The following is a 70,742-nucleotide window of genomic DNA, read 5'->3' as shown; positions in this document are numbered from 1 at the left end:
TTACAGTAACTTATCAAAAGGCTGGTTTACACAAAGGGGTTACATCCAATTATATTCTAAATATATATAAATAACATTTATTATTTTTCAACCTAAATTCTAGTCTTACGCTGCTTGGTTTGTAGGATTTTCCAATGTGTTGCCCAGTTTCAAACATTTGTGGAGGACATGTAAATTACATTTAAAAAATAACCATCCCAAACTGTATGCACCACATTATAGAATATAAAATGCTCCATTAATTTTCTGATGCAACATCATTTTCTGTAACACAATCACAGCCTTTTTTAGAGAAGTGTATATACTAAAGAACCTCAAACAAATACATACAGTTGACTGACTCAAAGTTCACCATCTATTAAGTTTTCCTAACTATAACAATGTGTTGCCTCATAATAAGTGGTAAGATAGATAATGTTAATTAAGCTTATATACACAAGGCAAAATCTCACAATCACACCAAGTGATGTTGACAAGGAGTAATAAGGAAACAAAGACTGAAGTTAGCAGGTGTAGAAGTTTTACATTTCAAGAGAAATTGGCTTATTAAAAAAGGGAAAGCAGAGCAGCGCTACCAAATAAATTGCAGCATTCACAAATAGGAAACAGGAATTGAGGAAACACTTTAACTGTACCATTTAATGTGTCATTGACTCCTGTTCAGCTCCTCAACCTATACTGCAGGAGTGCCCTCTTGTGGAGAAAAATAATGCAGTATATTTGCTTTTCCTCAGGAAATAAATACATATAAACTGTTCTTTTGTAATCAACCGGTATCTTTAATTAAGAGACCATTTCACATTGTATCAAACAAAAGAAAAATCATGGAAAACTTTATAGACAAAATTCAGTCTTGTGTTCATAACACTTTTTTTTTTTTTAAATAAATGCCATAGTTTTGTATCTTTAATGTGTGGGTGTGTTTTTTAACAAACAACCAACCATTGACAGATGGAAACCTTCAGTGTGAAGAAAGAAAAGTAGCACGTTGAAAAATAGGCTGGTTACAGACAATCAAAAGCAGAAATAGTCACACTCCTTACTTCAAAAAAAAAAATAGCTGAAAAAGAGGAACTACTTACTATGTCAAACTACACAGTACATTCATTGACAAAAACTGGTGAGCTGGAATGCTGGGTGCCACCACTTTTTCAGTACTGACAGCGTGGACTACACACCCACTCAATGCATGTGAAAAAGTACAATAACAGGTAAAGGGGAGGGACACTAAAATGCTTGATTGTTTTAAAAACTAATCAACAAAAAACAAAAAAAGGCCACGCGGCCTTGTCGAACTCCATCATTTTGAAACGACCAACCGTTTCTCTTCAGCTCCCTTTGAACCTGACAGACGTTCCTCTACTTTCTGTCGTTAGATCTGGAGCGGCTGCAGGGAAGGAAAAATAACATTAAAGTAAGCAAGAATCAAGCTGACATTAGCTTTAAGCAGTACCGCAATCAAATAACAAAAAATATGACGGGTCATTTGGAAAGGCAAGGCATATTATAAGGTTTCACATTAAGCCGTCAAACATCTGTTAAACGAACTACATTTTTAGACATTGTCGAAATAAAGCAGTACCTTCTTGAGCGTGAGAAAGACCTTGAAGGTTTGTGGTTCCTTTCCCGGGAGAGGGACTTCTCCCTCTTCCTGTCTCTGGAGAAAGACCTGCAAGAAACATAACCATCCAGGTAAGTTACACATTTTCATGTTTTATATACACACTGTCTAATGATGGGGGCATGAGAAGAAAGTCAATTAATTAGACGCTACCACTTGAGACTGCACAGTTCTGAATCCTCAGACAACACACAATTACAGATGTAAAACAAATAAATATATATCTATACCTAATTTGCACTATCTAAAATAATTACAAAATATTTAATGTAGAATAAAACATTTGTACCTGCTTCGACTGCGGCTGAAGCTCCTCCTGCGTGGGGATCTGCACAAGGAAAATACTAAAATGTTAAAAACTAACAGATGAGCTAACCGGAGAGCTCCACACTATTCCAATCCTTTCTCTACATGGGCCTCCTTCAACACAGCCCATGGTCTATCTCAGTCATTCAAAAATAGAAATAAATCACTGGGGTGTTTTTCCAGGAACACAAATATCTCAATCATAAAATATAACACTGACAATGGACCTAGTGCATAAAGATGGCAGGTGCTTTTTAATAATCGTTCACTTATTCCACAGCGCATCCTCAAGTAAATGTTGTGAGAATAAAATACATTTTAAATTTTAGGTGGTAGAGTAGGATGTGTTGTACAGTTTATATATAAAATGTCTCATGTTGTCTGAGACTTAAAATCATAGCAAAATGGAAGTAAGCCAACTAGCAACACGCTGCACTGTGGATTGGGGATACTAAGAACCACACAGAGGCCACCATCTGTATGAAACTGGTCCACTGCATCTACAAAGGAGAGCGTTAGGTATTGGAAGCTGGTAACAAAAATAATATACTGGTCAATGGAAGTAAGTCTTGAGAAACAACCAGGCTAAGATCTGCTAAAACCAACCATACAGCACAAAACACAGTTTTAAACACTCATTGGGGGGGTTGAGGAGAGTTTTTGTGTGCCTTCCTAATTCTGCTCAGAGCCCCAGACATACCACATTTTTTTCTATAATCTAAATCTCTGGAAATGTGAAATTCCAGACTTATGTTTGAAATAATTAAAAAAAGAACAACCTTTCGACACCAGCTCTTCACTTTCAAAACTGTAATCAGCAGTGTACTGAATGAAGCAGGAAAACTTACTAGTATTTTTGGTTTTCAACAAGCTAGATATGACGAAAGGGAGGCAGACTGCCGGCCGGGTAGGTAGGTATGTAGAATAGGCTGAATAGGGCTGGCCAGATGCTGCAAGGTGATTAGGTGGCAGGCAGATGGGGGCTGGCTCTGGCTTTTTTCCTGCTTTAATTGGTTAGCCGTAGGCTGCTGTTGGTTGTAGACTTTTGGGTACGTAATATGCTGATTGGTCGGGAATGTGAGGTGGGCCGCTGGCGTTTGGATTAAGGTTGAAGGAGGAGGAGGAGGTTGAGAACGGCATGCTGAGGAACCAATGGGTTGGTGCAACTTGACGACTGGCCATGCCTGGGTCATGTGACAGCACCAGCCAAGCTGATTGGTGCACGATGGTCAGCAGTCACATGATGCTGAAAGAGGACTAGTTGATTGAGGATGGTGAGAGGAGGCATGGTGACGGCTCTGTAACGGGTTTCATTCTTATTAATATGGATGAAAAATAAAAAGCATCCTCAAACAAAAAGGTAAAGAATGCATCACATTTGGCACTTTACCCCCCCATATTTAAAACAGACTATATTTTTCTGACATAGGAGTTGCTTAATTTAATTTCAGACCGATTCTGCCATTTTTAAGCAGTTAAAATGCACTTACATTTTGAGAGTGCACAACATATTATAAAAAGAAGCATAGAGTAGAAGTAGAAGTTTTGCAAGACAGATTTTAAGACGCTTTTAACAAATAAAGAGACTTCCCTGAATAACCCTAGTATACAGTCCTATTCCCATGCCATTCTTCATTATTTGGTTATGAATGTCTATCTGCTTGGCTCCCTACATAACATGACCAATAATATAAATGAAACTACCACAAATGTATAAATCAGCAGAAAAGATTACAAACTCTAGAAATGCCCAGACTGGAAAACACAAGCAACTACCAGGAAATATACTGTGGGTAAGAGTGTACGTCACAGAAATCTGGGCATTGTAAAATAACAACATTGGTCACCTTCTTTTGGCTGGTGGGCTACGACGCCTGTTATCGTCTCGGTCTCGAGGACGCCTGCTCCATGGTGGGGGAGCGCCCCGGGTGCGACTGCGCTTCTCACCATTGGACAACTCCACTCGCACCCGGCAACCACACAACGTCCTGTATATATATATATATATAAAAAAAAAAAACAGCAATCAGTCATGATTGCAGCTGCATCAAGATGGACTTGTACCTCCAGTGTTGGCCACTTCCTCTGTAAAATGAGTTAAGATCGCTGCCTACCTTCCATCAAGCTCACGCACTGCATCAGTTGCATCTCTGGGATCTTCAAATTCTACAAATGCAAAGCCTGGAGGGTTCCTGGCAACCCAAACACTGCGGAGAGGACCATAGTAGCCAAATGACCTCTCTAACTCTGTCTTGTTTCCATTGTTGCCCAAATTTCCAACATAGATTTTGCAGTCGAGAGGACAGTCACGATGCATGACTGGATCTGAAAAAAGATGAGAATATTAATAATGCAACAGTTTAGACTTTAGTGAATGGTTTCTTGACAACAGAACCATGAAAAATGTATTGTCTCTCTACATGATTATATAACAATAGTTCGGAACCTGGACAGAAAAAGACGTCTATCACCCTGCATCACAACAGGACCCATAAAGGGCCCAGGGTGCAGCAGATACACTAACGTTTTCTGTTATCTTATGGTTTAAGCTTAAACAAGCAGTCTAAACTAACCTAGCGTGTTATGGGAAAATAAATGATAATGTTAATGATGATTTCAGATTAGCGTAACTGTTTCACTGTAACACAAAACGTGCTGAATGTTTACAATATGTTCTACATGCTTAAGTACTTGGAAACGGAAATAAGCTTGGCCTAGAATCTGACAGTATGCTAACTTTAGCTTCACTACAAATAGTATTCATGGCAGTTTAACTCCCTCCTACTGATCCCTAAATAGGGCGAAGAAGCCTTTGTTCAGTTGAACGGCTTAACGTTATACTGTTAGCTATGTTCCGCTTTTAGAATGCGTTTAACATGAGGTTTCCAATATGTGAAGCTAATGCTAGCTGGTGGCTAGTTAGCCATAGCTAAAATGGCTGTCATATTTCTGAGGCCTAATGCTAATGCTAGCAGCACAGGATTCGAACAAAAGCTCAGGATTTAAACAGAATGAAGCAGTGGGATAATGCAACGCAAGTAGGTCAAGTTTTAACACCACACAAAATTAAAAGTGTTGTAAAAATGTTACCTGTTTTATTCTTACCTGCAATTAACCGGCACCGATTATCCGCTTCTCCGGTTGGTTGGTTTATTCGGTGGTCGGTGGAAAATGGCGTGACGGAAAATACGTTTGTAAATCCGGGGGGACCGGGAGGCGGGGTCAATTCATACTGATTGTATTATCACCTTCTCTCTATCCGTATTGAAATTAACAACATCGAAAAGCATACATACTAAACCACATAACAAGTGATCAATTGAAAGTATCTTTTGAATAATTAGGCATGATAGTTTCAAGTTGGGATACCACCTTTGGCCACAGTGTGGAAGACCATTTAGTTGTGGTGGCGCTGTTCCAACATTCTGGCTAGGTTTATTTTTTGAATGCCCAGAAACAAAATTGCAACCAGTCTATTGTTGCACCCAGCTCAATCTCATTATAGACAATTATATATACCCAAAAAAACAACCTCAATCAACTCAAGGTTTATAGGAAATGTACTTTAAACTCAAGTGTCTGGTATTTGTTGACCAATCAAAGCAGTCAGTTCTGCATGGTGGGTTCCTATGCAGTCAATTTGCACAAAAGAAGAAATAAAAGCTACATTGGTTTACATTATTATCATTATCAAATAATGTGCTTGAATAAAATGTTGCAGTAAACGTTATTGTGCTGATTATTATATATCACATTTGTATGAGTGTTCTTTGCTCTTTCTGTTGGCCCATCCGTAACATTTGAATAAAGTTATAACATCTAAATCCAGGCTCTGTATGCACCTATATTTGCTCATCGTGTGAAATGCAAGAGCCCCTGCCCTGAGTGACACCAAAACAATGTTTGCTCATGCAAATGTACCTCTATTATCATCTGCATGAAAGGTCAAGTTGTGCAGGGTTGAATGTAACCGAGAGTTGAGTTGTTGCCATCCCAGACTATAGTTAATATAGGATATTTGTTGGGCTTCTCCTTAACATCCTATCATAGCCAAATAAAGATAAACTAAGGTTTAGAAAGGCTTTTGAGGCTCAATGGGGATACATTTAACACTATTGTCCCACCTTACGAAAACCATGTGTAAATCTAACTAAAACAAGGGTATTCGTTAATTTACGCAGTATCAAGTGTAATAATCGAGTAGCTGGTTTGCAGCCTATAGTGAGAACTAGCCGTGTCAGATGGGTCTCGGACATTATTATAACCAAGGTGCAAATGCTAAATAAAACGTATCTACTTTCAAAGCCACAACGTGTCGTGACTTGAAGAGGGATAGTAATTTATATGTTGCAACCTGAAGCCAGTAAAAGCCAAGATCGCATGAGTAGTGAATGAGGATTCCGATGAGCTTAATGTTGCATTGAAAACAACTGGGAATGTAGTGCTCCAACTGAACCTGTTTCCTAGTCCAACACACACTATAAAAATGCAATTTCAATAAACTCATAGTGGAGTGTACTAACGGTGGGCCTGCTGTACTTCAGTAGTTTTGAGGTACCTAACTTTATGCCACTTTATGCTTCTTCCAAACGACAATTCAGAGGGAAATAATGTAGTTATTTGTATACTATATTTATCCAACAGCTTCAGTTAATCTTAACAAATGAAGAAAACATGTGTAGAGAATGGACTGTAAGAGCAACACTTTGATAGTGTGTTTGAAGGGACTGTTTACACTTGCATTAGTTGCAGTCAAACTTCATTCAAAATAGAAACAAAATAGCTTAGATTATAGTTTCCTGATTATTCTTACACAATTGTACTTGCGCATACTGTTTAACGCGTCACCTTCACTTTTAAAACAGTATTTATTACAAGTGATTTGACTTCCTCCACCGTTCTTTTTGTTGTCCGACTGCCCCTGAACGCAGCTGTATAAATCCTACCCCGGTTACCGCCCACAAAGTAACTCAGCAGCCAGGTGACAGCGGAGACAGCAGCGACTCTACGCAGCCCAACACGCAAGACATTTGTCAGCGCCTAATTAAAGTGGAGTACTCACATATGTGTCCTCTAATATTGCTTTAACTTTTTAGTTTTACATTTACGTGATTTAAAAAGCATCTCCTCCGCTCGCTGTTGCAGAGTAGTTAGCTAGCAGATTGACGTTAGCTCCTCTGACAGAGACCCCAACGGTGGTTGTATCTCTGACCGACCGACAGCGTCAACATGTCGGACCCGGCCGTGGAGGTGAAGCTGGAGGTGAAACAGGCCAGCAAAGAGGTGAAAGAGAGCGAAAATGTAGCTGAAAAATATTCAGCTATGACCGTAAGCAAGAACAGCGAAATGAACATGGGAGACCTGTCGTCCGCCTTCAGCGCGGTGCCCACTCACAAACCTGTCAAAAAGGTAAGACAGTCTGAAAAATGTAGAGCTGCTTTTAGCTCTGTCAAAAATAATGTGTTCACGTTGTCTGTGCTGATTATGTTATTGCATGGAGTCAGTTGTACCCCAATACATTGGCAATACAATATGTACTATTACCTGCCCCCAGGTTACTCCGTTATATCTTCTATTCTTTGATAGATTAAGATACAAGTCTATACCTTACTGGCAAGGTTAATACAGATAACATCATTGTTTTAAGCAATGTTACATCAAAGGAAACATATACACTTATAAAGATTCTCACATTGATTGTATTACGATTATTACAATAACAATGTATTGCATAACAACGTGGTGATACTGCAGTAACAGGACTATTAATATTGCATGTGGATTATGCATTTGTGCATATGCGTCAAGCATTATTATAAACATGTTAACGTTCCTTTTATAAAACATATTTATTTAGTACAGGCAGGAGACACATAAGGACACAACAACAACAACAACAACAACAGGTAGGGGAGATGCCATTCCCATCTCTCAAAATAATATAAATACAATAAAAAGAATACAGGAAAATCTTTTTTTATTCATACCAGACAGTGGTAAGAGAGGACACACTTGGCAGATTACATGTTCTTACAATTACTACAAAGTAATACATATACTATTCATCTATAATGCTCACTAAAAGAAAAGCCATTTCTCTTTTTGGTCTCACATGAATTGCTTCATTTTCTTGCCACATCCAACTCCAGGAAACAACTCAATGATTTGCTCCATGTAACACTCACAAAAGAAGGATGTTAGCTGACGCTCTGTAGGAACAAGGAAGAGTTGCACTGTGAATTTATCGTGCTTTACATTTGAAAATATTTGCACACCTTATTTAGGTTGGAGTTGACAAATGTGCACACTATTGTCTTTTAACATTGTGCAAGCACTGTGACCAGGAATCTGTCAGATGGGAGATTGATTAGTCATCCTGGCAGCTTTACAATGGACTTTCACATCCTCATTCTCTCTGGGAGGAACTTAATATTACAGCAAACTATAGGCAAATATTACTGCTACACCTATTTATACGTTTTATGTAAATCTGGATAGTCATTTGTTTCTAGCTGTCATCTGTAATGTAAGGTCAAAGGGAGAGAGAGGAGGACTGTTTGCTTTGTCCATGTTGTGTATGCCCTCAAAAAGCCCAGTGGAAGCCATTTATATTCACAGAGCATGTGTTAAAGCGGTATGTTACAGGTGATTAGTTTCCTGTTTATGTTCTCTCGTTAATATTTAGCTATTGATGGTTGCAAGTTCAGTTGCAAGCTTAATGGAAGTGACTTTGGGAATTAGTTGACTCCAACTTTCTCTTTCAGCCGGGTAAAACAGAAGCACATGCAGCTTCAACATTATTGACTTAAAAATAAGGGGCATTTGATAATGTAAGAGACCATGAAGAAAAACGAAAAAAACATAAAATATCTGGTACAAATCTGTAAACCAAATCCTTGAGCCTGCATAACGATACAATGAAGCGGCACCATTACATACCTTCACTTCATCAACCCAACTCATCATCGGCACCATCACTTGGAATAAGGCTCGGAGTGTATAGGAAGCACTATGTTATGCAGGTGAAACATCACATCTGTGGCTTTTTTAATAATCAGATAGCAGGAAACCAATATTAGTCTTTCAGTGGCTGTAACCGACTCTGTCATGTCCGGGGGTAACTATGTGTGGTCTCGTCACCCCAATCTCAGGAAAACAGCTTCCCATTGTTCTCTGTTGCCATGTCTGTGGTATGTGGAGGCTTTTCAGTAGCAGGCCTAACCTAGAAACTAGACACTGACCTTATCAGGATGAAGAACCTGACTCTCCTTCAATGAGGTGGACAATGAGGCCGGCACACACAAATGAGTATGTAGGCTCATTTATTAACGTGCTCTGATTCTTTATCTGTCCAAGGCTTTTTTAGGTGTTATTACTGAGACCAAAATGAGTTAACAAGTTATTTCAGAGCTTGCTGAGGTGTGTGCCTGTCCATTCTCTACACCGAGACTCAGGATAACGTTACAGCACCTGGAGATTTCTCACTGTATCATGTTGCTTCAGTGCCTGCAGAATCCCTGTCAACAACAAAAATCTGGTTACTGCTGTGAAAAAAGTTAGCTGACTAGGCATAAAGCTATGCACACAAAACAAAAACCAGTTCTTTCTTTTTAAAAATGCAAACACTAACTTGCTTTTCATGAGCCTTAATTAGCTGCTTTTTATACAAATAAGCGACAAGCTGATATCTAGTTAGGCCAGTCACATAATTGTGGAAATAAATTAACTATTACAATTCACATGCAACATTATAATTTGTATTTTATTTATATATTACATATAATTCTATTTTTGGCAATAGAGCAAAATAAGCTTACACTTTTCAGTAGGAAGAAACTCAACTCAAGCAAGGCGGAAAAAAAGAAAAAAAAGAAAAACTTTTTTTGACTTAAATGGTTGTGCTGTGTTTTGAACTATACTCCAAGTCCACAGCTGAACCAAAGTATAACCCTCTTTGGACACAATACCTTCAAATGTAACAGGAGAATGATGTTGCTAATAAAAACTAGCATTCATTGCATTGTTTTAGTTGTGTTGCCCCTGAGCCCTGTGTTCTTTGTGTCTGTGGTTGTGTTTGAATGTGTTGTCATCCATTGTGATGCACTGTTAGTACTGAGTAAATGAAACACACTTGATGCTCATCCTGACCGGGCCTCTGGCAGTAGAGATATTGAATCTCAAGGGGACCTTTTTATGGGTAATTTAAAAACAATTACAATCTTTCATATTGCTTTTGTGTGTCATGCCTATATTTATAATAGATTCAGTTATGCATTTACAGCTAGTCACATTACATTTTCTTTTTTTATACCAGCAAATCCAGTTTGTGGAGGACAAGCAGGAGTTCAGCAGGTTCCCTACAAAGGCAGGCCGTCGCTCACTGTCCCGCTCCATCTCTCAGTCGTCCACAGACAGCTATGGCTCCGGTAAGAGAGAGAAAACCAAAAAACAATCTGTGTTATTTCAAAATGTTAACCTAACTCCGTAGTGGTAACCGAAAAGGAGATGATGCTGTATATGGAGCTCTCCATTTCTTCAAACCATCTTTTCCTTTGTTGGTTTTATTGTGTTTAGTTGTTTAAAAACCTCTTTTTGTTCCAGCTGCTTCCTATACGGATAGCTCTGACGATGAGACTTCACCACGGGACAAAACTCAGGTCAACTCCAAGGGCAGCAGCGACTTCTGTGTGAAGAACATCAAACAGGCTGAGTTTGGCAGACGTGAGATTGAGATCGCAGAACAAGGTAAAACACAGCAAGTCAAAATTCAGTTTTTTTTGTTATTATTGAATGTTACGTTAATTATTCTAATCCTGTCATTTTATATTTTAACTAACTGATCCAAGTGTTTTCATTTAATCTAATTACAGAAATAAAACCTAACGATTTTACCTCATCACCACACTTATAGAAAATGTAATAATATAATAAGAAAAAGTGGTCTTTTATCTAGCTATATTTTCTTAAACTCAGGGTACAGAGTTTGAGCATTGTCTGCTGTGTATCCCACTCATCACTTTTTTTTTTTTTAATGTTGGCTCGTTTTCAGATATGACGGCGCTGATCTCTCTCAGGAAGAGAGCACAGAGTGAGAAACCGTTGGCTGGTGCCAAAATCGTGGGCTGCACTCACATCACCGCCCAGACTGCAGTAAGACTCTCTCTGACTTTGAGCTTCAAAGCCGAAGCAAAGGCTGCCGTGTGAAAGTGCCTCTTAATCAGGAGAGCGTTTTAGATCCATTCTATTCACATTTTCTGAGTGCTGTGGAATGTGTTTCCATAAAATACACTATCTGGCTGTGTTTCATAAAGAACATCATCAGCCACCGACAACCAGTTGATCCAAATAAATCATAATCCAGGCCTGGTTCATCGTAACCTTCAGTGTTATTGAATAATACACATATACATATTGATTTGCAGTCTGTTTGTGATCAGGGACCAGCTCTTATTTGACCGTTTGCTTATACTGTGTTTCAGGTGCTGATCGAGACACTGGTGGCTCTCGGGGCTCAGTGCCGCTGGACTGCCTGTAACATTTACTCCACACAAAATGAAGTGGCTGCTGCTCTGTCAGAGACCGGTAAGCAGGAGAGAGGCCGGCGAACAACGTTTAGTTTTGGAGCTCAAACACCAGGGAGTGAGGAGGATTGTGATTTTGAATCTCACCAGAAAAAAAGGACATCCAAAAGTGCTTGAATCTGTTGTCCTTTTGATATTTGTTTACTTAAGGCTAGAAAATAAGGCTGTGTCCTGTAGGCCACATGCCTTGTGAAAGTGAAAGATTAAATAACTTTCCGTGTCTCAAACTATGACTGTTGGCTCCTTGTAATTCATAATCAAAAGTCCTTTTTAAAAGTCCTTGAATTAGATTTTTTTATTAAGAACAATAACATGTTTTTACCAGAACCTCTGATCAGCATAAGGTGAACCAAGGATACTGAAATGTTTAATAAGCTATTTAGTGAAAGAACAGCACTACTTCAACCTTTTATCTGTGGTTGCTATGTGATAGTTTAAGCATGTACTACATTTCCAAACTGAAGCTTTCATGATCAGACGAGCTGAATGGGAGACAAAAGACTGCTCAGTGAAGATCATGCTGTTTCTGGGGGAGTTGTTCCTACTGTAATTGCTTTGCACAAGTCGGCTCTGACACTTGATGACACTTAATGATGAAAACAATTTTCAGACCTGCACTGAATTACATCACATTGTTCAAAGAATTATGTGTCATTTGAAGTGCTTAGAATTTCGAACCAGATTGATCTGTTTCTTCTAAACAATTCAATGTCACAGTCAGTGGCGAACCGTGTCTATCACAACTGGACCTTCTGTAGACACACACACACACACCCTCCGCCGCCCCCCCGCCACTATAATGTCTGTCTTTTCACTGAATTGTCGTCTTGAAAATGGTACTCGCAACTATTCCGCAACAACTTCATCTTCACCTGTTGCACTTGTCATTTCAACGTTAAAAACAATAAAACGGCATGAATTGCTTCGTCGCATTCATCTAGAGATCCTCTGTCTCGAGCCAGTTAACTAGCGGGCCTTCTAGAATACCCTGGAACCGAGGGAAACTGAAAGAATACGCCCATTGGCTACAAATCAATATATGATTGGTTGATGAAACTGTCAGTCCAAACGTACGCTCTCATTCAGTGCAACGGCCAGGGCATTCTATCAAGGATGTAGAATACCTTGGTTGAAGGATATTCTACCCAGAGACCCAGAACAAGATCTGATTGGTTGCTTTCTTTTCTAACACAAAACCACTGAAATGCGTAGTGCATGGTCCGAGAAGGACAAACAAATCAACGTAACACTGTAATATTACAGATCAACAACACGGATACCATTCTCATTTATTCATTTTATATACATTTTTATTTATATAATTAAATCGAGTTTTTGTTTGTTTTATCTGAGAGTTCCAGGGTATTCTCTGAATACCTTGAAGGCCCTGACGGTTCGCCACTGGTCACAGTGCTTATAACATTGCCCTGATTCACTAGCATACGTCCAGATTTAGGAACTGTTTCTGTGATTGCCGCTTGTTGACAAATAAGGTTTGTTTATGTAAATTGTGTTTCAGGTGTGGCTGTGTTTGCCTGGAAAGGGGAGTCAGAGGATGATTTCTGGTGGTGCATTGACCGCTGTGTCAACAATGAGGGTTGGCAGCCTAACATGGTACGTGGAAACATTTGTTTTTCTACCTTTTAATGAGGAGACAACAACACACTGTGAATGCTTTAGACAAACAAATGCCTCACATAGACATACAATAATTACAGAGAACCAGCCATTCTTTTTGAGTTATTTCAATAAGTAGCTCTTTCTTTTTATGTAAATATTTGTCTCATAATAATGTACTGTGTCATAACTCTTAGATCCTTGATGATGGAGGAGACCTGACACACTGGATGTACAAGAAGTACCCCAACGTATTCAAGAAGATCAGGGGCATTGTAGAGGAGAGTGTCACTGGGGTTCACAGGTGATTTACTGCTTAATAGGCTTCCTATAAAATATGAAGTGCAACACAGCGACATGCACCAACATGATGTGAAAGCTCTCTGCCTTCCTCTGCCTCTCTCCAGGTTGTATCAGCTGTCTAAAGCTGGAAAGCTGTGTGTCCCCGCTATGAATGTGAACGACTCTGTGACCAAGCAGAAGTTCGACAACCTGTACTGCTGCAGAGAGTCAATCCTGGACGGGTGAGGGAACTATAATGCATTTGTGAAATAGGCTCAGTAAAATGTGTTTATAAGTAGAAATGAACAAGTATGGTTTGAAATTAAAATATCTAACGTATACCCTTCCAAAACGTATGAGATAATGGTTTACAATAGACAATGGAAAACATTGGTTCAGCAAAATGGCTGCCATCAGACAGCCGGTTCATAACGGTCAATGTCACATCTCTGTAGCTTTTTAAAAACCGGTTGCCCTTGTTAAGCTCTTTCGCTGCCAAAACCTAAGAAGAAAACCTCTGGGAAGACAACTATTGCGCTGATACCCGCCTGTGAATGATTTCCATGGCAGAATATAAATTGTCTACTAATCTTTAACAACGTCTGCTCATCTCCGTATCGGGTCAGTGCTTCCTACACTTACCGCTCATCATTTATTGCTGTTCCTTCTGATGAATAATCTGCCAGGTACGAGGTAAAGGTTAATATCTTGTAACAGGTGTTCCAATATGAGTTATGATACGAAATGTCAGCATCATCAGACCTTCAGATGTATCGCACCGGGATATTTTAGGAATATAGTTACGACTTGTTTGGTAAAGGGCTTGTTATCACGCAGACATGTTATTTAAAACTGTAGAAAGTTATAATGATGCAGAACGTTTATTGTATATCCGTAGATAGATTACAGATTTTTGAGTCATACAGATTGGTAGTTTCTCACTTCCACAGGAGAATGCTAATGTTATGTTTCAAATGTCTCTAGCCTGAAGAGAACCACAGATGTCATGTTCGGAGGCAAACAGGTGGTCATATGTGGGTACGGTGAGGTGAGATACTTATATCAACGTTAACATGCCACAATGATCTTAATGATGTAGCTGTGAACACATTCATCATGATCGCACAAACACATGCTGTACTCATAACACACACAGCTGTCACCACAATTCATCGGATAGCTTTCACAGTATGATTTACTCTAGATGACGTTAAAGGTCTAAAATGCAACATTTCTGCATTCAAATTCTAATAACGACTAGGTCTAGCCCATTCAATGTAAGGTCGCCTGAAATGGCGTTGAATCTTTCGAACATTTTTCAGTGTCTGCCAGAAGCTGTCATAATCCACTAAAGCCACATTTTATCGGTACATTTTTAGCATCTCAGTTATCTTTACCTATACATTTTAACCGAAGGGAGGATTTTAGTCATCCAACATTTGGATTTTAAGTTTCAGGGCTTGTGTTTAAATACTGAAAGGTTCAATTACTTTATAAAGGTCAGGGTAATTACTGGCATATGTATCTCTGCTGGTGATACAGTAATTCAATGTTATGTTTGCAGGTTGGAAAAGGTTGCTGTGCCGCCCTGAAAGCTCTGGGATCCGTCGTCAGCATCACGGAGATCGATCCCATCTGTGCCCTGCAGGCCTGGTGAGGAAAACAACAAGTGGAATGATGATCCAAGATGTGTGGAATGTCAAAGATATGTAAAAAGGACAGACAGCAGTATGGGTGAACAAGCACAGCCAGCTAACTGTGTTCTGTTAATTATATAACAGGCATGTTGTGAAATAATTCATTTGAAACTAAAACATACTACATTGACCCAACATGGACTCCCGCTCTTCAGATGAAATATGATGTTGTCAATAAATAATGGAGAGTTTTCTCCCTGAGGCTGAATGCTGAACCTCTTCTTCCTTTGACAGCATGGACGGATTCAGGGTGGTGAAGCTGAATGAGGTCATTCGTCAGGTTGATGTCATCATCACTTGCACTGGTAACTCCAATTTAAACAATGCAGATTTACTCATTGGGATGCACGGATGTGGGATTACATTTTCTTTTAGCTTTTTAATCTATAAATGCCTTTTTGTTGATTGTTCTTTGCACTGTAACTTAAGCTGCTTTCTCCCTGCCGCATGCTAATGTGTCACGTCGGTTTTGTATGTTCAGCTTTTATTGGAAATGCTCTTACAGTTAGTCTGTGTCGGGACAGAAACCAGATTAAGATCTCTGTGTGTCAGACGATGTAAATTGATTAAAGGTTCATGATTGTGTCTTTCTTTAGGGAACAAGAATGTGGTGACCAGAGACCAGCTGGACCGAATGAAAAACGGCTCTATTGTCTGCAACATGGGCCACTCCAACACTGAGATTGATGTGGTAAACTAGCTTCTAAAAATAGAAGAATTCAAAGTTCAAATGTATCCTCCACAATGGGTTAATACATAATGAAACAGTGTGGATCCACCCGCAGTGTCTTTAGATGTCAGGGCTGATCTCCTCTCCTCTTGCAGGCGAGTCTCCGGACCCCCGAGCTGACCTGGGAGAGGGTGCGCTCTCAGGTGGATCATGTCATCTGGCCTGATGGCAAGAGGGTCATCCTTCTGGCTGAGGTAACTGGTTTGCCTGGCAACCAAATGTTATGCTTGATTACAGATTTTGAACATGTGATGATTTGTCATTTCTGTTTCTTGTTCACATACTTAACTGTTTAAAAACACATTATTTTTCACTTTCTATCCATCTTGTTCCGATTAAAGGCCTGTGTCTTTAAGCCTCCTTTCTGAATAGCTTGGTCTGCTCTGATTGGTCAGTGTTTCTGGGTCTTCCACATTTGCGTGCAGCGTTGAAGACTATAACGAGAGTGTAGCTGCACTTTCTACCTATATACAGCTCCGGAAAAAATGAAGAGACCACTGCAGCATTATCAGTTTCTCTGGTTTTCCTAGTAAAATGAACTTTTTATTTTATTTTATTCTATAAACTAATGACAACATTTTGCTGTGTTGGAATTCAACAAACACTGGAACGAAATGGCTGCCAAATGTTTAGAGATAGAGATTTAAGAAAAATAAAACTCTTAACTTTCTTTTTTTATCTTTGTTAGCTTCATTTAGTAGCTGAAACACAATATGGTGTACACAGATTCACTATTTATTAAACATAATTGTAATCAGTTTAATGGTACTGAGAAAAAACATTATTATGTTGGAACAGCGATATTAATGCATGACTGCTTTTTAAAGCGTGTGTTGTTTCTCCATCAGGGACGTCTCCTTAATCTGAGCTGCTCCACTGTCCCCACCTTTGTGTTGTCCATCACAGCCACCACTCAGGTAACATGTTGATACTACCAGACCAATAAGCTATACAGCTGATAAAGACACAGTGGTTATTGCTTCCATTCTCTCACAGGATCATAGATACATTTATTGATCTTCAATCAATTTACTGTGCATCCATTTTCAAAAGTATTACTCATCCATGTTTGTGTTCAGGCCCTGGCCCTTATAGAGTTGTACAACGCTCCTGAGGGACGATACAAGCAGGACGTTTACTTGCTCCCCAAGAAGATGGGTAAGTATAACTTAATACTTAACCTTGACGTGCAGTTTTTAAAGTATTCACAGTTTACACTCAACATTAATCATGGCTGGGCTGTAGCACTGGACTTATTTATTTGTAATCATGTGATCGTGTTTGTATCCCTCTTTCTTACTAAACCGTGTCTGTATGTTTCAGATGAGTACGTGGCCAGTCTGCATCTGACCACTTTTGATGCTCACCTGACGGAGCTTTCTGATGATCAGGCAAAATACCTGGGCCTGAACAAGAACGGCCCTTTCAAACCCAACTACTACAGGTACAGTTCTACAAAATGATGCAACTATGTAAAACATTATGGTAACATTTTGACAAAAAAGTAATTTTTAAATAAACTTGTTCTTTGTGTTCACAGGTATTAGTCTGCAGGGAGCCATACTTCAGCTCGCTCAAATGTAAACGCTACAATCACCTTTCCATAAGACAAGAACAAGATTTATGTATATTGTATTTTATACTCTTCACAGTACTCTTCATACTCTAGAATAGGTTATATTAAGTTCTATTTTACTGACCACAGCAAGTTTTGGCACTTATATCTGCTGTATAGTGGGATTTTTATTTTCAGGTGCATCTGTTCACAAACCTGCTGACTCCTGGCTACTATAGAGTTCTGTCTTGGATATTAAATGTATCAATATAGTGTGCCAAAAGACTGTGACGGGGAAGGGTTGTAGTTGTTGTGAAATGTTAATGGTTAGTTGTGGAATCATTTAAACCTGTATTACGCGATACTTTTAAAATGTAAGCTCCTCAAGTGTTTAGATGCTTTTAATTCCATGGTTTGGCTCTCTCAACAACGTCTTGTTTGAAACTGGTGGCAGTCATTTCCAGAAAATAAATCGTAGACAAGCCTTGCTTTCCATAAAACACCAGAGAGGCATTTTAAACTCCTGGCTGGGAAAGAAAGTAATGCTCCAACTGTTTCTCTCAGGAGAAGGGGAAATAAAACACCTTATATTATATTGTACTAGGAGTTGCTGTTAGTCTGCTAGGTGTTCAAGTAAGCAGTTACTTGCTGACAAATGAGCCATAACAACTAGATAACCTGATTTGTAAAACAGTCTTTGAGTTTGTTTCTGCCCCCCCAGTGGTCAGATATCGCTTACTGCAGCTTTAACGATTTCTCTCTGCTGCGATGTGGCAGCGCTTGCTCACTTCACACATTCCATCCACAAATACTGAAGAAATATCCTTTTCTCTCTCTGTATTATCGTCCACATTAATCCTAACCATCAGCACATCCGGACAAAAAAGTCACTTCAAAACTCTTATTGTTATTGCAAACAAAACAAAGCTAAGTAGGTTTTTGTGTCTGGTAAGAATAATATCTGTACCTCAGGGCATTCAAATATTGTTGTATTTACAGAATAACTAGAACAGGTTTAGATATTTTTGTACTCTATGTCACCTGTCCAGAGTTCAATGACTATTGCAGAATTGTATATTCTGTGTGAAGCGAACACAACAGAGAGTGATGTTGAACAGTGTTACATACCGTATGTTTATTCTACATGTGCAACAACTCTCTCTGAAGGGCAACATTGAGTTTATTGTTAATTTGTCACAGGAGTCTGCTCCTGACAGAGGATATCTGTTGAATCCACTAATGCTCAGACATGGATAAGCTTTGTTGTCAGCACATTTACCTAGACACAAGTTAGCTTTACCTTCTCTGTTATCTTGCGATATTGCACCATTATTAGAGCTATTGTTAAAACACAATATGATGTTTTTTTCGAGTGCTTTTTGTCGTTCATAAAGCTTAGGCACAGTTGTGTGAGGCTTGTTAAATGCACACACTTATTACCCCACCTTCTTGATATTCACTTGAACTATTTTGAATAATGGACCACTTAGTTGAGTGGCTCTTTTTTAATTCAAACTATATACTGTGCAGTTAGTAGTTGAGTCTCTTCAACACATTTTAACATGCTGTATATGATGCTGGTAGTCTGTGGGCCTGCCGAGGGTTCGGCACCTTGTTACCTTGTTACCTTGTTATAGTGTTCACATGTATTTACTCAGTTTCCTGTTTTATCCCCTTTTTTTAAAACTTCAGGCTCCAGCCAAAGTGACAGGTTATTTCTTCTTTGAATTTGATTTTTGTATGAGTTTATTGTTGTCACTTACTCCTGCTTTAAAGGAAAACTCCATCCACAAAAGTACTATTTGTAAATCAATTACTCAGCCTGGTACCTCAAATTCTAGAGTTGTTCTTGCATGTATTCACTGTAACCTATATCAAAAGACAGAACAAAGCTCTTGTTAAATAGATGTGAATGCTTAACAACACCAAAAGTATTGTTTTGCATTAATTTTTACTAGAAGCTTACTTTTAAACATGTAATGCAATGGGAAAAAATAATTTTAATAGGCTGAGTCATTGAAATACAAAGGGTTTTCCTCTAATGCTTTAGTATCTCAAAGGATGCTAATATGAAGTGCTTTTAATCTTTGCACTAGCAGCTTTAAAGCATCGGAGCCGAGGACACTCAGTGAGGACATTAGAGGTTTCTCAATACTCTAATTTCCCCTCCTCGATTCCTATCCTCGAGACTTAGTCCCGCCCACAGGAGATGCGAGCGGAGGACTGAGGAGGGGAACCGAGGAGTCGAGGAGGGGAAATTAGAGTATTGAGAAACCTCTATTGTCAGCTAGATGAGCGCTGCCTGTAACCATGGTTTCTGGTCATTTGACAGTGCCTTGTGACTCACTTAGTAATTTATATTCAGACATGTACGTGTTTTTCTCAGTATAGTAATGTGCCCAACATTTGTTTTTCAGAATTATACAGTGATAGCTAGCTATGCATCAAAACATACTCAGTTTTATTCTGTCAAAGGTATTTTACTCAAATATTATGCATTACTCAAGACGACAACTCATTTTAGACATTAGTGGGCAACATTTTATACTCTGTTGTATTTTGATGTATGTTTCATATCTTTTAACAATCAGGCAAAAACACATTTAGTGGTCTTTTCATAATAGCACTTAAAAATGACTATTAATGTATTCCTTTTGTTTAGCTAATAACAATCATTTTAACATAGTTGTATCTCTGTTATAGAGACAAATGAATGTGTTATTACTATAGCAAAAGCTTGACTCAAAGTCAAAATAAAAAGAAAGTGTACAACTGTGATTTGACAGTTGTACATTGTAGCCGGTTTGACGTTTTTAATGTGGAGAGGAAGCGCTGTAAATGATTAGCTTTGAAGTTGGCCTATGTTCTCATCACTATCTGTTGCTCAGTTTAAAGAACCTCATTCCGGCAGAAGGCAACATATTACATTTCTGTGCACAGTTCCCTTTAATAAACTGCTGTTAAATTTGAAAATGTCTCTGATGCATCATTTCACAGACAGTCAGGTCAAATGCATTGCCTTTAAACGACATGTCACACTTATAAGTAACTAAGTATTACATACAGTTATCGCTCGATAACAGTCTTTGACACCCAAGTCCCCAAAGATGCACTCTTTGTATAAAAGAAACTTCACTTTCAATTTATTTTTGTCTTAATTGTAGGCTACTATTGCCTATTTACCTCGTTAACGTAAATAATACTCATTACATTGATACATGCCTTATTTGTGATTAAAATAATGGTTGTTGGTAATGTACTAGCGACCATGGATGTATAATAAGAACTGGATACAGCGTGGGAGGCGGGGCCTCATTAATTCCTATGAGAGTTGCTCATTAGCGCATGATGATAAAATGGCCCAACTTTTGAGAGAGTGAAACGTCACAGATTACCCGGCATGCCTAAGAAGTACCCGTATGTGCGCTCATAGCGCATGCGCAACTTTAACCAAAATGCTCGTTCACATCAAGCACGTCAATTTGCGTACACGTAACAGCACCGCACGTTCATGACAGCATGGTAATGGGTTGTTATTATGATGGATTTGATATTAACGAGGCGGCAGTTAGTAGCTAGCGGCGAGATAGTAATTATGCTAATGTACACATCAATCGTTATGTACTTATATTACGCTGTAACAGGATCTAGTGATATCCAACAGAGCTTCATTTAGCATGAAATAATTATTGCACTGTATATATATATATATATATATATACAGTGCAATAAGCTTCTTAGTGCAATAATAAGCTACAGGGACGTTAATCTAACGTCGGTAATATTAACTTTATTTAATACAACATTTACGGTACAAGATTTATTCATACAGCCCATGTAGTATAATATTTTACAAATGATGAATTACAGCAAACATGTGCAATATATCCATTATTACAGCTCCGTGGGCTGGCAGTAAGGCGATGTGGGTCCGTTCTTATTGTGCATCCATGGGTAAAGGTACAACTCATGTAGTGCTGAACACGTAACATGAACGTGCCGGGCGGCGCGGTCGCGTGGGTTAGATGCGCGTTCATAATGCAGAGGGAAATAACTCTCAGAATAACGTTATTAGCACATGTTTACAACTTGAGGAACGAATGTTTTTAATAAGTGCTATACAAGTGTTCATACTGGGTTGTTTATTTAGTTTAAAAAAAATTATCCAACGATTTACAGACCACTCTTTCCCAATGTAAATCAATGGGAAAAAGTGTATCCGGGCCTGGCAACCAAACGGAAGTGTAGTACCGCCGTTTGGCCACCACGAATATTTTCCGTCCGGCGCACTTCCTGGGGGCTTGCTAGCGACCCCCACAGATGTATCATTTCACTGCGTCCGTGGGAGCTCAGACCCTCCTTATGGGAGCTCAGCTCCCATTGGCTCCCACATAACTCGAACCCTGGCACAGTACACGCACATACATGGATATAGCAGCTAAAACAACAACACATATGTGTACGTTTATAAATCTATGTAAACAGATGTATGTATGTATTGTATAAATAATACAACAACACAAACAGTAAGACATTAGTGCAACGGGGCACTAGAGTGCAAATGTTGGATTAAATATGGATTGATTGAATGCAACAGGTTGGAGAACCTAAAGGACATCACTAAATGCAAGAAAATATAATCACAATTATTAAATCACACATAGAGCAAAGGGCAGATCATATCCCCCTCCCTTTTTAAGTGGCAGTTACGTAAAAGAGTGTACAGGTTACATAAAGGTTGAATTAAATATGACAACAGAATGTAAATTTCAACTCTCGTAGATCGTCTCGCGAGAAGACACTGCGCCCCAAATATAATGGACGTCGGTGGGAACAGTAGTGGGCTTCCTGTAAACAATAAACAGAGAGCTATGTTACCTAACAAAAGCAGGGGCGAGTTCACCCGAAACCCAAGAAAAGATTCAGAGGTACGTAAAAATAAGTGTTTTTTTTAATTTACAGCAAACTAATCATTTAGAGACGAGGCTGCTGCTGCTGCTTCTGTACCACATAACGTTAGCTTAGTTAGCTCTGTCAGGCTAGCTTTACTGTTTGTTCTGACACGGAGACACACACTAACAGCAGCAACTGAGGCTCTTAACATCTTTGAAATAATATGCCTATGTTTGTGCAATATTCCCTTTGTAGCTTAATTTATGCAATGTTGAATAGTAGTGTAGCTTAGCAGGGGCTAGCTAGCTGATGTTAGCTAGTACCAGGCCAGACTGAGCTGTCTGTCAGCGGCGACCTGTTGAGGCTTATTTTGTCTGCGGCCTGTTGTGTTCATATGATTTAAAACCATGGAGCCCTCCTTTAAGCTTATACCTATAAAGAAAACGAAGTTAGTCAGTGCTCCCTTGCCTCATAGTGGATACATTGCTGCATTTAACTGCGAGAAAACCACTTCTAGACTTCTTGTTTTCATGCGTTGACATCTTGTAATCTTTTGAATATTCAGAAAATAAATAAAATGTTAGCATTACAGATTAAACCATTGTAAATATGATTGAGAGGAGTTTCTCTTTGTGACATCTAATTGATACATGATCAACAGCTCCTGTGAAATACATACTTTCTAACAGGGTTGAAAAAAAATTGTTCTTTTTGTAAAAATGCTTCAATGTAAAATACCGATTACAAATAAACGGTTTGGATTTATAATGTTGGTGAAAATATACATTCGTTTGTATCAGTGAACTAGAATGAATGAAGTAATCAAAAGGCCCCTTTTTATTGTTTTGCATATAATAGTTTTGGACTATTCTTTGTAATACCTAAAGTTTTTAATGGTTAACCCTTCTTTCTGTTGGATTGTGTAACCTATAATTTGACTTTATATTGTAGACACACTATTTATTGTAGTACAATAAACATGTATTGAGTTCTATGGTCAGAGCTAGTTGAAGTGGCTCATAGTTGTTCTTAACTAAACAGCCAAAGAATAACGTTTATGTATTTAGTGATTAATAAAAAATGAATATTTACTTGCCATTCTGCCAGTTAACAAACATATATACCGTGTTTGGTGCATAGGGGCTGTCGGAGTCTCCAGACCTGGAGTTTGAATATGCCGATACAGACAAGTGGGCTGCTGAGCTGTCAGGTGTGTAGCCATTACGGACAATGAGATTACCTGACTTTGTTTATTTGCTCTTCACTCTTGCAACATATTTTGTCTTATTTACATATTCTTTGTGAATGTTTCAGAGCTGTACAGTTACACCGAAGGACCGGAGTTTTCTCTCAATAGGCAGTGCTTTGAGGTCGAATTCAGAACACATGGTATGGAGTTCAACTTACAACACATCTTAATGACATTACAGCAAATCATCTATTACGTACAATGAAGAAGGCATATGTGTGAAGTTAATTATCTCCACCTCTTTTGTTTCTTAGTTTCTGATAAGAGGTGGACGGAGCTGGATGAATCTCAGCAGAGAGCTCACGCCATGCGCCTGCTGGACGGGCTGGAGATGATCGCTCGAGAGAAGAGGCTGAAGGTCGCCAGAGCCATTCTTTACATGGCTCAGGGTCAGTCCACACATCCCTTAACACCTTCTTAGTATTAATTAATATTGATTTAATTCAAATTCAAATTGATCAGAACATTTAGTTTTTCTCAAAATACAAGTGTTTCACCTTTGCATTTTATTCTCTCTAGGAACCTTTGCAGAGTGCAGCTCTGAGGCTGAGGTGCAGCACTGGATGAGATACAACATCTTTCTGCTGCTGGATATGGGGACCTTCTCTGCTCTGGTGGAGCTGCTCAACATGGAGATTGAGTACGTTATCAATCATGCAGAGGCTATCCTAATTTAGTTTTGCCTTTTTTATCTACAAGGAATCATCTCCTTTTATAAAAAGTGATAACTCCTTGTAGGTTAGAACAATCAGCTTTAGTGTCGCCAGTGAGCAACACTAAAGCACACTGTGTTGGCTTTGCAAGGCTAGAAGTGACTAGATCTTCTGTTGTAAAATGATCTATCTGGAGAAGAGTTGAAAACACTTATATTCTCCCTTTCAGTAACAGCGCTGCCTGTAGTAATGCTGTGAGGAAACCAGCCATCTCCCTGGCTGACAGCACAGATCTCAGAGTGCTGCTCAACATAATGTACCTGATGGTGGAAACCATACAACAGGATGATCCTGCCGACAAGCCTGAGTGGAAAGTCATCCGGGAAACCTTCAGAGCAGAACTAGGTGAGTTTTATCGACGTAAAAACCTGCAGTCATGTCACAGATTTGAAACAAAACATGCAAGGTGAACTATTTTAACTCCACTCCTCTAATCCAGGAGCTCCTCTGTACAACAACGAGCCGATTTCCGTCATGCTCTTCGGTATGGTTACCAAGTTCTGCAGCGGTCATGCCCCTCACTTCCCAATGAAGAAGGTGTTGTTGCTGTTGTGGAAGAGCATCCTGGTGAGACACGGTTTTGCTCCCACTTGACCTCACAACAAAAACATATTACCTCTAATCAGGAAACATGTTAAATGATTGTCCCCTGTTTCAGTTCACACTCGGAGGGTTTGAGCAGCTCCAAAGCATAAAGGTTCAAAAGCGTGAGGAGCTGGGTCTCCCCCCTCTCCCGGAGAACAGCATCCGAGTGATCCGCAGCATGAGGGCCGCTTCTCCTCCTGCGTCTGCGTCCGACCTCATCGAGCAGCAGCAGAAACGGGCTCGCCGCGAACACAAGGTAGACTTTACTGCTGCTCCCGGCTCTCAAAACAAACATAGTGTGGGTTAAAAGAAGGTACATGTGAAATGTGTCGTTGCCTTGATTATATAGATCAGGGGTTTTGGAAAATCTTTCACCAAAGTAAAAGTATATATTGGGCAAAGTTATTTACAAAATCTGTAAATAATCTTGTGCAATAAATACTTTCAATTTCACTACTGTTATCTGGCTTAGGGCTGCTCAAGTAATCGTATTTTAATCGCGATTACGATTATGGCTTGCAATGATTACGAAAACAATCGAAATAAAACGATTCTTTTTTTATTATTATGACTTTCTTTTTTTTCTCTTTTTTTTTTAATACATTTTTTTTCTGGGTTTTTCAGTTGAATTATACTTAAGGTTCAGGGTAATCAACTGTTAAAAACATACTGTTCACATTTTTTTTTCTCCAATAAATGGATGTTTTCAAAGTCAATGAATAATCGCAATTACAATTATTGACCCAAATAATCGAGATTATGATTTTTGCCATAATCGAGCAGCCCTAATCTGGCTGCTATCACACTGCTTTGTACATCCTACAAACATTTTATTTTTAAATACTGCTACTTATTGCTATCCACCTGGATGTGTACTTGTATTTTGTGTATTTCTATCTTTAATATTTTGTGCCTGTGTCTTATTTAAAATGTTCCTATTTCTGCCTCTATAATTGAGCTGTAACAACGCACATTTCCCCCCGGTTGGACTAATAAAGATATTCTAATTTGTACACAGTCGTTGATCAAACAAGACAACCTTGACGCATTCAACGAAAAGGATCCTTACAAGGCAGACGACTCACGTGAGGATGAGGACGACAACGATGACAATGATAACTCTATAGAGCCGGAGACTTTCCCTCTGGAGAGGGACGAGGTGATGCCTCCGCCTATTCCTCAACCTCCATCAGAGAGGGTGTCTTTCCCCAAAGGACTGCCGTGGGCTCCTAAAGTCAGGTACCGGTGGATCCGTTTCTCTTGTCCACAAATCTAGAAAGAAGATTATAAAGATTGAGGTTCTGTTATGATGTTGGTGTATTTCTCTCCCACAGGGAAAAGGACATTGAGAATTTCCTGGAATCAAGTAGAAGTAAATTCATAGGTTACACACTTGGGAAGTACGTTTTCGAAAGCAACTTAAGTCTAATATTTCACACTTTGACTGTATGGTGTGTGCTGATGTTTTTTTTGTGCATGTCTCACAGTGATACAGATACAGTCGTTGGTTTACCCCGGCCAATCCATGAGAGCATAAGGACGTTAAAGCAGGTATTGAATTAGCCATTTCACAACATCTTTTTACTTCTAGAGGGTATACCCTTAAAGTCAATAGTGCTGCTAGATTCTCACGTCTATTCCTCATCTTTTTTCAGCACAAGTACATCTCCATTGCTGAGATACAGATTGCAAAGGAGGAGGAGTTTCAGAAAACCCCTCTGTCTGGGGTAAGTAGACACAGGGGCGTTAATAGTTAAGGAATTACGTTTGACTTTAAGAAATGGGTACTGACAGTTTTCAATATTTTTCATATTTAACTGACTAATCGATATATCTAAAATATAATTGACAGATTAATCAACAATGAAATGTTTGTCAAATGCTTACCTTATCTGAAAAATAAGGTAAGGTAAAAATTGTGAGCTGTTTCTGTCGGTAATTAATAATTGACGATGGCAGAGGTTTTAGGGTCTTGTGTCTGCAAAACAATCTTTCTCGAGGTGTCATGGTGATGTACATTTTGTTTGTTTTGTTTCTATTCTTATCAGGGTGAAGAAGACGTGGAGATGTCCTCCATTGAGCTGCTCTATCAAGGAATTTTGCCCAGTTTACCTCAATACATGGTTAGTGGGCTCCGGTATACACTGTGGTAATTCTCCTGTGAAGAAAAGGTTATAGAATATTTCAGTGGCTTTCAGTTCCGTGCAAATAACAGTAAATAATGTTAGCCTTAAGACCCTTTTGTGTAAATAATGTTGTAACCTTTATTTAGTTGAGTCTAATATAATGTTTTGCATGTAAGGCCCTTCAGACACTGTGAAGTTGACATAAATGCAAAATGTTGTAGTTCTAAGAGCATTAGATACATTATATCATTACTCTTTTTATGGTATAAATCAACCATCACTTCCTGTTCTGTCTCTCTGAATGTCAGATCGCTCTGCTGAAGATCCTCCTCGCTGCAGCTCCGACCTCCAAAGCCAAGACGGACTCCATCAACATCCTGGCAGACGTGCTGCCGGAGGAGATGCCGTAAGTGACGCAGGGCCTCTTCAAAACTTTAAACAGCAATGCCAATATCCATTCTAGTGGGACAAGTAAAATACAATACGTTTATTAACAATTTAAAATGAGATGTGTGTCTAAAATGGAAAATTGGTGTAACTTCACATTGCAGGCATACAGATTAAAGGTTATTTAGTCCAAACTCTGGTTAGCAGGCTTGAGGTTGTCTGAGTCTCAACATTTTATGATATTTTATTTTCTCTGAGGATCAGAGTTAAACTAAATCTGTGATTGATGTGTAATGTCTGACTCTGCAGGACCACAGTGCTGCAGAGCATGAAACTCGGTGTTGATGTCAATCGACACAAAGAGATCATCGTGAAGGCCATCTCTGCCATCCTGCTGCTGCTCCTCAAACACTTCAAACTAAACCACATCTACCAGGTAAACACAGCTCTAGTTAATGAGAATACGTACATTTATTCGCTTTTTCTCACCAAAAAAACACTTTTTTAAAGTTGTTTCGGAATCATGACATTCCTCACAATACATTTCTGTGATGGTTATTATGTAACTGTAAGCACACACCTCCTAAGTTGAAGGTCAGAATGACTGTGTGAAGTGAGCTGTGTTAGATATTTGCCAACCATTGATCTCATTCTTGTATATGTTACTTGAAATAAGGATATGACTAAATATCATTAACTAAACATGTCTTTGTATTTTATCTCACAGTTTGAGTACATGGCTCAACATCTCGTGTTTGCCAACTGCATCCCCCTCATTCTCAAGTTCTTCAATCAGAACATCATGTCGTACATCACGGCCAAAAACAGGTACTTTCAGGACATCTCATCTCATTGCAAGAGTATTGAAATGTTCGTTGTTTCATGACTCAATGTTTTTCCCCATTAGCATTTCAGTTCTTGACTTTCCTCATTGCGTGGTGAACGAGCTGCCCGAGTTAACCGCAGAGAGTTTGGTGAGTTTTCTATTGTTTTGTAATCGTTGCCTTCTGATTATACAGTGTTTTGTTTTTTTCTGCTGATGTCAAATCTAGCCATGAAGTCATTTTTAATGTTGACATTTGGTCTTTTACAGGAAGCAGGAGACAACAATCAGTTTTGCTGGAGGAATCTGTTCTCCTGCATCAACCTGCTGAGGATCCTCAACAAACTGACCAAGTGGAAGCACTCTAGAACAATGGTGGGAGCAATCCTCCACAAATAACATTGAAGAGGACGGCTTTCATCAGAAATATAAACAAATCCATGTATAAACATTCATCTTTGCCCTCTCAGATGCTGGTGGTGTTTAAGTCCGCTCCCATCCTGAAGAGGGCGCTGAAGGTGAAGCAGGCCATGATGCAGCTTTACGTCCTCAAGCTGCTCAAAGTGCAGACCAAATACCTGGGCCGTCAGTGGAGGAAGAGCAACATGAAGACCATGTCGGCCATTTATCAGAAGGTCCGACATCGGCTCAACGACGACTGGGCCTACGGGAACGGTGAGTGGAATCACAATCATACAGTCAGTAGGAATTCATTCAATTCAGCATGAATAAAAGTTTATGCTGGGATATAACAAAAATGCAAGTGCTATTGTTGTGAAGTGTATTTGGTCTTTATTAGAGCTGACAAAATTAGTACACGTATTTACACACGGCATCTATTGCACGTCTGTCCGTCCTGGGAGAGGGATCCCTCCTCTGTTGCTCTCCCTGAGGTTTCTCCCATTTTTCCCTTTAAACTGTGGGTTTTCTCCGGAAGTTTTTCCTTGTACGATGTGAGGGTCTAAGGACAGAGGGTGTCGTATTGTCATACTGATACTCTGTACAAACTATGAAGTCCACTGAGACAAATGTAACATTTGTGATATTGGGCTATATAAATAAACATTGATTGATTGAGTAGGTTAATTGATTACTTGATATTCAGATACTCAAATAATTATTTTAAAGCTTTTGTGTTCTGTGAATAACAATTATATAAAACACAGCATTACATTACATTTCATTTAGCTGACGCTTTTATCCAAAGCGACTTACAATAAGTGCGTTCGACCAAGAAGATACAACCTTGAAGAAAACAGAATCATATAAGTATCAGGTTTCATAGAGCCAAACATTTCAAGTGCTACTCAACTGGCTTTAGGTAAGCCAGTCCTTTATTAGTACATAAGTGCTTCGTTAATAGTTCTAACGCTCGAAGTGGAGTCGAAAGAGATGAGTTTTCAGTCTGCGCCGGAAGGTGTGTAAGCTATCTGCCGTCCTGATGTCAATGGGGAGCTCATTCCACCATCTTGGAGCCAGGATAGCAAACCCACGTGTTTTTGCTGATGGGAACTTGGGTCCCCCTCGCAGCGAGGGTGCAGCGAGCCGTTTGGCTGATGCAGAGCGGAGTGCACGTGCTGAGGTGTACGGTTTAACCATGTCCTGGATGTAGGAAGGGCCAGACCCATTCGCAGCATGGTACGCAAGTACCAGTGTCTTGAAGTGGATTCTAGCAGTTACTGGAAGCGGCGTGGTGTGGGAGAATTTAGGAAAGTTGAAGACCAGACAGCAAACATTGTTCACCCAGGTCTGTCATCAAAAACATTTTGAGTACATCGAACAATAAATGTTATCTTATCCTTTTTTGATACCAGTTCTTTAATCCACTTTCTGATCCTGGCACATTCATATTTGCACATTTTTGTTTTGCTTGTTATGTCGGATGTCTAAGATATAGGAAGATAAATACCCAGAATAAAAAGTGCAGGCTCCAATAGTAGTTTATTTGTTAAGATTTGATTCCACATATGATATTATCCAAAAAGGAATACATTTGCACTCATTCATGTTCACACTTGATGCACATGAGCCAGTGTTACTGTAAAGGTTTCAGGCTTCTGTGGGTCTCTAATCCTTCTTTAATGAAACTAAGGGGTTATATTTCCACTCAAAGCAAAATGCACCCAATATGAACTGCTTTTTGTTCTCTGATCAGATCTGGATGCTCGACCTTGGGACTTCCAGGCCGAGGAGTGTGCTCTGCGTGCGAACATCGAACGCTTCAACAGTCGCCGCTACGACAACAGCCAAAGCAACCCGGACTTCCTGCCTGTGGACAACTGTCTGCAGAGCGTCCTGGGACAGCGGGTGGACCTGCCTGAGGACTTCCAGATGAACTATGACCTGTGGCTAGAGCGGGAAGTCTTCTCCAAACCCATTTCCTGGGAAGAACTGCTGCAGTGAGAATCATCGACTTTTCTAAATAAAGTTTCAATCGGGAGTTCTGACAAGCCACCGACAGCATCATGTGACACCAGACTGACGCGCAGGTGTGGACCTACAATCATCACGTTTGATTGCTGCTCTAAATATATGCTTAATGTGATGAACTATTGAGACTTTTCCCCACACTAATGCCCCCCCACAGTTTATTTTAAATGTGCAGAGTCCTGCACTACGTGTGGAATTGAACCCAACCCTACCTTTACATATACGGGTGCTCAGTGCCTCTTACCTGCTACCAAAAGTCAGTCAGTTTTACCTTGAAGCACTACATGGAAGTTTCAATGTAGTTTTAAACAAATCTACTGGGAACACAATTTGCGTATTCATTAAGAGTCTTAATATAGGCGTGTGTGCTTTGTTGAGGCAGCAGATTTGTAGATGTTATTATTCACAGGTTGTAGAGTACGCATAGCAAAGGTGCTGGATCCAAAATCAAGCTAAGAAAGAATCAGACAAAAGATGTGTATTAAAAGCTCACCATTTTAAAGTCACTATGAGCTTTTTGTCCGATTCTTAATCAATGAAACATTCCCTGTCACATCTCATGAGTTTATCTTCATAAGAGAGATAAAGAGAACAGGTGTGGGGCTTTTTATTCATATCCTTATGTATAAATCCAAATGTATTACTTTTTAACAGTGATCACCTGAAGAGGAGAATCTCCTGTTCACCTGACTCACCCTTTGTTGTTAGATGTTATTTGCATTATTCTGAGTGCTGCCGACACACCTTTACTCTGGGACCATGCAGGCGTTCAGCCCTTCGCTGACCATCAGGCTGTTTAGACGTTATGATTACAGCCTCGATTACTGTTTTTTACCTAAAGTAGCTCAATAGCATCCATTCGCATTGTTGTGTGGAGAAAATGGTGACACATGTTCACGTCACTTGGTTGTGTGAGAGAGAAGAAAGTCTCTGATTTGAGATCATTCACTTCTTTAGTTTCACCCATCAGACAGCGGTGCTGACCTGAAGGGAAATCTCAGTTAAATTGCGAGTTACAGAACCCGATTCCTCTTTCTACTTTGTAACATGTTTTAGTTTAAAGGTTAAGGACATTAAAATACATGTAAATTGTGAACCTTATTTATCATGGCTTTGTCTTACATAGACTTATACTGTAATAAAATGATACTGTCATTCATGTGGCATTTTTTTAATCTTTATTTAGATTATTAATTTGACATTTTATGAGCTTTTGGCTTATGTGTTTACTGAGCCAAATGTTTTATAATGTGCGGGTGTGTGACCAAACGAAGACATTTGTTATATAGCACTTTAAGCAGTTTTTCAATCGTCACATCGTTGTGAAGTGTGAGTGAAATATCTCGTATGTAATCTGGGTAGAAATATAGTATAATATACAGAATGACTGAATCAACTGTTGTCTTTTATATACGGGGATGTTATAATTGTTGAACCAAATGTCACGGTGCAGATTTGTTTGTTGTTTTCACACATGCAGCAATAGATTAGGAATCGGATCAAATTGTCAGGAAATCAAAGCACATTTAAACTAAATCTCAGCATGTAATGCTGAAAAAGCTTGGACCTTGCCCAATAATGGCCTTATGTCAGGAGGAGAACCTTAAAATCAATCCTAAAGTAAACAGGAAGCCAGTGCAGAGCGGCTAGAACTGGACTAATGTGTTCTCTCCTCTTAGTTCACAACCGAGGTCAATAAAAGTGCATTACAGTAGTCTATCTGGCTTGAGACGAAGGCATGCATTAGCTTCTCTGCGTAGTTTTGATTTATGAATGGTCTTACTTTAGCAATGTTTTTGTCACTTTGCTAATGTTAGAGCTGAAGCTTAGATCTGAATATAATATAACACCAAGACTTGTGACCTCCGGTTTGATCCGGTTAGTAAATATCCCGAGATTATTAAACATCTCTTTTTGCTTTGGGGCCGACTAGCAGGATTTCAATTGTCCTCATTCAGCTTTAGGAAGTTACTGCTCATCCATTTATTTATCGCCAACAGGCAGTTGACGATGGAGGTAATAGCTGCAGTGTAATTAGGTTCTGCCGATATATACAGTTGTGTATCTCATCCGCATAGCTGTGAAAGCATACATTGTGTTTTCTGATCAGGTCACCAAGTGGTAGCATATATAAAGAAAACAACGGACCAAGGCAGCTCCCTTGTGGAACCCCATAATAGCTGTTGTGTTCTTCGGACACATGATTTCCCAGGCTGACAAAACTTTCTCCCATTGATGTTTGTTCTAAACCAGTTTAAGACAGTCAGAAAGACCAACCCACTTTTCGAGACTATTGATGAGGATGTCGTGATCAATTGTGTCGAAAGCTGCACTGAGATCCAAGAGGATAATAATTGAGACCCTATTTGTATTACAGTTCAGTCTGAGGGCACCGACTATTTTAATAAGAGCAGTCTCAGTGCTGTGGTATCTTCTAAAACCTGATTGAAACTTCAAGGATGTTGTTTCTTCTCAAAAATGAATTTATTTTCTCTGATACTATCTTTTCAACTATTTTACTGATGAATGGAAGGTTGGATATTGGTTTATAGCTTGTTAGTAAATTAATATCAAAGTTTGGTTTCTTTAACAGAGATTTGATAACAGCTGTTTTAAAGTATTTATTATTTAACCAGATAAAAAGCATTGAGATAAAATCTCATTTACAATGCTGACCTGGCCAAGAAGGCAGCAACGTTACACATAACACAGACATATAAAATACAGAGAACACAACTAAGTAAACAAAAGACGAAAAGCAGTCACTACTACTTATTACTGCAAGAGCAGCTGGTGGTAAGAACTTCAGACAACTTCAATTTAAAACATGCTATTGAGACAAGTGCCCTCAGTTTTAGGCTTGATTGAAGGTCACTAAGACCAAGGACCATAATAAAAAAAAGACTCGTTTTTCCAGCCTCAGTCCGCACGGCAGGTACCTGGAACTGTATCCAGGCACTGGATCTGATGTTGTAAGAGTCACAAACTGGAGCAAATCTGGCACATATGTACAGTGGAAGCTTACCTAAAATGGCTTTATACAATAATAAAAACCAATGCTGCATACTAAGTGAGGACCATCCAGTTAGGCTATACAGTTTGCAATGATGAGTCCTATAGGGTGCATTTGATATATAACGCAGTGCAGCATGGTAGAATGGGTCAAGTTTGGCCAAAACAGTGGGACAGGCAAATCTATAAATGGTATCACCGTAGTCCAGCTTGGACAGGAATAAGCCAGAGACCAACCTTTTACGGGATGAAGTTGAAAAACAACATTTAAGTCTGAAAAGGAAGCCAAGAGTGAATTTCAATTTCTTTGTTAGAACTTCAATATGGTGTTTGAAGTTCAGATTACTGTCCAACCAAAAGCCCAGATATTTGTAGGTATCGACAAACTCAACAGAGACGCCATCAAGGGTGTCAATGGAGAGGCAAGAGGACGCTGACTTGGGAGCAAAAAGCATTGCTTTGGTTTTCTTACTGTTCAATAGCAGTTTGGAATCAAGAAGTGCATGCTGCAGCGTGATAAAATCTGATTTTAAAATTGGAAACGGCCATATCCAGAGAAGGAGCACATGAATATACAATAGTGTCATCAGCATACATATGATAGGTAGAAAATTGCATCCGATTACAAATATTGTTTACATATAATAAAAAGAGCAAGGGCCCCAAAATAGAGCCCTGTGGAACTCCCTTCTCCAAGGTGTCAGAGACAGTACTACCCAACCTGACGCATTGAGTACGGTCGGTTAGATAACTCTGAAACCAGCAAATGGCATTATGACTGAAATGAGACACCAACATAACATTAGACATAATGTGGTGATCTACAGTGTCAAATGCTTTGGCTGGGTCAATAAACAATGCAACACAAACTGATGCTTTATCCAAACCTGTTAAACCCCAAGGTCCCCGTCGGCGGGGACCCTGTTTTTTTTTTTCACGACACTGTCTCAGGGGATCTTAATATTTAAGAACCTATTAATGTGTTATACCAGATTAACGGAAATAATCTCAGCTAACTGACGATACAAACCATTTTTACCAAAACAAAAACACAAGTCTCATAAGAAGCATCTAAATGACCCCTTAGCGAAAAATGCTAACGGACATTGGCACAGAACTCAAGATAAAAGTACCCTTATTACTTATCGTAGCTGCACATACAAGATATCCGATTAAAGCTGAGGTTCCACAGATTATTTAGGTATATAGTATCATCACTGAGGATCCGGACTCGCGACAGGGGAAGCAAATACAGACATCACAACACGTACCTTTACGGAGCTTCTAGGGAGATCGTCTCACCGTAGCTGTCAATCTGATCAAAAATACGTGTTCAATGGCATTAAAACGAGAAAAAACGCGGCTGAATCGGTTAATCCATACGTTTTTAACGTCTCTGTATAAAAAAACGATTTAATTTATGATCCATAATTCCATTTGTATGTAAAAATCGGAGAGCGGAAATGTTAGCTGCTAATGGTAGCTACCAGAGTGGCTGCTGCTTCCGGTCTAGGCTATACGGCAGTCTCACACACACACATTACCAGGACTATGTGAGAGTTCCCCTCGATTCCATTGGCTCTAACCTATGGCTCTAACGGTCAGAAAGAGATGTCACATGTCAAAATCCAGCAAGGGGGGCCAGAGATATGGAAAATCCACCCAAATGGCCCCAGAAGAGGGTTTTTTGGTTGCTAAATCTGTCTAAAAAGGTCAAATATCACTTGTTTTGCATCAATCTTGATACAGGGTACTTATATGTTGTACTTTAGATTCCTAAAGCTTTTAGTCTACTAACACATCATCCAAGGTTAGTTTTCAATTTACAGTTTTTTACCATGTTCAATCTGAATTTTCTTTAAAATAAAAAACATCTATATTGAATCTGACTTTTCTACATCCAACTCACAGGTTTATCATTACTTTGAGAAAAAAAGATCATTAATTTAACCCTTTTAGAAGGGAAGATATGGTCATTTGTTCTGGGAATGTCATTTTCGAGCCTGAAACCTGAAAAATAGGCTCGGGTTTAACAGGTTAATATCGTCTACGGGCCGTCCACACTACGGCTTCAAAAACGGTTTCCAACGCGTCTGCCCATTCACTTTGAATGGGGTGACGTCACGTTGCCTCGCTTTTCACCGAACTGAATTGTGGGTAGCATAGCGGTCCGTCTCCGGCGTCAGAAGTTGAACAATGTTCAACTTCTGACGCCGGAGTAGCCAGCGCCAGCCAATCAAATCCCGTTTCTGAAAATCTGACAGCTCAAGCCGTAGCCAATCAAACCGCGTCTAAGCTGGGAGAGATATCCCGCCGTTCATTTCTATATTTAAAAAAAAGATGGAGGAGAAACTAATTATCGCCGTAGCAAATCACCCGGTTTTGTATGACCAGACCCTCTTCACCTACCGGGATACAAACCGGAAGAACCAGTCATGGAGGGAGGTGGCAGAGACAGTGGGTGAAACTGGTAGGTTTTCGCCTGTTTGGGGAGTTTATATATATATATATATATATATATATATATATATATTGCTCGCATAAAATCCCCGGTTTTTTTTGCTTTGTATGTCGGGGGCGGGAGATTCATGTGATTGAAAAGATTCAGAAATATTTTAGATAGGACGATAGTTATTCAACTCATGGGATCACCAGCTTTCAAGAGGGGCGATATCAGAGCTTAGGCGCTTTCACCTTTTCCCACAAAGGTTCATGTGAACTTAGTTCATGAGAACTCTTTAGTTCTCATGAACTAAGTACAGATCGCGTTCACACTGGAAAAAGTCCCTGGGGGTGGATTAGGCAAATGAAGCCGCTGACGTCACTTGTTCTTCTTCTGCTTTGGGTTTACTGGCAGGCCGCAAACCACTTCACGGCGTATACTGCCGCCCAAAGTCCCCGGCCGGAAGTCCCCGGAGTTAGGGACTGGCTTCAGTAGAAGCTGCTGGGACTCCCAGCAGCTTCTACTGAAGCCTTCCGAGTAAATCGCCAGAACGCCGACACCTCCTCATCTCCACCACTCCCATGTTTTATTTTGTGTTGTCATAAGTTAGTCTCTCTGCGTTTCTGCGCTGGGTTAATGCTAATGCTAATAATGCTAATGCGAGGATAATAAAATGGCGGCTTCACAAAACTTTTTGGGAGTTTTACGGGGCGTGGTTTGCAATCCTTCCAGCCAATCAGAAATGTAGCTCTTTTCTCACAAAAGAGCCGTTCGAAAGTCCCTGCTCTCTAGCAGGGACTTTCGAGGGGGTAAAAAGGTTCACATGAACTAATTTTAGTACCGGCTCTTTTTGGTGTGAACGCGATAAAAGAGTTCACATGAACTAAGTTCACATGAACCTTTGTGGGGAAAGCGCGATCACGTGACGGACCGTGGCACTACTTTTGACCAAGATATTATTACGCTTTGAAGGGACTAGTTCAGCCAATAATTACGTGCCTAGAAGAATTGACAGGAATTTTAGCGACAAACTTTTTTTTGGTGGATAAGCATGACTCGTTCTTTTTTATGAACTAAAGATTGTGTAGTTCCACTTCTGTGGAGCGGGTTGAAACGATAACAGGGTTCACTTTATGGCCTACAGGAAGAGATTACAAATATCAGTTACTGGTTGTGCTATAATCTGAGCTGCAATTTTTTTAAAAGAACGGTTCGAGGCCGTCAGGCCCAGCAGACTTTTTAGGATCAATTGAGTGCAAACCCTGTAAGACTTCAGAGACCGAGAAATAAGCAAAATCAAAAACAGGGGAGTTCATCTCTAGACTAGGGCTGTGAGTACGAACAAGCCCAAGTCATGACTTTGCTCATCAAAAATGTGACCAGCCTTTGTGAAGTGAGCATTAGACATACATCTGAATTAAAATAATGTTCAGAACATGACCTGAGCAGTGGCGAGCCGTGACTTTTATACCTAGGCCCTCTGACCCCCCCTTCCCTCGAAAAAAATTATTATAGAGTTATTACGTCACAGTGTATACTTCAGCGGAATATCAAAACAGCGGCCCGGGGTGCAAAACGCATCAATGACAGCGACCCTCTACCACACAAAACCATAGCACAAAACTACACCATTTATATAAACACCTATCATGACAGGGCACCCACCACAGCCAAGTAACAATTACAAATGAATTAAGTCGGCACGGCGGCCCGCATTGGCCTACCTTTGATGATCAAATCACTTAAACACAAAGTCCATCCTCCTGTCCTTTTGGATGAAGCACTTGATCTGTACAGATCAGTTCGATAAAGTCATGCCAAAACAGCGACATTTTACACGATAAATACGGGTTTAAATAGCAGCATTTGCCACGGAAGGCGAGTGGCAGCTACCGTAAACCTTCTCTTACTCTGGCATCTTGTGGCAACTCCCGTTGAGCAGCGGCAGATGCCTCGGCGAGTTGTGGCATCTGTGGCATATGCCGGAAGGACTTGCCACAGCTACCACAGAGTAGCGGCCTCTGTGGCATATGCCGGAAGGACTTGCCACTGCCTGCAGATGCCACGAAATGCGCTTGCTGTCTCTCACTTAACTGCAACTCACCACTCTGTCGTATTGCAACTGGGTGCCGGTCTTTTGGCTTTTCCACAGACCGCTTGGAAGCTGCCACCTGCTTCTTCCGAGCTACACACTCTGCCACTAGATGACCAGGTAAGGGTCAAGACAAAAGAAACACAATCTCTTTTTCTTGAGAAGAGAAACAGAATGAGAATGTGTGGCACGCCTGTTACGAGCTTTCCGGAAAGAAACACGATGGGGATTGCTCTGAGCCAAAACACCACTGTGCATTAACACCAGCTCATCCGCCATAGTGGCAGCCTGCTGCAAGGAGGTTCTTTTTCGTTCATTTAAATGAACAACTGTATGTTCTGGGACACAGTTTTTAAACTCCTCCAGCACTATGAGATCACAAACTGAAGTTAAGTCGTCAGCCTTTGATGCCTTACAGCTTACGCCATCCGTTGAATAGCTTTCTCTTCTCTATTGCAAAGTCTACAAAAGTTTGGCCAGGTGTTTTCTTTAGGCCACGAAAACGCTGTCTATAAGCCTCAGGCACAAGCTCATACTCTTTGAGAATAACGCATTTAACTTGTTCGTACACAATACAATCTTCAACAGAAAGAGAAGAGCAAACCATCTGAGCCTTACCAACTAACTTGCACTGTAAAAGTATGGCCCACATATATTTCGGTCATTGCAAAGCAGCAGCAATGTGCTCAAACACAACAAAGTATGACTCAACTTCAGACTCACGAAATACTGGAACCAGCTGAATGTTGTTACTTACATCAAAAGGAGCATCAGAACCTGTCAATGGTTGTGTACCCGAAGAGGATCCCACTGAACCTGTCTGCAGCTCTAGCTGACGCATCCTGAAAGCTGTGTCTGTATCCAACTTTCTGACCTCCAACTCCCTCCTGAGCTGAAAATCTCACTCACGCTCCTCCTTCTCCCACTGTGTAGACGAGCTAATCTCACTTTCAACCTGGCATCTATTTTAGAACCAGTATGAGAGGACTCACTCCACACAAGGGAGGCCATACTAAAACACAAACTAATTTTCAACACTCACACTTAAATGGCAAAATATCTGAGGCTACACAAACATCGACTCTTTCAAATAACAAACTTCCCCAGATCCTGCCTACCACAAACCTACCTATCTTCTGGAGCGTGCTGGGCTCGAGGCGACTTTAAAAAAAGGCAAACATCAGCGGCCGAAACCCTGAAACGCCTGCCCCCAACAAGGGCTAAATCTCCAGCCAGGATAACCCCGAAAATAAAAAAGGCAAAATAATAAATGAGTGCCTGAAGGAAAGACTGATTCAGCCCAGCTAGACACTCCCCTATCTAAACTGAGGAAGCTGTTCAACAGTAGAGACTTCAGCCAATGCTATACTTGTATACACCACTACTACCACCAAAGACAATCATCAACACTACACAACAATCAAATACTCACTCTTCTTCTTCTTTCGTGTAATGTCAGAGGTCCAACTCGGTGTTGTGTAGCCATGCCCGCATCTCTGGTCCTACGTCGAAGAGCCTGGCTTCCGAATATAAAAGGGCAGGTGGTTATTATATGTTCGGCAGTCTGTTCAGGGTCACCGCACTCACATGCAGCACTGTCTGCCAGGCCCCACTTCTTCATTGATGTTTTGAAGCAACCGATCCCGCCTCCCCTTCAACAAGGCAGCACAAGAGATTCTCAATTCCACCTCTGAGGACCTCTCCAGAGATGCATGGTTGGCGGCTGCTTGGAGGTAGGAGTGCGAGCTAGCCGGGCCCTACCACATCCATCCCTACATCTGGGACCCAGGAGATGGCGCCATAGGAGGAGATGACCTACCACGCCGGCAATGGACCACACTAAACCGCCTACAAATACTCACTCCTTGTCTCAAAGATCGGACGAGCCCCCATTTGTTACGTTCCCTCCTAAACTAGGGGTACAAAGGGAAGTGACAAAACACCAAAATAACCGGGCAAGAGAAAAAGGACAGGAAGCTGATCTCTGAAACCACAAGCAGGTCTTTTAATGGACAAAAAGAAAAAGGGCTCACCAGCCAACTTGCAAAGTAAACTAAGGTACAAATGTATAGTGGAGCACATCTCCTAATGATTAACGAAACACAGGTCCCACAGAGAGACAGAGAGACATAGACACATATAGACATAGACACCATGCTGCACACATGCAGCCGAAGGAGAGGGAGACTGCAGCCTTCCTCAGGTCCTTTAAGAAGGCCCTGATTGGGGATTGGGAGCACCTGGAGAGGCTGCACCTGGAGACAATCAGGGAGAGAGAGACACACACAAGCACCAACTGTGGCACGTAACACTGGCCCTCTGTGAATGTACAGAGGGACCAACAAGCTCTCCCGTCTTCACAGTAACTCGCAGAGACGGCATTTAACCCTTAACAGAAACTGAACAGGCAGATTCGAAGGATTTATTTCTTTGGAAATGTTATTTTAAATACAATTAAATCAAGTTATTTTGGTAAAACTAATGAAACATTTAACAAAAAAAAAATGTAATGTTTTTTTGTTGTTAAATTGTTCATTCTGTTTTTAAATGTCTTTTTTTTTAATGTTTTCAAATATTATTTTTTAGAATATCTTAGGGCCTGAGATACTATTAAACACGCTCTTAAAGAATGCTGTAGGTAGCCTACTGGTAAAAAAATATGTAGGAACAGTAAATGAACCCCCACCGCCTTTAAGTTGATGTCACATTCCTGAAGCACAGCACACACACATATAGCTAAGGAATCCAGTTTAATGAGCTTCCATTTTATTTTTCATCAACCTCATCAACACAACTTTAAAAAAAAATGTTGCCCTTTCTTTTCCCCTCCCTTTTACATTCAGTTTAAATTATTTTAGGCACACCCACAATACGAGAAGGAAATGAAACCAGAGTTAAGTTTCGCATTAGAGCCTAGCATCCTCCCTGTGAAGATGTACAAAGGGAAGAACCCCTCAGGATCGGCCTCGAAGAAGAGACCCTGCACCTTCACAGATGCAGGACCCTCTGCGGGCAGCACCCTGTGTGAGAAGCACCACAGCCCGCTGGAGAACTACTGCTGCACCGACCGGCGGCTCATCTGCGCCCTGTGCGCGGTGTCCGAGCACCGCGGGCACTCCATTGGTACCGTGGGGGAGGAGAGGAGGCGCAAACAGGTAGGTGAAACAAACACAAAGAAAAGTGCCATATCTGATATGAGACTTTTGCTGTCCTTTAAACGTTGTATTTGTGCGAGTGAAGAGAATAGTTTTCGATGCCTAGAACAAGAGCAAAGGTTTGCTTATAAAGTTGAATATGTTTTTGGGGCGGGGCAGATATTCTGATGCTCCCCTCAGGAAATAATAACTCAAACATGATTCACAATTCCCTCCACTTTTGTTTGAGGAAGTTACTTACTTTTTGGCGCCTATTTATATCAATAATAAATCCAAGTTTTTATCAAGTGAATTGTCATACAAATAACAGTGTTTCCCCACATTAACATACAAACCCCACAGATCCTCAACTCCGGTGTGTCTCACGCGCTGGTCTCACTCATTAAGGCGAGACGCGGCAGGCAACTGGTCAATTTTGATATGTTGTGCTATTTTGATTCCATAACATGTTTTTCTTTCAGGCTTTTGGAAGGAAAATGTACAAAATACACATTTAGGTGTTTATTTTACTATAGTTTGACTATTTGCATCTGTAGGTGTCTCCTACATTCACCAAAAGTTAGCTTTCTAACGTAACATAAAATACCGCGACCGCTGTTTGCACCATGTCAACAGAGGTATCGTTCGAAAGCTCCGTCTCTCCTGCACAATCTCATCGGATCCAAATATGGTCATTTCCTTTGTATCAGCAACCAATCGTGAAAGTACAAAGGGGTCTTAAACCAAAAAACAAAATCTCATTGGCTGGTGTCAATGCCCCTACAAATGGAATCAAATTATGTGGGAAACACTAATAATAATAATAAATAATTATTTATTTATTTTATTTTGAATTATCTCGCGACCCCCCGGGGTTCCACTTTGGGAACCCCTGCTCTAAACAACCTCCTTTATTGCTGCCTGCTGATGTTTGGTGATCGTTTTCATTCCTTTATTGCGGCATTTCCCTGAATTGTTATAAATAATATGAAGCCTGTGGCCTTTAATTAAGACTTTGGCCTTAACTGCTCTCATAATTATAATTGAAACAAGAACAAATATATCACAATGCACCAGTTATACATATTGAGCCTCCTGCTATTTCCTGAAAACCTTGGGTGCTTTTAAACAGCCGCTGGAGAGCATTTTGATCCTTAATTAATTCAACCACTGATAAGGGCTGTCAAAACTCCACCGACTTTTAACCCAACCAGAAAGTGTGCTTTGGTATGCCGCTGTCCTCTGCTTTGCTTGTGTTACCTTCTCCTGTGTTGTTTGTATTGATTGCTATGCACTCTTCAAACTTTGTTGTAAAAACTTGCTACACAAACTACAGTATATCATCAATTTTAAAGGCATACCAAGTCTTACAATAAAAAATGTTGTTCTATTTAAAGAGGGAATTCTCGGGTTCATATTTGTATTGTGTGCCTCTACTGTGACATTTTACATGCTTTAATGTTCAAAAAGCTGTTTATTTTCTCATACTGCCTGTGCTGCTGCACCCTCTGTCTAAAACCAGAGCCCAGTCTGCGCTGATCGGTTCACTGGCCGGCTCTGTTGTGATTGGTCAACCACCTAGAGATGTCCCGCCGCACGTACAATGTGTTGGGCCGCTAGCGAATAGAATCGCTAGTGATATGTAGTGATATCACTGTGTGACCAGACAGGGGTCTGCAATGTAAACAGTATGTGATGCATGCAAGATCTGCATCCAGTTCAGCTAATCATGTGCTGCAAGTGAAAAATAAAAACCAAAAACAGTCAATTGACTGTAATTATACATTACCTAAGGACTTTGCTATAAGAACAATAAGTGCTTTACCAGTAACTTAAGGAAAACCTTACTGAAATGCTTTATCCTACTTATAAAGCTAACACCAGTATCATAAAACTAAACATATCATGTGTGTCTCTATGCAACACACACTGAAGAGGGAGCTGAACAACATGCAAACAAACTCCAAGCAGATTCTTCAGAAAGAAGAAAATAAACTGAAGCACATGGGGAAGACTCTGGAACAGATTCAGGTGAGGAGCACATGTTAATCATACCTGCAGTATGTGCTCAGAATCCATATGTTTAATATCTAGATACAAGACTGATCCCACATATTTGTGTATGAAACAGGAGGAGGGGAGAGAAACACAGAACTACTGTGAAAGTGTCTTGGTAGGCGTCATTGACTGCCTCCAGAGACATTACATGTTGGTGAGGGAGCTGATCAGAGGTCAGGAGGCTCAGGCTCAGAGTTCCTTACAGACGCTGGAGGAACTGAACGAGAGAGACGTTGAGCTCCATCGACTCGCTGAGACTGACAACGATGTCCATTTCTTGCAGGTATAGTGATCACAGGACTACTGGAGAAACATCACCTGAATCTGTATAAAAGATGATGCTGTATTTCTTTGTCTCTTCACAGAAATGGTTCTCCCTGCGGTGTCTTACCGACACGGATCTTCTTTATCCTCTTCAGGAGGTTTCAGAGGATCCACTTCTGCCCTTCGAGTTTACAAAGAGAGCCGTGGAACAGCTCGGGGAGCAGCTGCAGGATATCTGTGACAAAGAATTTGCCTCAATCCTTCATACTGGTCTGTATTTTAACATCAGTCCATTTGAATACAATATGTATAAAGTTAAGATTGGCTTTAATTCCATATTACCTCAACAGCTGGTGGTGAAGAGCAGCAGCAATCAGGAGGTGAGTCAGTGGACCAAAGTATTATTGAAAATATACATATTTTTTCTCCTGACAAAGATCCAGCTGTTGACATTTCAAAAGTCTGAATTTTAATATTATATTTTAAATGTTGTAAGCATTACAAATGAAACCCCCTTCCACTGTATTGTTTTGCAGTGAAAATATCATAGAGGAATGTCTCAAAACTGCTCTGAAATATTCTCATAGGTGTCTCTGGAGTTACCAACACTGAGCAGAACATGGAGGAGCCCGAAACCAGAGCTGACTTCCTGCAGTGTGAGTGCATCTTTTCTAAACTCACAGCCCAATATTCAGCCATTTGGTCCACATATCTTAACCTTGCACCAAGACAGATGTGGAAAGTAACAAAAACAGTAGAAAAGTACTTTACTGTAGTGTTTGTAGTTTACATTTTTCTAATACTTCTGTACCTTAACCTTAGTGGGTGGAACTTTTTTTTTTTTACCCTAACCCTAACTTTTCCTTTACATGTTTCCCATCATCATCTCAGATGCTTGTAGACTCAGCCTGGATCGCACCACAGCTCATGAGGACCTGACCTTCGCTGCAGGAGACACCGAGGTGAGGCTGAACTCTCCGAAGATGAACGACTTTGGTCTTCGTTCCCCGGACAGGTTCTTCCACCGCATGCAGGTGCTGTGCAAGGAGGGGCTGCATGCCGACCGCTGCTACTATGAGGTCGAGGTGGAAGGAGACAAGGCTGAGATCGCTCTCGCCTACAGGAGGATGAACAGAAAGACTCGAACCCGTCTGTCAGCTTTTGGGGCAAATGAATTTTCCTGGAGTCTTGATCGCTCCTCTAATTACTCGGTGAGCCACAGAGCTGACAGCGTTCAGCTCACATCATCACCGACTCACAGCCGGATCGGCGTTTATCTGAAGTTTAAAGAGGGAACTCTTGCTTTCTACGAGGTGTCGGGGTCGGACAGTATGAAGTTTCTTTACAAGCTGCAGGCTACGTTCACAGAGCCTCTGTATCCGGGCTTCTGGCTCGAAAAGGGATGTTGCATCAGGATCTGTGATCTACCTGAGAGGGACCATAGAAACAGGTTGAGATAGTTAGCTGCAGCACTCACAGCTCTCCGCAATGGCCACAGTATACTTAAAGATGGCCGCCTCTCTGACAATCCTGCTATGTTTTTTTAAATGGGAATATCTCTTTTACTTCGGTCTTCTTTTGATTGTTTTCTGAAGATTTTTGGTTTTCTTGTAGGGGTTTTACAATATAAAGTAGCCTAAAAAGAGTCTTAATGAAACAGTATATACATTTAAGCCCACTGTGCAGGCTGTTGGGTTGACCCAATTACATATTTGTGTTCACTGGACCGAACAGAACTTTGGTGCAAAGAGGAACCAACATTACCATCTTCATCAAAGTCTTATTGTGCTTTGTATGCCTCTGCTTGTCCTTAGCCTTCTCGCATACATGAAATCACGAGAACATCATGAGGGCATTTCTTCAAATTTGGCTCAAACTTTGTGCCAAAATGTAATTATGATTTATTTGATATTATTTTCATGTAATAGTCTACCTATTGTCTTTTATATTACTATAATTATTTTGTATATATCAACACCAGTAAAACCATAACACAAAAGCTTTGTGTGCAGCTGTTTGTATTCTGAAAACTGCCAGTAGCTATACAATATGTATAGAATGAAATGGGTTACTTATTAATATCTGTCTGTATTTAGTTCTGTATCTTTTTCAATAAGAAACAGAAGATAAACATTCCCAATGAAAATGTAACTTTCACCATGACAATTTTGACTTCAAACTGAAAAAAAAACAGAAATACAAAAGCATCTTGTCCACTCTTTATTTATTCATATTGTTGGTGATGTTCACATTTTTTTCTTTTTACAATAGTTGTCAGTATCATACAATCATTATATGACTGAGGAAAGGGAGAGAGGAGCTGTCAAGGGACATCTATAAGGTTTCTCCTGTACAGACAGTGCTTAAAACATGTGCTCAATAAGGCCCTGCACACACAGGTAAGAAGAAGGAAACACACACACACACACACACACACACACACACACCAGCTCTTGTAAGGAAGAGTTAACTTCCCTTTGGCTGTAAGAGGGCAGTTCCTAATCATCGCTAACTCACACGATGTGTCAATCTTAAATTATTCTCCATTTTAATATCTGGATATTGCTTTTACACTACGAGGACAACAAAACAAATTTCACAAACTTTTTTGCAGTCCTAGTGAAAAAAGTGCATTAATCACATTCATCATTACTTTATGTTGCATTTATTGCTAAAACAGTTACCTATTAAGACATATATATATATATATATATATAATTCACATGGGTAAAATCTATCATCAGAATCTTTTGGTTATAATTTTATTTACTGACTTGAACAACAGAGGGATCTCTATATGACGCACGCAGCAGTGGCTGAATCACACAGACTAAGACAAAACAGGAAAGAAAACGGGATGTTTAGAACCACAATATCAGTCCTGTAAGACAGTGCTGCTCTTCGAAGTGAATAAAGTGACCAATCTATGATAATATATATTATTAAAAGTTGTTTTAATTGTATTTTGGAGGCCATGTTATTGCATACAAAGTTTAAGAGACGGACTGGATTTCTTTTGAGAGATATCCAGTAATGAACTTGATGTGTTGTAAAAGAGAAAAGACCGGCTATAAGCTGCTGTGGAAAGTAGATTTGTTTACTAATTGTCATTTTGGTGGTAGTCGTTTCAGATTGTTTTAGTCGATTAAGCCTAGAATTCTTTTGTGGCTTTTCTTCAAGCTGAAAACAAAGATTTTTAGTCAAGGACAACCCCAAGACAGCTGATGCTAGTGTGGCTCAAAACAAGCAGAGCAGTGACTCTATAAAGTGGGGACCGGGGAGTGGACGTCAGCTGACAGCAGGTGGAGCCAGACGAACACAACAGAGATCCAGCTGCTGTTTACACTAAACCTGACATCACCTCCACCTCCCAGCCGCTTTTAAAACCCCACAACAAGGAGTAGCTACAAAAACTACAATAGATATGTCTTTACATATACAATTGAAATAAGCATCATAAAAGAAGAAGACAAAATATACATTATATTTATATATACATATATACTGGTCACTTTTAAAAGATAAATCTTTGTTGTTCGTCACACCTACACACAATGCAAATTTACAGTAATATAAATATAGTCCATTTAATTCCTTGCGCCATGGCTTTGAATATTGTGATAACAAAATAAATAAAGGTATATCCTCTTCCATGTAACAGGAAAGAGAATGTGCTCAGGTCTATTCAGTACCAGTGTGCATGGGTTCAGTGTCTTAGATCTTCATCACACGGAAATATCTATCTGTTTCAATGACACTTCACAAGCTTTATTTTTCCACAAATATACAGAAAACTTGTGCATTTGAGCATATGTGTGTTTTGACTTGTGCATATCAGGTCCTAGATTACATAGGTTAATACTAAGTTTGTGTTTAATATTCCATTATTTTGATTTGACTTTCTTTAACATTTTCGGTCCATTCCTGATTTTTCTGTCCTTTTCATTGTGTTTTCGGTCCATATTGACCTCAGTTTGTGCTCCAACAGAAATATATATTGCTTCTCATTGTATGGTACACATTCAACGGCAGCTATTGTTTTAATTTTAAGTGTGCATTAATCGTTCAAATAATACGTCAACGATTAGTGTTATTAATTTACTTGTGTAAGTGTAAATCTTTTTTGTGCTTTTGAAGCAAGAATGTCAGAACTGCATCAGCGAGGGATTAACATTTGTATCAAATTCACATCAACAAACTGTGCTTTCTGTCACTGCAGAATATGTTCAAGTATCATGAGTTTAAAACCAGGTCTCTGTTGTACTTTCAGCACACCTCACTTCAGCATTTCCTTTCTGTTATTCTGTTACATGAATTATATTTCAAGTGTTTTGTTTTTTAATTGTAACTCTTTGGTGGAGAAACTGAAATGAGTGACTTTCACAATTTATCGTGTATGTGTTACGGACAATGGGACATCATTATTATCCATATCATATTACTCTACTGCATACCACTGTTTACAGAATGAACAATACTGGCTACACACAAAAAACAGAAGGGAATGGGAATGAAACATACATAGATATCTTTATAGCAGCCTTAAACATAGAGCCCTGCGAAAACAGACCAACAAGAGAAGGGTTTTCAAGCTACATCAGAACAGTGTGTAGCCACACTGTTAGGGCTGGGCAATATGTTATATCGATATGGTGGTATTCGACTAAATGATGTCTTGAAATGTGCAATCTTTTTTTGCACTTGACATGTACGCAGTTTGATTGACATCAAATGATAATGGCTTTCCTTGCTTTCTTCACAGACACTGGATGAAAGCCCAATTTTAGGAAAGCATCTGTCCTGAAGTGGTTTAACTTTTGAAAACATTGCCAATCAAATATGGGACATCTGGTCACCCTAAAGGGAAGTGATGTATTTGTGTGTTGTAGCAGTCATTTTATATAACATAATTACCCTAACCCTAACCTAGACCTACAATATTGCAAAATCAAGCTATTTGGTCAATTTTTTTGTTTCTCGACATTGCCCAGCCCACAGTATGTACTCACTGGGATCTCTGCATAAGATTTCATAGAAAATAACTTTCCTAACTCTTCGACTGAGTGGCTTAGACACACAGTATGACCAAGAGAGGCTTTAAACCTCAAAATAATTAAACTCACAATAATCTTTGCTCTCTTTGCCAGTGCAAAGCAGCAGGACCAAACCGGCTCCACTACATTCATTCTTACAGGTCCCTGCGCTGTGCAAACAGGGATGTACGTTAAACTGTGTGTATGTGTGTGTGTGTTGTGGGGGGGGGCTTTGACTGCTGAGGATCCTTATACTAAGGCAAAGAAAAGCAGATCTCAGAACCTTTTCTTAAGCACAGCTTGATTTCAGTGTGTGATCTACTGGCAAGAGTTGTTTTTTTTTCTCCTGCTGCAGGTTGATCTCGGTGTTATTTGGGAAGCATGTGTTCAGATGAATTGGGCGGCTACATACAGTTTTATGGCGTCAGTAGGGCAGTGGTGGGGATGCTTGGCAGTGACCCCCATGGAGACTTTATGGCTGGAGGGTAAACTGTGCGAGGACTGGGCGTCAGACGAGTCAAGAGTCAGACTCTGGCGTGGCGGGTGTGATCGGAGTAGTCGGTGTGGTGGGGCTGACGGCTGGGTTCTGGTAGCTCGTACCGTAGCAGATGTTTGGAGACAGCAAGTTGGGGTCTAGGGTTTTGTTCCCTGCTGGGGTCAGGTAGGGCCGGCCTGCCGGAGCTGTAGGTGGCGCCTCGCCCGGTTTGGCACCAAGAATAAACCTGGACTCGTCCTGCTCCTCCAGGTTGGAGATGTCCTTCATCATGCTTTTACGGTAGGAGACAGACAGTTTGTTGGAGCCGTCTGACATGAGGTTGAAGCGTCTGGCGATGAAGACAATAGGGAGCGGCAGCATGGCCACGACGATGAGAGAGAAGCACATGGTCAGAGCCCAGGGAGGATAGCTCTGGAAGCGTTCCTCAGCCTGCATACACAAACAGAGGGATGAGTGACTAGAAGAGCACACGGATTACAATCTTTGCCTTTGAGAACACACTTTTAGAGATGAGCATGTGGTTTTGTCGGTAATAGAGTGCAATGAGTTTCTTTTTGGTTTGTCAGCTTTTATTCAGACTGAAGTATTTCAATAACTAATACCTTGATGACTGGCTTCCAGTCGGCCAAATAATTGATTTTAAAGTACTATTGCTAGTTTTTAAATCATTACATGATTTAGGACCAAAGTATATTGTTGAACTCCTGCATAATTACGAGCCATCAAGGTGCCTCAGGTCTTCTGGGACGGGTCTGCTATCGGTTCCGAGAGTAAAAACAAAACATGGAGAGGCAGCATTTAGCTGTTATGCCCCGACACTCTGGAACAAACTACCCAAATCATGCACGTCTGCAGAAACGCTTACTATTTTTAAATCGAGACTAAAAACATATCTCTTTGCCGCTGCTTTTAATTGAGATGCTCATATTCGAACTACAGTATGCCTTTTAAACATGTATTGTATACCTGTGGTGTTTATTTTTATTATTTATCTTCGCTTTGTAATGTTTGTTGTAAAATTGTATAATGTGTTTTTTATGTATTTATTCCTAAAAAGTATTTTCATTTGTTTTGTAAAGCACTTTGAATTGTCGCGTATAGAAAAGTGCTATATAAATAAACTTGCCTTGCCTTGATGTCATTACATTCTCTAAAGACATTCATGCTTCCCAGAGGATGAATCTGGCTAACGTTGGTTATTCCCATACTTATCCTTTAGCACCACCATGAAGTCATGTTTTTATGTGCCCTTATCACATTTACCAGGAACATATACAAAATGGTATAATAAATAAATAATGGAAGGCAGCTAGAAAGCACATGCTCACTCACTCACTCACTCACTCACTCACTCACTCACTCACTCACTCACTCACTCACTCACTCACTCACTCACTCACTCACTCACTCACTCACTCACTCACTCACTCACTCACTCACTCACTCACTCACTCACACACACACCACACACACACACACACACACACACACACACACACACACACACACACACACACACACACACACACACACACACACACACACACACACACACACACACACACACACACACACACACACACACACACCACACACACACACACACACCACACACACACACACACCAGCTCTTGGACCCAGGCGTTGTATCCTGGGGGGATGATGGCCATCTCGATGACGGTGGCTGAGATGAGCAAGATGAGACAGATCGGGGAGACGTACTTCCACAGATAGAAATAGATTATACATGGTCGGAAACCCAACATGTCCTCCAGATCCTGCATGAACCTGGCGGAAAAGAAACAGGAAACGCATTACGGGTATGAACAAGCTCCTTTACACTATTAAGCACTTATTGAGTGTAACTAAAACCACAGCTGGTTGTACCTTTTTGTGCCATAAATCCAAGCTACAGACACATTCTCCAGGATGACCACCACTGTGAGAGGTAGTCCAGCAGAGTAGTCATCAAACATGGTGACATAGTAGTTCCCTGAGCGTTGGACGAACAGCAGGCCACAGAAGAAGGCCACAACGCAGCAACACACTGAAACAAACCCAGAGAAGAAACAAAATGAGCACGCCTTCAGAGGAGACAAGGAGACTTTGGTAAGATAAATGGAAAAATAAATGGTTTTCTTTTCAGTTGTGTTGCATACAGTACACTCAGAGTAAGACTAATGCAGCCTAAATGTGTTTCAATGCGTTGCTGAGTAAGCCTGTGTAAACTCCTAATAGCATATTGTGTCTGTTAGCTTTCAGTCAAAGTCAACTTTATTGGCAAGCTTCCAGTTTGTGTGTACAGACAGAGAGATCGAAATACTGTTTCCCACAATCCCGAATATAAAAACAAATGTATATAGAATATACAAATATGAAAATAAAAGATGTGTGCAAATATGTAGTCAAAGACACATTTTTACATGTGCACACATTTAGACCTAAATAAAGACACAACAATCAATATATACAAAATAACAGTCACTTCAATATTTTGAGAATGTACATTAGTGCAGATTGTCCATCGAATGTGCATTATTGCAATATTGTCCATAGCAGCGTAAAAAGTGTCTGGTGCTGGATTTGAGTGTGTGGGGGAGTTATAGTCCAGTGGGGGCAGGTGGGAGAGGGGGGAGAGGTGGGAGTGAGCTTACCTGTGAAAAGCTCCCTATTGACCTTGTAGGTGTCGAGGACAGGTGTGGTGATGCCCGTCATGGTGCCGATCATGCTGCCCAGGCCGAGGTTGATGAGCATGAAGAAAAACATGACCGACCAGAACGGAGACCATGGGAAGTGAGTCATGGCCTCTGTGAAGGCGATGAAGGCCAAACCGGTGCCCTGGACGGACTGCAGAGAGAGAGAGAGGCATAAGTAGGAGAACTACGTTGTGTAAGAGGCACACTGAAGAACATGCCAAAGACTCGCCTTGTTGAGCTCGTCCTCCAGCAAACAAGGATCCAGACCCAGCTGGGCGAAGCCGTCCTCCTTCACCGTCTTGATGACCCTGTATACCTCAGCGTAGTCTGATGTGCTGAGTTGGGAGAAGTTTAAGTGTGGAGGGATGAGATCGTAGCTCAGGACGCTAGAGTTAAGGTATCCCAGGATCTTCTCTGTGTTCCTACAGAGATAAAACATAAACAATTAAGTAGCCATAAAACTGAGTATTTCAAAGAGCATATCTAACAGCAGTGCTAGGGCTATTTTGTACCTTTAGTTGTTAGTTGCAAAATGCTTTAATGATCATGGAAATACATTAGAAACTTTTCCGATATGCTTCTTACCAGAAATGATGACCTGGTTACTCAAGATAATTCACAGACCTTGTTGTGAGCAGTTTCATGTAGGAAGTATTTTCTTTGAATTGTCACCAGAAAAGGGAAAAGGAAGTGTATGAACTGATGATACAGTCTGCTGAAACTTTACTAGTAAAATTATTTAAATGAAAATTGGATTATAGGTAGCCTTATCATTGCACAACATGTATATATTACTGTGAAGATGCTACATTTGTTGATGCATCTACAGTACTTAAATAAACATAACCAAAACAATTATAGACACACCAAACATACGGTATGAATGGTGCTTAAGGATAAAAGCTTCTGCAGATATGAACTTACTCTGCGATGCACTTTTCATTCATGATGTTTGCCTTGAAGCCGAGCACGGCGAACACTACCAGCGTGGCCAGAATGGAGGTGAAGAAGTTAATGAAAGAGACGAGCACAGCATCAAAATGACAGTTGTTATCGATCTTGTTGTAGCTGGAGAAGGCTATGACCCCTCCGAACCCCAGACCCAGGGCAAAGAACACCTGGGTGGCTGCCTCTCTCCACACCTTGGGCTCCAGCATCTTCTCCAACTGTGAGAGATGGACAGAGAAAATCAGATCGAGGAGAATTTCAACATGGCTGATTAAGAATACTGTGAGGAAGAAAGTCTCACCTTGGGAGTGAACATGTGAGCAATGCCATCCACTGATCCCTTCAGCATTAAACCTCTGATCAGGAAACAGAACAGCACCAGGTAGGGGAACAGAGAGCTGAAGTACATCACCTGTGAAAATGAAAAAATATACATTCAGGAAACTGACATTTTTTTCTCATCAGATCATGCATTCGTGTCTCTTCCTCTCCACTACCTTCCCTGAGGAGGCGATGCCTTTGATGACGGCGAGGCAGACGATGATCCAGGCCACCAGCAGAGACAGGGTCATTTTAACGTTGAGGCCGCCGCTATCTGCGATGGTGCTGGTGGTGTTCAGAGTCTGACGGTACCAGAAGTAGGTTGTGGCCGAGCTTTTTTCACACTCTGGCTCCACAACTGTATGTTTTGCAGACAGAAGGAGATTGAGATTTAGAGGAATGGTTGTGAAGATGCAGCTGGGAGGTTTCAATGTCATGGTGAGGGCAAAAGGAGAAATATAATGAGTGTTTGCTCAGGGTCAATATCTCAATCCCCGGCTTGTTTACACCTCTCAGACGTAAAGTGAGCTAAACAAGGTCATCTGTGTGCTTAGTATGCAAAGCATGAAACCCCAATTCAAAACTCCTATTTTTTTACATTACACACACAGTATATCTTGTTACCTTGGGGAAATAGGCTTATAATTATACTTTATTTGAGTTTAGAGTGAGAAGTGTTGCATTCTCCACATAACATTGCTGGGTGATTCATCAATACATAGACACATCTTAATAGATGGATGACAATCTAAATCTGATGTAATCACGATGGCCTCTGCTAAATGAATTACTGTCTGGTTCCATCATGATGTGTTGTCTGGATATATGAGCAGCACACATAGAGTGAAATGCATTACACTCTGTCCTTCAGCATCCTTCAGTCTGAGTCTCTGCTCCCGTCTTCCTGCCAGCCGAGTCGCTGAGTCACACTCATGCTGAGTCACACTCACGCTGAGTCACACTCACGCTCAGTCACACTCACGCTGAGTGTTTCTCGGCTGCCCCAGGGTTTTGTTATTATCGGCTCTGATCAAATGAACTGCAGAGGGTTTTAATCGAGATTATGTCTGGGAAGTTGTGAGGAAGTTCACACAATTTGTCTGGTCTGCTTTCTGTAGGTGTGTCGATAGATCGAGGCTATTAATGTAATCCTAAAGCTTTCAGCATAGTGGCCCATTGAGGAATTATTGTGAGATACTTTTAAACAGATTAACCATAACAATGACACAAATGGACATTCTTCCAGATATTACATAATCCTGAAATTGTAAGCACTCTTAAATTGAAAACATTCTTCTAATGTAATTGATTTCACTTAATGTATTGATTTAATACAAAACAGAAGCTGGCCAACTAATGACCAACAACCAGAAAGTATTCATTATTTCAATGAACAGTAAACTCAGTAGTCATCTTAAGATCGAGGCTGCGTTCAGCTTGTGCTGAAATGTGCCCCTCCTTCAGAATCCTTCTGGTATTATTAAGCTTAGCTGCACTTAGCTGCACTACACTAAAATGGTGGCCATAGTAAGCATTACAATTACTGAACATCAACATGTTTGCATTGTCATTGTGAGCATATAAGTGTGCTGAGATGAGCATTTCATTTTAATTTGATCTTTGTATGTGTATTTATTGTTCTAAATCAAATCAAATCAAGTTTTATTTATATAGCACATTTATAAGCGATTTTTGGTCGAGCCAAAGTGCTGTACATATAATAAAAATAGCCTACAGATAAATGTAGTGGCACTATGCAAATACAGTCAAACCCTTATTTGTAATTACCTACACATTCATTTTTTTGTATTTATTATTTGACTTACTGGCAAGTGACCCATTCCTTCTGATTGGACACTCGCTCCACGGAAGAGGATACTGGAAAGACTGGAAGAAATAGAAGATGCTCCAGCCGATGATCACATTATAGTAGAGACCTACGAAGCCACACACCTGCAGATAGATAGATGGATAGATAGATGGATAGATAGATGGATAGATAGATGGATAGATAGATGGATAGATGGATAGATAGATGGATGGATAGATGGATAGATAGAAAGAAAGACAAATAATAGGAATTTGTCAAATTCTAATGTCAAATTTCCCACACCCACCACACTGTACAACATGAGAAAACGTATGCAAATGAGCTTGGATGCTTGGTGCGTGTCCCATGTTGCTGTCAGTCTTCTGAGCAGTCATGCCAGCCAGGACATTCACCAGCTAAATAAGGTTGAGGAAAGCATGAATAATTAAAGCACTCTCTTTTCAACACTGATCTTCCTCGAGATATTTATAGCTACTTCTGCACCAACCACGCAACTCCAAAGAAAGGCTACCTTTCAGTCTCAAACACATCAATACCTCCCATAAACCCAAGAGAGCCTGAGGCAGTGTGAATGTGGCGGTGACTACAGATGTAATTGCAACATTATCCTGCTTATGGCCATATTTATTTAATGATTTATTTATGATATGAACATGCATATGACACACAAAATCACATTTCATCTAAAAGGAATCAAATTAAATGTTTCCTTTGTTTTATCTGCATGCTTTGTTCCCCTGTTATAACCTCCCTGATTCTTATCACGTACATTAAGTACGTGCTATCAGGTATGTTCTGAAAATAAAAACGAATGTCTCCCCCCCTCACCATCAGACTGGACATCCCTATCCCGCCCAGACTGGGACAGACGTAGTTCCAGACCCCGATGCTCCCACGTCGGATCTTCTGTCCCACAGCCAGCTCCAAGAAGAAGAGTGGGATGCCGATGATGAGGAGGAGGATGAAGTAGGGAACCAGATAGGCACCTGAAAAGAAAGAGGCTTTTTGAGCTAATAGCTGCACATTGTCAGCTTCAGCTTTATTTGAGACCAGCTCATTTCTTATTAGTTTGTAACAGTAAATCATGTGTTTTGAGGCTGTAGTCAATGCTTTGTTACAGATGCTTTTTTCTCATTAACATGCAGCGGAGCACAAGTATTATAAACGTTTAAATTCAATATTCAATACAACATATTAGAGTTTCCAAATAAATGACCGCAAAAATTAGTAAGCACCATTTTGAACGTCCTTTAACAATGTTGATACATTACAAATGTTGTTTTATTATTATCAGTGGCATTTGAACAGCAGTTTAAAAAATCAGCATCAGTTTCACTTCATCAGCATTCAGCATTCAGTGTATTCACGTACTATTAATACACCAAAAGTAAGACATTACATACAGCGGTGAACACATTCAATAATGGGTGGAGTAATGAGGCAGAGAGAGAAGAAAGTGGGTGAAAAGGCTCAATAAAGACAGCTGTAATAGAGTATGAAATAGAAAAGTTAAATATAGAGAGGCTATCTGGGCCTTTGCCAGGATTTGCAAATCCACTCCATCACAGGTTATAACTGGAGCGTGAGATAGATGTGATATATTCGACAGAAGCACCAGCATAAATATGAGACAATGGAGGGAGAAATGATAGAGGACATTAAAGTGAAAAGAAAAATGCATGGCAAGGAAGAGAAATACCACACATGAGAGAGAAGCACACACAGCGATAACTCCCAAACAACACACACCTTTAATGTGTCAGTAATTGGCTGCCAGGCAGACAATTACTGAGTGAAAAATGGCCGCCTGTCAGTCACATGACCTGTCTGGTCTGGTAGTGTACTATGAGTTTATCTTCTCTATAAGCAATAGCCTACATCCTGCCTATATGCAGTACATCAGACACAGAGAGCAGCTAACACAACAGCATTAATGGAGCTATGTGAGCAGCATGTCTATCATGATGACACTATGATCTTCCTCTAGTATAGTTTACACGTTGTACACCTCCGATTACATGCGACCCATACCAAAATAAACCCTTATCATGATACAGTTACATTTTTTATCGAGCCCTTTTTTGTTTACCAGAGTATCAGTGGACTGGCCTGCTCTGCCGACAGTAGTAATCAATAGTGCAGCTACATTTAGACTTGGCCGGTTTCTGCACAACACAGCTGCTCTGCTGGCTCTTCTGGCCTGAATCAGCCTCCATGTTTTCTCATTGGGGGAAACTGAGAGGTGAACAGCTAAACAAAAAGCTGAGCAGATGTTCAAATGCCAGAAATCATGTTTGAAAGATTTCAACAACAAATCATGCATTGTTAAAATATCACATTATTAATACAAATAGTTACCCCATATGATTCCCTTATGTCTCTATGTTGATTTTATATATGTCATTTTGTTAGATGTTCAGTCGAAGTTGACCAACTAATTTAGAAAGGATGTTAAAGCATTCGTTTTTGGTAGCAGTGGCTTAGTCTGTATAGGGACTTGATTTGGGAATCAGTTTGAGTACCGATACACAAAGTGTATAAAAAAGATAACACTGTATTGAATTCTTGCTCAGCCCTTGTGTCAAAGGCTGCTAGTTATTTTAAAAGCCTGCTTGTAACTTTTTACTTCTCCTGCTAGCTTGATCTACAGCTGTGTTGAATGTGGTAAATAAAGCTACATGCTGTTGTTTAACAGGAATACATGTTTACCACCTTAATTTATTGTACTAACATTTCCTTATAAGCACAAAGTATTGCACGAATAAAAACATTGACCCAATGATGGTACTAGAGGGAAATTGAGAAGCCATAAGTATTTATAGCAGAATCATATTTCACAGCATTGTTTGTAATTATTCTCAGTGTCCCTCGGTTGGAGACAAGCAAGGAACTGTGAATTAAATGTCACTTAAGTACATTGACAGGTAATGTGCTTTGTGTCTGGTTTGCTGTGCTTGTCAACACTCACCTCCTCCATTCTTCTGGCACAGGTAAGGGAAGCGCCACACGTTCCCCAGGCCCACAGAGAAGCCCACCTGTGCCAGGATGTACTGCAGTTTGCTGTTCCAGGTGGGGCGTCCATCGTTTTCAGGCACCTCTATCTGTGGGACCTTTTTGCCGGGGGCCTCTCCGACGTTCAGGGAGCTGTTCTTGCAGTCAAACGGCTCCTCATGTGCGAGCAGGTCAGCCACCGACTCTGTGACGTGATCATTGGTCTGCTCGTGCTGCGTCACCTTGCTGTTCTTCGGCATCAGGGAGGCTGAGGGTCGGGAGGGGGGTGGGGGTGGAGAGAGAAAGAGAGAGCGAAAACAGCCTTGTGGGAACAGAAAGAGGTGATGCAGACAGAGAGTGGAGAAGAGGTGGAGGGATGTAGCTCTAAGGGAGATGCTGAGGAGCGACAGCCGGATATTATGCTCTGGGCCTGCATCAGAAAACACAGAAAATTGAAAATGATGTTTCAAGGACATTATGGTTATGACAATTTCAATCAATAATCTTCTATAATTGGATACAAAAAATCCTCCATTTTAAATAAACAAGGTCAGGTGTTGGCCCTTGCATGGCCCATTGAATGTATAGTACATTTAAGCTTCATTTTTCTGGCTGGGATCCATAAATAACTTCACACAGTTGCTGACACAATTATTTTTCTATTATGTGCTTGGTTAGGCTTGTAAGAGGACACAGGATTGTAACACATGTTATGCCTCTCCAGAGCTATGAAGGATGTCAACAGTAAGACAGGAGACCATCAGTCAAACCTGAGAGTTAACCTAACACAAATCTTTCAGCAAAAACTCAGCAGGGACTTGAACCGTCATTTTCCCACCACAACTCTTTGTCTCTCACGCAATGTTTTTGGTTCCAGAAATATTCCAAATCCTGCAAATTGTTCTATTTCATTTCCCTGTTCTGCAAAGCTTAACTTTAATGAAGCTTTTTTCCCCCTTTAAATCCCCTAATCCTCTGAAGCCATGCTGCGACATCCAGCCTCACCCCTCTCTCTGGGAGTGGTTGGTTCAACCCAAACGCAATGGAGGAAGTGAACATGATGCTTTGGATGAAGTGCTGTCATGTGTTCTCTTGATCCACAGCACGAGCCCCTGTGCAGGCTCTCATTACTTATTGAGTAAGTAATTTCTCCATTATAAACATCTGCCGTCCACTGACATGCAAAACTGCAAAGCTTAGGGTATGTGAACACTGTTTCACATGCAGAGGCAAAGATAAGTGAAACAAACCACCGACTACCTCACAATGTATGATTCTCTATATAGTGACTGATCATAAATCACAAAACTGAATAAAGAGGCTGCTCCTTGAGAGTGGTAAAATGTTAGTGTTGCGCACAATCCCTTGTAGTCACAACACGCACCTTTGATATTGAGCTAAAACGAACTCTTTAACTATCTTTTCAGATTCTCCATAATGTAAACAAACTCAACAGAACCACTGTCAGAGTTCCTGTCAGTCCCAATGCCCCAATCGTTTCAGAAATCGTGCTCAGAATGTGCATTTCCTGTCCTTGTTTATATATTTTTCATCCCAAACAGATTTCCTCCTCTCTGCATGTCAAGATGAGCCTGTGATGCAATAATCCATGGTCATTCACAAGTCTTCATAATCCTGTGTGCATTAACTGTAAAGCCCCCACGGCTGTCTTTCTGTCTCATCATTCAATCCCATCCTACATCATACAAGACACGTAATATCAATCAGAGGCTGCATCATCCAGCCAACGCTGAGAAACGAAAACACCCGGCGAGTAATCCTGCTGGAAAAAACCCATCAACACACAGTTCTGATAACCTCAGCTGATACTGAAGGTCTGGCAGTGTTGAAGAGCAGTGGTATTCTTTGCAGGAAAGACAAATGTTTGCGTATGTTTGCAATATTTTCTCCGCTTTAGATCACATATTTCTCATTGTGAAAGATCTACATTTTCGGTACAGAGATAAACACTGAAAAACAATATTACCTTTGATTAAATGACCTACTTAATTATCTGCCTCATCTCTCTATATTTATGTTTTTTCCAGCATAGTTTTTAACCTCCAAATGCATTACTTCCCTTCTTATAAATTACATAAGCTTATAAGCCTACTGAACAAATGTCATAATAACAGCAGAGAGTGCAATGAACAGTTATTGGAGTTTGACTTAGGAAATAATATATGCTGTAGTGTACAGGTTATCAGTTCTTCATGTATGCAGCTGTCTTCTGTTATTACCTCACAATCTTGTAAATTACTGGAGAGGAAACACAACTTTTTCCATTATCAATAAATCTGAAAATGATTTTCTCGATTCATAAATAAAATGTCAGAAAAAAAGTAAAATATGATGTTACATATCCTTAAAGTTTGTCTTCAAATTGTGTTTTTGGTCCCAACAATCCAAAACCCCATCCTGTCACATGTAACAAAGAAAAGCAGCGAATCTTTGTTTTTTTTAACTTGAAAAATCATTGAAATTATCAATCGATCATAACAAGGAACTCTCTGTCAATCCACTAATCGATTGACTAATCGCCTCAGCTTTTAACCAAGTCATAGTAATCAAAAGTCTCCGGTCAGAGTGTATTGAAAGCAACACAACTGAATGACAACAAATAATTCTTAGGGGCTATTGTTATTGCCACACAAGAGTGTTTTAATAGGAAACCTAGTTCACAGTTCAGTACTTTTGACCAACTAGACCACAAGTTCAACACAAGCTCTCAAATATCAATTACAGTTTTATTTTTAATCGATTAGAATGAGGTTTCACGACACTTCCAGAAACACAGGATGTTAAGCTTGATGAAAAACAGCTGATTCTGCAGGTATGGCTGTGGCTCAGTGGTTGACTTCAAATCAGGGGATAGCAAGTTCGAGTCCCACTGCATGTCCTTGTGTCCCTGGGCAAGACACTTCACCCCAAATTGCTCCTCTGGGGATTGTCCACAGTACCGAATGTATGTAAGTTGCTTTGGATAAAAGCGTCTAACAAATGACATGTATGGATTGGCTTAATAATCAGTCCTGTTTAAACGTCCAGACTTGTTCGTTAATCGATTATTGGCCGACTTCCAGCCTCCTGAACCACAGTTAGTGTACAATCATTTTTTTACACGGGAGTACTTAATGCCTGAAGCCTATAACAACTAACTAGTGATACTTTACTGGCAACAGCCCATAATATCTCAGACCTCTAAATAACTAAATGACCTGGACCAGTGTCAAATGAAAACATTAGGACATTGATTTGAACTTGTTTCCCATACAAACCTATTTTAATGTAAAATGCAGCTGAACAGAGCAGCTGCAGGCTGTGTAAACCTGCCCTCACTGATCAACATTAGCAGAGATCACTGTTGGGAGGACACCAGGTGACACGGTGCTGATGCTGATATTTCAGGGTGTGTTTTCTTAGATTTAAGAGCTCATCAAAAGTGATGCAATGACTTTTAAAACGCCCAATCAAGGTCAAAGACGATCAATCTATATGACCTCTGTATAAGCTGGAACTCATTTCAAACACAATGCGAATTGAACACTAACTTCACATGACTCAAAACAAAGCTTTTAAAACAATTTTCAAGCTGTTTGTGAACTTTCCTTAGCAATTAGCAGTCTACACATTTTAAATACAGGTGATAACACCTAGGAAAAAATGTATGCACAGAGGATGGATGTTAGGAAAAAATAAATTCTCACCGTCAGTCTTTGGCACCGATCACCAAAATCCAGGGTTTATCATTAACGCTAGAAAATGTGTGTGTAGGCATGAATACATCCGCCGGGCAGCACTTGTGAGTCGGTGTGGCACTGACTGAGCGGGACTGGAGGACGGAGGATCACATGCTGCTCTTCCCGCAATTAACATGCAGGGTGGAGAGCTCGGGACGCACCGTGACGCACCGTGACGCAGAAAGTGCCGCTCATTACCAACAATGACAAATGATCACCCGCCACTCTATTGCCGTGTGAGACTTCCGGCCATCGCATCTGTGCACGAGAAGGTGGGAGGCTGAGAGACAAAGAAGGGATTTGTCAAGGTTATCCACTCCTACCTGAGGAAGTGATGGTCTGACGCAGCTGTCGTCATTCCAATTGATAACAAATTCATTCAACACTGACCTGTCAGGAATCAGGATACAGAAAAAAACACAGCTAAAGGTAACGCACACAGTATTGAGGTTTTGTTGTAACCTACATGAGACTGTTGGTATAATAACTGAGGAGCAAGCATTTATACTGCTCAACAATAAATGAGCATTAATAACTAAATATATAAAACTCATGATAAATATATGAACAATGAATGAATTATGCAGTGAAAGAGAAAAACAAAACACATTAGGACTTGAAGAAAAGCACATTATTTTTAGACCTTTACACCTATAAGACATGCACCTGTACACTTATAAGGGTAAATCACTTAACTAATGGTCATGATGATTCATAAATTGATGCAGGATGCACACCATCATGCATTTCTGTTGTTCATCATTAACAAATGCTTGAGTCTCCATCACTGTATGATTATATACTGTATACACACTGAATAAATCATGAGTAAGGGGGATTTAATTCATCTTACTTTATAATATGTGACCAATAAGGTTTTCAGGGAGGCCTATTGTTCATTTCAGACCCTTGCATTTGCTAAGCCTCTTAGAAACAAAAGAAAAGCATGCAGTTGCTTTGGTTATTCCCCCTTCATTTAACTTACATTTCAAAAGTGTTGAACAAATTATGTTGAGTTATAATTTACTTAATTGTTGCTAGTGAGGCAACAATTCAAGTCCTTCTCATGTAAGAAGGACTTTAATGTTGTACATAGTGGGCCAAGATGGGGCTTATTTTAGCTGCTTTATTTTGACAGTTCAATCTTTATTTTCATCATATTTCATAAACTGATCATACAGCAGACTCGTCTTAAAAGTAACTGACAAATGAATGCAGTGGGAATCACTTCACAATTGAACTTTCATATCTTTTTTTTAAAACATGGTGTTCTACAGGACAATAATTACATTAAGATAAAATCCTGTTTTTGTCTTGGGCCAGAAACTAATTTCCTTTGGGAATATACATGTATTCTCTTTATAATCTCACAGCTTTATCTCCCTGATCAGACTGTGGACTTGGTGGTCGTTTTAGTGATAAACACTGGACATGCGACACGGCGCAGCAGACACAGTGCCAGAGGACCATAAATCATGCTCCCTCCACCAGGATATTCTTTAATACCACCAAGATCAAGGAGGAAGATATCATCAAGGAGCCATTTTTCATCCTGACCCTTTATGGATTTATTTCGTCCTCTGTCCACACGTCTGCCTCCTTAGCCGTCTTAATCAGACATGGTTTTCCCCGCTTAACTCCTACTGTTTTTCTTCATTTGGATCATTGGTTCAGTGTAAAGGATTATAAAGAACATAGAGGAGTAAACATGTGGTATTAAGTATGGTTTTAAACTTTGTGAGCCAAAATCCTATTTAACAAGCATGAATTCCACGTCCACAATACTTTTGAATTAAAGCTAATTTTCCTGCATTTGTGATGATGTTGTTCAGACTGTGTCCAAGGTTAGACTAAAGCCCACAGTGTAGTTCTGGTCTGTTTTTGATTTCTACAGCTGCTTGTCGCTTGCTGACGCTTTTGACACACCTTCTTCCAGCTGACTGCTGGGAACAGTTGCCACAGCAACCTCAGCATCATATGAATGACTCGCACTTTCCTCCTGCATTCCTTTATCCTAAGATGTCTTTATGCTTTTAGCAACAACATGCATTTTCAACATTCACAATCAAGTCACCTTAACTTAGATAAGTGATTGTTTTTTTGTGACTTCTTCGCGATCCTGTGGTTAGCAGATGGAGTTTTATTACAGTAAATCCAAATACTATACGTGGTTGTTTTATGCTGATTCATCCTCAAACTGTGTTTCCTCTATTTCACCAGATGTGTATTAGACGTGTAAAGTTAATCATCTGTAAAGGTTTCTCACCTCACTTTTACTCTCAACAGCCTTTTTCTCACCTCGTCTCCTGGGAGAAACTGTCTGACCAGAAGTCTCTAACAGGAAAATGGACGACGTGGCTAATAAAGCGAATTTAAGGTCACAATCTTCCTCCACGAAGAACTAGCAATTGCTCTTGATTAACACAGTACAGCCTCGACTGCTGCAGGGCATCTGCTAAGTGAGCGTGGTGTCACTCAATGATACACTTGCATAATTTTCTAGGGTTTTATTTAGACTGCATCAGCAGATTTGCAGGCCTGTGGGACTGTTGGTACCACAATGCTGCTGCCCTCTAGTTAGCACTTGACCGAACAATCCCATCTGGGTTTGAGGAGCAGCAGCTTTGTTTTGCATTCACTTTATTTATGTTCTTTACTCGTACCAGCAATTATTGTACATATACTTTTAAAAACGTTGTTTTTAACTTTGCTCCTACTGTGATAATCTGCAGAGTTTGAGATTTGGTAAAACCCCAGAGATCTGATCTTGTTTATTCAGCATACCCAGCACCAGATGTCTAGTCAATTATTTTTTCATAGCCCAATATCACAAATCACACACTTTCTTTCATGGCCATGCTATTAGCTCTGTGAGGCTGCACTTGGGCACAGTGGTCCTTAATTAAAGCTAATGCTAAAGCTAATGTCAGAAAATTATATTTACATCATATAATTCGCTTATTAGCGACAAGCGCAAAAATAGCTGCTCATGTGAATGTCATCAAGATCCCCAAAGTTATTTTGACATAACCTGAGGGAGACATTGATGTCCTTCAGATGCTGAGAGAAGTCAAGGGGTTATCAAGTCAGTATAATCCTCAATTCGAACCCTGATGGCCATTAATTCAATCATTGCAAATATAGGCTATTAGGATTAAATGGACAGACTCTCATTTCCATCCAAAGAGTGAACGCAGCAGCCATGAATAATAATCTCAGCATAAATATAAACTAAAGCACAGAAAACTTGAGTGACAGTATTTCTTGAACTGACTTCAGTCTTTAACATTTCTCTTTGGCATGCTTTCAGGGCTGGGAGTTATTTACAAGTTTATTTTTAGCATCAGCGTCCTTTCCTCTGCTCTCTGTCTCAATCTCTCTTCTTATAAAGAATGTCTCTCTAGAATCTTCACTTCCAATATCCTTTATGATTTTTGTTGTATCTCATGGTCCATGGTGTCTGACGTCAGCACCCGTTCTCTGCACGTTCCCACTCCTCTGTTCACCTTCAGTCGCCTCTAACTTCACATTGTCTCCCACCGCTTTGCAGAACCCGCTCTCCTTTCCCGTGCTCCCCCCACACCCCCAATTCCACTCACGTGCGCTCATGCATTCTGCATCTGCACCGCCACATCCGCCCAGTACTTTTCCTTTACTCCAGTCTCATTTATATTCCTCCCCCTCCTCCCTCCTGTTTCTCCCCTTGTGTTTTGTGGTGTCTGGGTCACTCTCAGCTCCTAAAAAAAGATTCCATTCTGCACTGGCCTCTGTGCTATAGCTTATCTTGTCCATAATTCTGAGTACAAGCACTTGAACAAACGTAATTACATATGCACTGCAATAGAAAGCAGGTGAATGTGAACACTTTTGATGGATGTGAACAGATGAGTCAAAGACATTGATGTCTACATTTGTTAGCCCCCATTGCTCTGTGTGATCAATGCATTGGGACGATTAATTAAGGCATGTCCCAAGACCACTCCACCACTCACTATTTTAAGGCAGAGCAGTTAAAGGAAATGTTCATACTTTTCATATATTCCCCTATAAGATGTTTATTTTGAAGGGCTCTTTAATTCATGCATAACTTTATTTTACATCTGTTAAAAAAAACAGCTACTGTGGCTTTCTGCTTATCTATTCACGCATCCTCAAACTGTTGTAGCATTTCCTTTTACCCAGAGTGCATCGGTGTGCAGGTGTTCAGATATAGAGAAAGTGGGTCATGTTGGGCTGGAAACACACTGCAGTGCTCTGCCACGTGGTTTCAACCCTCTAAGAGTGTGTTTATCTATACAGTGTTTTTTAAAAAACAATGAGGAGACTCAAAATGCAGATACAATAAGAAATGAACAGTGCAATGCATAAACAACAGCCAAGACACGGTGAATTAAGGAAAGTGTGATGGCTTTAACTGTTTACACGCATGGCGGGGACGTTCAGAGAGCATATACCGGTTTAAATGAGACAGGAGCGGGATCAGTTGTGTTTTGGTTGTTGTGCAGAAATGCTCAGACAGACCTGTAACTCAGCATCTGTCTGTCTCTCATGAACGCCAGCAGTGGGTCAGGCTGTTCATCTTAATGCAATGAACACAAATAGAAACTCATTAAAAACTGTTTTTTCCCCTCACTAATCCTTTGCAAATTTCCCCTTTGACAGTTCATTTACAAAAGTCATTGCATCCCTTTCTGTTTTTCATGGTTACTATCATATGAAATGCCTATCTGTTGCAGTATAATGAAGGTTTCATATTGCAGTGAAGTCATATTACAGGCCTTAGTGAATTTGGCATGTTTCTTACTTTAAATATTTAACAAAAGCATGTCTGTGTATAGGTTTTCTTCCTGTTTGTTATCTGGTGTGAACACGCCGCAATCAGCACCACCATTTTAAATGTAAGCACTATTTAGTTGACACAGTGATGGATGAATGTTTTGGTTTGAGGACAGACAACTGACCTGGATGTTAGGAAGAGATTAAAAGCATGAACACATTTCTACACTTAAACCAATATTATACTGGGTGGCAGATTGCCTTGCATGGGCCTGCACAGGAACATGTGACAGTCTACAGAAGAACTTCACCAGATGGTCTCTCAAACAGGGGCCGGTCCAGCTCACATGGGTCGAGGGCAAAGCTTCTGTCCCCATTTTTGAACAACATAATCTTAGTAAAATGCCCCTGCAGCAAAGCACACTGTATGTACAGTAAGCATTGTCGGAGCAACAGGGTTGATGCAACAAATAAAGAGGCACATTGTTTAGTGAAACAAAAAGAGAGAGCAGATTAAAAGTTGGGAGCAAAGAATTTAAATAAATATGATACAATTTCAAAACAAAAATGATTAGGATATTAATTTTTGTCTTTTATACATTTTAATTTGGAAGAGTAGACTTGTATATATTTTTTTCTAAAATAGCCAGGGAAAACAGAGAGAGATGTTTAGTTTTTCAGCCTAACCCTAATTCAAAATCTAAGCAATCTCACATAAAGTAATGGAAAAATTAACCGAAAAAGCAGTTGCCTTCTTTCCGAAAATGGGTGTGTGTGTACTTGTTTGCACATGCGTAACAAAAGTTTCTGAATTGTCAGCTTTTCTGTCCATAGAGCAACATGGTCTCATAATTGGATGCCATCTCTCCCCCCTGCTGCCCTGCAGGCTGTAACCCTGCGTCTTTGAGCAGTTTAAACAGCCCATCATGGAAAGGAGCAGGGAGAAGGAGTTATTATTTGACCTGCCCCTTACTCAAAGATAGATGGTCTGTCAATCACAGCTGCCATCCTTATCAAACCTTATACATCCTCCAGTCACTGAGGTCTGCTGACAGATTCCTCCATGTGGTCCCGAGGTCGAGGTTGAAACAGCGGGGAGACAGGGCCTTTGCTGGAGCAGCTCCCAGGCTGTGGTACGATTTGCCCCCTCTGATCAGATTTGTTCCCACTTTGCCTGTTTCTAAATCCCATTTGAAGACCCAGTTATTCTCCCGTGTGTTTGCAGACCACCTATAAGACATGTCAGTCTGTGCTTTTAAATTGGGGTCACGTATTAGAGTTTTCAGTCTATAAGGCTTTTAGTATGGATTTATTGTCCTGTGTTTTATGTCCTATCTGTTTATATATATATATCAATTGATGTACAACACTTTGGTCAACTCTGCTGTTTTTAAATGTGCTATAGAAATAAAGTTGGATTGGATTGGATCATACTTTTACAGTAACATGATCTAAATGATCTTTTTTTAATACATTTTATTGAACCTAAAGAAACTCAACGTCAACTCTTAAACTAATTTAATTCATCTGAGGGGTTGTTCAACATGTGACTCAATGGTATTGAGTAATGATCTTAATTATTTCATACAATATAGAGAAGCAGAACATCAACAGCGCAATACAATGTATCAATGTTAAAATAATAACTTGTTTCGACAAAATAGTTAAAGTTAAACTGAGCAGGTTTGGTGTGTTTTTTAATCTTGCAATTTAGGTTTCATTAGTGGTTTCTTCATGGTAATGATGGGACATGTTTACATCCAGGGTGCAGACTGGACATACAGACGCTCTGCAGGTTTCTAAGTTAACTGTTTTACTCCACTGCCTCTCAGCCCCCGAGGAGAGTTTCAGTCAATAATCAGGAAACTGAAGTCTGTAGCCAGTCCAGATAGTAAGTGTTTTCCCTTTGTGTTTCACAGATAAACCAAACCAAACCTGGTTGTTAGGAGGGGCTTCTCTGCCTCCTGCTGGTGTACTTGTGGTATAAACTTTATTCAACCAGACTCAATTGAGATAAATCTCTTTTTCAATGGTGACCTAGCAAAACAATTAATTACAAATAAGACAGAATATAAAGTAATATCCATGCATCAACAGAAGAGGTACACTGATGGTGGTAAACACATACAGATCAATTATCTAAATTAATGATATGTTGAAAAAAAAAAAAAATAGCATGAGATTTGTTTCTGTATTTTAAATTGTGCAATATAGATTACGTGTGTGATTATTGCACAAGTGAATTTACACAAATATGCTCAGCGTTGCAGATAAATACTGCAGATAAAGTACAGTGATTACTGAAAAATTGTAGAAAGATCAGCTCCATAGCACTTTTTGTATCATCTATCTTATTCTATCCAGCTCAGACACACTATGCATATATTTTACTTAAACACAGCTTGTCAAGTCCCTGTCATTGCAAATGCAAACAGCTGGTTCATCCCAGCAGCGCCCCTCCTCCACTGTAAATGAAGTGATGTTTTTTCTACCAAGTATTACTCAATACACTGTCGGTGTCCTTACATCAAGGTCACCATGCAGACTGTACAAATGCTTTGCTATACTATTGTATACAATTCTAACTATGTTGTGTTGTGGTTATGAAAGCTAAATAAATGTATACTGTTTTTTTGTATAATTGAGAAGTTGAAAATATGTTTTGGTTTGTTTTGGAAATGTTCTCGAGGCTTTTTTTCAAAAGGGAGTTCCTCGTAGCATACAACATTAAGTATTTGGGCATATCTTGATGATCTTAAACTTGCAAGCTGATGTTACACAATAGGCTATAACAGATTTAGACCAATCAGAACAACATAGTATTTTGACACAAATGGGTTAGTATAATTTATTGAAGACTAATATTATATTTATGTGAAACACAGACTTCCGTGTTCTCCTCTTTTCGTGCTACTCTAGTCACAATAATTATCTTTCTGACATTTTCAGATCAGTTTATCGTGACCCCACAGCAGGGCCGCACCCTGAGCACATGACCGACAGCCCGCTCAGCCAATCACATTCCTCTAGTGACGTGTAAGGCGGGACTTCCTGTACAGTAGTGCAAGTAGTAGTCCAACATGGCGGTTGTGTCGCTCGCCTGAGTGTTGTGGAAAACCGCGTTAAAGTTAAGAGAGTTCAGCTCTAATTTAGTGGCTTAGAGTTAAACAGATTGTTGTGTGAAGACGGCAGACATCGGCTTTCGGAAATGAAGGGGAAAGAGCGGTCTCCGGTGAAGAAACGCTCCCGGGCGCCAGATGACTGCAGAGACCGAGGAGGAAGCAAGAAGCCCGCAGCCCTGTCGACGGCTGGCAGCAACAACGGCTCATCTCAAAGCGGAGCTTCATCCAGGAGGAGCTTACACGGTGAGAAAAGAGACATGAGGGATTCAGACGGACACAATCCATCCAGTCGGACCGGCAGCGGCTACGACTATGGAGTAGTTCCTGCGAACAAGCCGTATGGAGGCGCTGACATCGAGGCGGAAACATCCAGGTCCGGTTCACGCAGCGACCTGCGGCCTCCGTCTACCCCAGAAAATGAGTACAAGACTCTCAAAATAAGTGAACTGGGCAACCAGCTGAACGACGAGGAGATAGAAGACGGGCTGTTTCACGAGTTTAAGAGGTTTGGAGACGTGAGTGTTAAAATCAGTCGAGAAAACGAGAACCGAGTGGCATATGTAAACTTCAGGAGGCCGGATGACGCCAGGTCGGCTAAACACGCCCGCGGCAAGCTGGTGCTGTATGACCGGCCTCTGAAGATAGAGACAGTTTACACCAACAGACTCCGGAGCCGCTCCCCTGTTTCTAAAGACAATTTCCCTCCAGGACATAGACATCTCCACTCTCAGAGGCCCCTGTCCCCCACTGGCATGGGGTACAGAGACTACCGATTACAGCAGCTGGCTCTGGGCCGTCTCCCCCCCTCCTCCTCCTCCCCCTCCTCCTCCTCCACCTCACATAAGAGAGCTGGAAAGGGAGAGAGACTTTTCCGTATATGATGCCAGGAATAGACCCCCGTTCATCCCTGAATGTGCTGTTTTCCGTGAGGAGGACCTGATGACCCCTGAGGATGACCAGAGGGCCAACAGGACTTTGTTTCTGGGTAATCTGGACGTCAGTGTGACAGAGAGCGACCTGAGGAGGGCGTTTGACAGGTTCGGGGTGATCACAGAGGTGGACATAAAGCGGGCAGTGAGAGACCAGTGCAACACCTATGGGTTCATGAAGTTTGAGAATCTGGACATGGCTCACCGTGCCAAAGTAGCAATGTCAGGGAAAGTGGTGGGCCACAACCCAATAAAGATAGG

The 70,742-nt window shown here is 40.3% G+C and overlaps 6 protein-coding genes across 9 annotated transcripts in view; 4 read left to right on the top strand and 2 right to left on the bottom strand.

Moving 5' to 3' along the window:
- Positions 1-612: 612 nt before the first annotated feature.
- srsf3b (serine and arginine rich splicing factor 3b) lies at positions 613-5,291 on the bottom strand. Of its 2 annotated transcripts, none has more exons than XM_034223937.1 (6): positions 5,033-5,291; positions 4,042-4,252; positions 3,775-3,915; positions 1,911-1,949; positions 1,583-1,669; positions 613-1,387 (listed from the first exon to the last, which is right to left on the bottom strand). In XM_034223937.1, the coding sequence occupies exons 2-6, from the start codon at positions 4,242-4,244 to the stop codon at positions 1,360-1,362; spliced, it is 498 nt and encodes a 165-aa protein (XP_034079828.1). In that variant the 5' UTR covers positions 4,245-4,252; positions 5,033-5,291; the 3' UTR covers positions 613-1,359. The 2 variants fall into 2 exon arrangements, with proteins under 2 accessions (XP_034079828.1, XP_034079829.1); XM_034223938.1 differs by having other exon boundaries at positions 5,018-5,226.
- Positions 5,292-6,874: 1,583 nt separating this feature from the next.
- On the top strand, positions 6,875-20,362 carry LOC117551111 (S-adenosylhomocysteine hydrolase-like protein 1). Of its 2 annotated transcripts, XR_004569750.1 has the most exons (18): positions 6,875-7,336; positions 10,242-10,353; positions 10,529-10,672; positions 10,977-11,077; positions 11,407-11,509; positions 13,028-13,122; positions 13,323-13,429; positions 13,533-13,649; positions 14,392-14,455; positions 14,972-15,060; positions 15,339-15,409; positions 15,701-15,795; positions 15,930-16,028; positions 16,683-16,751; positions 16,914-16,992; positions 17,158-17,278; positions 17,375-19,532; positions 19,654-20,362. XR_004569750.1 is itself a non-coding variant. In XM_034223833.1 (17 exons), exons 1-17 carry the CDS (start codon positions 7,157-7,159, stop codon positions 17,379-17,381), a joined length of 1,653 nt encoding a protein of 550 aa, XP_034079724.1. In that variant the 5' UTR covers positions 6,875-7,156; the 3' UTR covers positions 17,382-20,362. The 2 variants fall into 2 exon arrangements, 1 of the variants encoding a protein (XP_034079724.1); XM_034223833.1 differs by having other exon boundaries at positions 17,375-20,362.
- A 1,786-nt stretch (positions 20,363-22,148) lies between these two features.
- strip1 (striatin interacting protein 1) lies at positions 22,149-31,754 on the top strand. Its single transcript, XM_034223904.1, has 20 exons — positions 22,149-22,317; positions 23,423-23,492; positions 23,597-23,671; positions 23,786-23,920; positions 24,051-24,171; positions 24,414-24,589; positions 24,684-24,811; positions 24,903-25,085; positions 25,848-26,068; positions 26,164-26,229; positions 26,317-26,380; positions 26,485-26,556; positions 26,878-26,952; positions 27,264-27,361; positions 27,652-27,778; positions 28,070-28,170; positions 28,250-28,316; positions 28,436-28,540; positions 28,636-28,840; positions 30,321-31,754. Exons 1-20 carry the CDS (start codon positions 22,207-22,209, stop codon positions 30,566-30,568), a joined length of 2,448 nt encoding a protein of 815 aa, XP_034079795.1. The 5' UTR covers positions 22,149-22,206; the 3' UTR covers positions 30,569-31,754.
- A 9,292-nt stretch (positions 31,755-41,046) lies between these two features.
- LOC117551157 (tripartite motif-containing protein 16-like) lies at positions 41,047-45,801 on the top strand. Its single transcript, XM_034223899.1, has 7 exons — positions 41,047-41,297; positions 43,212-43,307; positions 43,408-43,617; positions 43,700-43,868; positions 43,949-43,978; positions 44,186-44,254; positions 44,490-45,801. Exons 1-7 carry the CDS (start codon positions 41,076-41,078, stop codon positions 45,056-45,058), a joined length of 1,365 nt encoding a protein of 454 aa, XP_034079790.1. The 5' UTR covers positions 41,047-41,075; the 3' UTR covers positions 45,059-45,801.
- A 15-nt stretch (positions 45,802-45,816) lies between these two features.
- Positions 45,817-61,741, bottom strand: LOC117551155 (sodium-dependent neutral amino acid transporter SLC6A17-like). 2 transcript variants are annotated; one of them, XM_034223897.1, is made up of 12 exons: positions 61,622-61,741; positions 57,892-58,344; positions 55,752-55,909; positions 54,919-55,045; positions 53,269-53,450; positions 53,073-53,183; positions 52,748-52,989; positions 52,053-52,245; positions 51,782-51,974; positions 51,015-51,174; positions 50,753-50,915; positions 45,817-49,556 (listed from the first exon to the last, which is right to left on the bottom strand). In XM_034223897.1, exons 2-12 carry the CDS (start codon positions 58,172-58,174, stop codon positions 49,149-49,151), a joined length of 2,220 nt encoding a protein of 739 aa, XP_034079788.1. In that variant the 5' UTR covers positions 58,175-58,344; positions 61,622-61,741; the 3' UTR covers positions 45,817-49,148. The 2 variants fall into 2 exon arrangements, with proteins under 2 accessions (XP_034079788.1, XP_034079789.1); XM_034223898.1 differs by lacking the exon at positions 57,892-58,344 and having other exon boundaries at positions 61,622-61,705.
- A 7,753-nt stretch (positions 61,742-69,494) lies between these two features.
- Positions 69,495-70,742, top strand: part of LOC117551058 (RNA-binding protein 15-like) — a 4,405-nt gene continuing 3,157 nt past the window's right edge. The window contains 2 exon segments of the mRNA XM_034223742.1: positions 69,495-70,367; positions 70,369-70,742. The exon segment at positions 70,369-70,742 is cut by the window's right edge and continues 3,157 nt beyond it. Of these exon segments, the coding sequence (XP_034079633.1) occupies positions 69,639-70,367; positions 70,369-70,742 (1,103 nt within the window). The 5' untranslated portion in view covers positions 69,495-69,638.

The sequence above is a fragment of the Gymnodraco acuticeps genome, unplaced genomic scaffold (genome assembly GCF_902827175.1).
Source record: "Gymnodraco acuticeps unplaced genomic scaffold, fGymAcu1.1, whole genome shotgun sequence".
NCBI lineage: Eukaryota > Metazoa > Chordata > Actinopteri > Perciformes > Bathydraconidae > Gymnodraco > Gymnodraco acuticeps.
This window is presented reverse-complemented; position numbering and strand designations above follow the sequence as displayed.

Coding starts and splice junctions, on each gene's coding strand:
- LOC117551111 (XM_034223833.1), top strand. CDS start 7,157: ATGTCGGACCCGGCCGTGGAGGTGAAGCTGGAGGTGAAACAGGCCAGC. Junction 11,078..11,406: donor ACATCACCGCCCAGACTGCA/GTAAGACTCTCT, acceptor ACTGTGTTTCAG/GTGCTGATCGAGACACTGGT. Junction 15,796..15,929: donor CCAACACTGAGATTGATGTG/GTAAACTAGCTT, acceptor CTCCTCTTGCAG/GCGAGTCTCCGGACCCCCGA.
- srsf3b (XM_034223937.1), bottom strand. CDS start 4,244: ATGCATCGTGACTGTCCTCTCGACTGCAAAATCTATGTTGGAAATTTG. Junction 3,916..4,041: donor GTGCGTGAGCTTGATGGAAG/GTAGGCAGCGAT, acceptor ATATATATACAG/GACGTTGTGTGGTTGCCGGG. Junction 1,670..1,910: donor TTCAGCCGCAGTCGAAGCAG/GTACAAATGTTT, acceptor TGTTTCTTGCAG/GTCTTTCTCCAGAGACAGGA.
- LOC117551157 (XM_034223899.1), top strand. CDS start 41,076: ATGTACAAAGGGAAGAACCCCTCAGGATCGGCCTCGAAGAAGAGACCC. Junction 43,618..43,699: donor ACGATGTCCATTTCTTGCAG/GTATAGTGATCA, acceptor GTCTCTTCACAG/AAATGGTTCTCCCTGCGGTG. Junction 43,869..43,948: donor TGCCTCAATCCTTCATACTG/GTCTGTATTTTA, acceptor TTACCTCAACAG/CTGGTGGTGAAGAGCAGCAG.
- LOC117551155 (XM_034223897.1), bottom strand. CDS start 58,174: ATGCCGAAGAACAGCAAGGTGACGCAGCACGAGCAGACCAATGATCAC. Junction 53,184..53,268: donor GCATCGCCTCCTCAGGGAAG/GTAGTGGAGAGG, acceptor TCATTTTCACAG/GTGATGTACTTCAGCTCTCT. Junction 49,557..50,752: donor ACGCCTGGGTCCAAGAGCTG/GTGTGTGTGTGT, acceptor TTGTGTATGCAG/GCTGAGGAACGCTTCCAGAG.
- strip1 (XM_034223904.1), top strand. CDS start 22,207: ATGGACGTCGGTGGGAACAGTAGTGGGCTTCCTGTAAACAATAAACAG. Junction 23,672..23,785: donor GGTCGAATTCAGAACACATG/GTATGGAGTTCA, acceptor TTTGTTTCTTAG/TTTCTGATAAGAGGTGGACG. Junction 28,171..28,249: donor TACATCACGGCCAAAAACAG/GTACTTTCAGGA, acceptor TTTCCCCATTAG/CATTTCAGTTCTTGACTTTC.